Source organism: Elaeis guineensis, chromosome 10 (assembly GCF_000442705.2).
Source record: "Elaeis guineensis isolate ETL-2024a chromosome 10, EG11, whole genome shotgun sequence".
Lineage (NCBI taxonomy): Eukaryota > Viridiplantae > Streptophyta > Magnoliopsida > Arecales > Arecaceae > Elaeis > Elaeis guineensis.
In genome coordinates this window covers 29,769,335-29,841,423 of record NC_026002.2, presented here as the reverse complement: position 1 = coordinate 29,841,423, position 72,089 = coordinate 29,769,335, and the positions used below count along the sequence as shown (strand labels likewise).

Sequence of the window (72,089 nt, the reverse complement as noted above, 5' to 3'; positions counted from 1 at the left end):
AACTAGATTTATTCTGATAATATTTGTTATAATTTAGGATCTCACTAAAAAAAACTAGTTAGATGGTATTATTTAGATTTCTTGATCTTGTATATGTATCCAAAATCTACTTAATATATAGCCGATGTAAGACTAAATATACGCTTGTAGGGACTTTACGAAGTGTAATTACACTTCGGCTACTTCAATATCTCTATTGATGGCATGCACTGTTTGATTGCCATATCTCTTCCCGTCGAATGAAGCATCAAAAGTCTTGGAATGCTCCATCGGGATTGCCGATTAACAACTTGACTGCACCTAATCTGCCAATTCTGTAAGCTCTACCACCCATGCAGAGTAAACTTTTTGCAAATAATTCATTGACTTGTTCAAGAAATACTCATGGATTAATTAGTGATGTTATCTAGTGTTGCTGTTATTGTCTTGTTTTTGCCCCCTCCAGTACTTGCAGATAATAACTTTACCAATTTCACAATTCAATTATTTCTTATGCTTAACATTCTGAACTTTTTTCAAACTTGCCATGAATTTTTGTCTCCTAAGTGCCCAAGTACAACGCTTTTAAACGCTTAACTTATGAATGCCATCTATGCAAATATCAATAAAACATTAATCCAAGTCTGGTGATGCAGTTTCCTTGAATTTTTTAAAGTGATATACTGCAATTATTTAAACACAAGCAAGATGGTTAACTACTATAATATTCTAAAGTAGATCAGAAAGTAGTCCTATTACTGCTATCAAGATTGGAGTTGGTAAGATCAAATTGTGGTCCAGGGAATGCCATCTATGCAAATATCAATAAAACATTAATCCAAGTCTGGTGATGCAGTTTCCTTGAATTTTTTAAAGTGATATACTGCAATTATTTAAACACAGGCAAGATGGTTAACTACTATAATATTCTAAAGTAGATCAGAAAGCAGTCCTATTACTGCTATCAAGATTGGAGTTGGTAAGATCAAATTGTGGTCCAGGTCTTGGGAAAGCCCAACTATATCATGTGACCACTGTTTTTGTCCCCCCCTGAATGGCCCTGTCCCAACAGGGAACAAACCTTTTGGTTCCCTATGCTGATTATCATATGATATCCACACACAAACACACCATACAAATATGATTCTCACCACCCCAGCCATCCCCTGCTTATCCCTCCTTTTTCTAAACTCATAATTCATAAGTCCAGAAATTTTGACATCTCCCATGAGGCCCTCCTTTATCTTTGCCACCCTCATCACCATACTCTTCTTTCTTTCCTTGATCAAAAGCATTAAGTCTGTGCAAGAAGAGGAACAATACCAAAATGACCAAGAGTCTGATAGAGTATTTATTCTTCCTGGCCAACCCAAGGGCCCATCCCTCTCCCATTTCTCAGGCTACATAACAGTCAACAGAGAGAACGGGAGGGCCCTTTTCTATTGGTTCTTTGAGGCTCAAACTGAGCCCTTCAAGAGACCTCTTCTTCTTTGGCTCAATGGAGGTAATACTTTTTTCTTTCATCCTCAACAATCATGAGCAATAAATAGCCATACTAGGCAGTAAGGTACTTTCTACCATACGCATTTAATCATCTTTTATAGCTCATCTGGACATGGTGTTTGGACCTCTTTTGACTCCTGTTTTCCAGGCCCTGGTTGTTCATCAATAGGCTATGGAGCAGCTGTGGAGCTGGGTCCTCTCAGGGTCAAGAGATATGGAACAGAGCTTGAGTTCAATAGATATGCTTGGAATAAAGGTCTCATGATAATCCTACAGCATTTGTGATTTCTTTTGTCATTCCTATTACTCTTGTGCTCTCTTACTACAAGTTAATGGATCCATCAATCTGGTTTTTTTAAGATATCTCTCTCAAATTTAAATATATATTCTTTAGACTATGTTACAGTATTTACAACTGTCAACACTCAAATGTTTTGGTGGCCCCTCCTGCAGAAGCAAATTTGTTATTCCTAGAGTCTCCAGTTGGAGTTGGGTTCTCTTACACCAATACTTCTTCTGACCTGGACAAACTAGAAGATGGATTTGTGGGTAATCAATGTTCCAATTTTTTTGAAGGATGCCACATATGTTTGTATGCATGTAGAAGTTGATGGTGCATAAAACAAACTTACCTTTTTCCCCTGGTTGTGACCTTTGTAGCTGAGGATGCTTATAGCTTTTTACTGAATTGGTTGAGAAGGTTTCCGCAGTACCAAGCCCATGACTTCTATATCTCAGGAGAGAGCTATGCAGGTAAGGCTAAATTCTAGTCTCACCAAAACAACCAACACTCTATAATCTTGCTTCACTGCTGAGCTAATTGTTACATGTCAGATTTTGCAATTAGTTGATGGATCATAGAAGATAGTTGGGATTCAGTAAAAACTCAGAAGAGGGAAGAAAAGATTGTGAGAACTTGAGAATATTAAGAAGAGAGTTATATTAGCAAATGATGTCATAAAAATTTTTAAATAAGAGCTTTCTACAATGTCACAAAAGAAAATGTTGTTCGATCAAGTTGAGACGAAATCAATCAAAATAACTGAGTAAAAAAGAGATTGATTGAAGAATTCCTTGGCTACACGGAGAATATGGTAACTGGGGCTGGGCCACTTTAAGGACCCAGTCAAGAAAAAAAGCCGAAAAGACCAAGAGAGTCTCATTGTCTTTTAGCTAGATTTTTCTTTGGATACCATCCAAAAGTTAGGCAATCAGTTCTGTTGTTTGCTGTCACCAAGCATAGGCTCCGGGGGCCATGGAAGATACTCAGGGTAGTGGATGGATCCTCTTGTTTCAGTTCCCATAAAGGCCTTTTTTTTTTTAATAATTTTTAATAAGTAAAACAAGGCATTGGCAACCATCCATATAGTTTCTTTTTTTTTTTTTTTTTTAAAGTCAGAAAAATATATTACTCTTTTTTGCAGGTCACTATGTGCCCCAGCTAGCTGAGCTTGTCTATGACCGCAACAAGGACAGAAAAAACTACCCATATATCAACTTGAAAGGCTTCATTGTAAGTTTTAATGATCTATCATCTGTTTCATAGCTGTTATAAAGGAATTTACCTAGAAAACTTATATATACAAATGTATATATTACGCACAGTCATTCAAGTGTTTCCCTTGCACCCTTCGCCATCCATATAAAAAGACAAATAATAACAAATGAACAAAGAAAATGTGAATACTTTAGCATATAAACGATGCACAAGCATGTGTATATGGCTCAGAGCAGGAAAAAAACACCAACATGAAAATCAAATTATATATGCTTGCAAGTGGATCAGGTTGGTCTGCATCTTGCCTTCTTTGATCCAACTTGAATTAGCTCTCAATCCAAGTTAAAGATCAAGAATGGAACCAATTTGCTGGGTAGATTGTATAGCTTAGTTTGCTTCTTTGGTTAAGTTTGATACGTTCTAAAGGAGCTAGACTCTTCTACCGAAAAAAAGAAAAGGGAGCTAGACTCAGTTGTTCTTTCACTTACTTTTCTAGACTTTGACGAGGCTGGTTGAGACTAGTCTTATTTTGCAAGGTCCATTTTATGTTTGATTTTGGCTCCTAATTTGAGACTCATCTCATTGTAGAGTTCTCAACTTTGGGTACAGATTAGATCCAAAATGTGGATCAGTTCTTGTGGTCCAGTCCAAAATCAATTCCACCTACTCACATCCTACTATTTCACATGCAGCCTAAACTAGACAAACACATTTGGTTTAAGTACAATGGCTTTGCTCTGGCATTGTCCTTACAAGCTTACAAATAGCTAGCAGCTACAAAGTCTCCATCTCCTTCTGTGAAAATAGTTAGTCCTGCCTGAAAGTCACCTGCCTCACTGATCCTCTATTTGTTTTTCACCTGTATGTCACATTCCAATGGATGGATTGCAGGTTGGTAATCCTGAAACCAATGATTACTATGACTCAAAGGGACTGTTGGAGTATGCGTGGAGCCATACGGTCGTGTCTGATCGAGTATACAGGCTCGTAAACAGGGTTTGTGACTTCAGGCTCTTAAACTGGACAAATGAATGCAACAATGCCATGAACATGGTCTTTGATCAGTACAAAGTCATTGACATCTACAACATTTATGCACCGAAGTGCAACCTTGATCAAGTATCATCGTCGACCTATGAAACTGATGCTAAGGTGACTCATCAAACATATCATGATCGAACAATGTAATTGGATCCTTGATGGTAGCAGATATTACACAATCATATATAGTTATTTTTGAGGTTAGGCTGACATTAGTGAAAAATTATTTTGGAGATGCAGAGTAGTTCCTTAAGGAGACTAAGAATTTACTCAGGCTATGATCCATGTTTCTCAAACTATGCTGAGGAATATTTAAATAAGCCTGATGTGCAGAAATCGCTTCATGCGCATGTTGGTGGAAAGAATAATGGAAGGTGGCAAGTTTGCAAGTGAGTTTACCCACTAAAGAACACTTTGTCATGTTTTGTTTTTATATACATACTTTTTTTTATTTTTGCATGGGTAGCAATTTATTAATTAATTTCTATACTTTTATCAGTGATTCCATATTGAACACGTACAACTTCACTGTGTCCTCTGTCCTTTCAATCTACTCGAAGCTCGTTAAAGCTGGCCTAAGGATATGGCTTTACAGGTCTGGTTTATACCCTTTTTAGTTCTCATTCTTTCCTTTTGTCTGCATCAACTTTAGCCCAAAAGTAAAGGAAAAGAAAGAATGCCTATGCTATTGCTTTCGTTCTTTTCATTTTAAATTAGTGGAAGCATAGAAAAAGTAAGATGATCATCGTCTTCTTTGCGTGAAAATAAATCTTTTAAGAAGCAAGGGGACTTTTTGAGCCTACAAAGCTTGATTTGAGAAGATCTAAGAATCTCGAATAAATTAATATTTTGAAAAGACTCCTATATCATCATTCCTACCTTGACAAAATGATTAAAGACTTTTTTTGAAGCTAATTCAAACATTCTATCCGACTTCACACTAAATCATGACAGGCCGCTATCCACATCAAGAACATTGCACATAATGAATGAGAACGATCAAAAATGGTTTTGTATCAGTAAAATTTCTTGTCCCTGCGTGTGATTGACTGAATTTTGATCACTAATGCGGTAAATCACAGAATTTGAATAAATATGCAGATATCTGGGGTGCTCTCCTTGTAACTTTCCTAAGATAAGATCACATATGATTTAGCTTTGAGTTTGGTGGCTTGGACTTGTTTTGATTATAGAGCTTGTCTTTATAACTCACTTGGCACATGGGTTCGCATACTTTAAAACTTTTTTTTTTTCTTGAGATGAAATAGTAAAAAAGAAATAGTTAAAAAAGGAGGACAATAACCAATCAACAATCTGTTACTGTTTATTGTTGTTGTTGTGGTGGTGGTGGTGGTGGAGAGAGAGAGAGGGAGATAGAGGTTTGCTGGATCACATAATTTTTGAACAGATTCCCATAGAGCTGGCATGGTTGGTTAGTAGTGCCTGTTGTTTTCTTCATGCATCAATCTATTCATTCACCTGTCTCTTTTGGTCTTGTGCAGTGGAGACACAGATGGCAGGGTCCCAGTTATTGGGACAAGATACTGTGTGGAAGCCCTGGGCCTCCCCCTAAAGTCTCAGTGGCAGCCTTGGTATCACAACAACCAGGTCAGTTAATCAAACACTAAAATAGAATATAGCATCTGTAGGCCAGAGAGACTGGGAGCCACTCTGAGCATAGCATTCACATGAAAGGAGTCAGCTTTTCTGAAGACTGATGCTGGAGTTCTGCAGTGCAGGTTGGTGGGAGGTTTGTGGAGTACCAAGGGCTGACCATGGTGACGGTCAGAGGAGCAGGCCATTTGGTGCCTCTCAGCAAGCCTGCAGAAGCCCTTGTGCTCATCAACACCTTTTTGATGGGCCAACAGCTCCCAAAACACTAGTGATATCCATCCCTACAATTGTATGCCTTTTCTTTCTTTTTTGAGAGCAGACATGTTGAAAGGGCATGAGAAATTTGGAATTGAGGCCATGAGAAAGAACTTTTTGTTGGTTAGGGGAGAAAGAAATGAAATTGCTTGGAAAGCTCAGTTTCTTGGTGTTTGTGTCATGAAAAATTGAGAATCATGTTAATAATTGGAATATGTAAAAAATTCTTAATGGTGCAATCCAACAAGTGGGGCAATTGCAAGCCTAGGTCCAAGCTGGACCTCAGCAGTAGCAAGGAGAACTATGTACTTGGAAAGCCATACTGTCAGCAATCCCATTAGGGATGTCAATAGGCCCAATTAAAGTTGTGCATGTGAACTGCCAAGACCTCGCCATAGCTGAAAACTCCTCTGTGCTACAAACTATAGAAAAGCCCTTACTTTTTTTTTTTTTTTTGAAGTGACCTGCATCAATTGTGAAGTCCTGCATGTCTAGGGGGTTTTCATATTGGATAAAGTCATATGTAAGCAATTTTTCCTAGTACATGTATATAAATTTATGATTGCTAAGTCAAAAAAAAAAAAAAATCTTAGTAGGCATAGTCATACTTCTAATCCTTTTGTCCAATACAGGTTATATATCATCATGCAGTATGGTTGAGTGGACTCTTTTAACAATGGGTGATGAGACCATCCCTTTAATGTTTTTTGGAAGAGTGGACTTTTTTAAAGATGTAGTATTTGGTGTGGTGACATGCTATGATGAAGTGTACCTCATGGACTAGAGCAATAACATATGGTACACCCAGAAGAGTGGTTGGGAACAGACTTGATTGAAGAGTAATGGATCAAGAACCAAGGGGGAGTTCAGTTGGCTTACACATAAGGATACATATATCTCGAGTCCTCAGTATTTGAATTCTCCATTTGCCCAATAGGAGAAAGTATATTTACAGTTGAAACCATTGCGAGTGTATGTATAGTTGAAAAAGATCATTATGAGAAGACCATTGCAAGTATATATTTCGTCCTTATCTGGGGTCAAAAATCCAAAATAATATATTCTGATTGATCTTTTTGAGTAGGATCTTTAGTCGTTAAATATGGTGTGGAACAAACTAGGCTCATAGCTTTTATGGATTAGTGGACAATACAACATAAGCCCTTTTATAGCTGACCATAGTCCATTTATTATATTAATGATTAGATTTGATAGGATTTGGACTCTTTGCCTAGCAAGGATAACAAAGCTCTAATAAGAAAGTGGACTATACATACGTCTATATTGTCTTACATTAGGTATATAGTAGAAAGATCTTGAGTACTTATACAAGACTAACAAATCCAAATAATATCTTATAGTTAGCTTTCCAGATGAGAATCTAGATTGTTAAATATATATGAAATCCTAAAGTACCTAGACTTCTAATCATTAGGTGAGGTCTTGAATTTTTACATGTATATCTAGTGGCATTAGGACTTCTGTCTCCCTAATTGGAGGAAACATCTTGGGAGTTGCAAAAAAGAAAAGATTGTTTTTTTCAATTGAATGATGATGAATAATGATATCGACTGGTAGGTGGTATACATTGTTAGATTTCTAAACATTGTTGATCATTATAAGGAGTGCAATTTTAGGCCTAATTGTTTGAAAGGCAAGTTGAAAATGACCCTACTTGTACATATATCTGCAATTATATTAGCAACATAAATGTTCACCAACATTTCTTAATATCTATATTAAAAGCATAAAACATACCAACTTCAATTATTATGAAAATAATTTTTTTTTTAAATTAAATTTTTTAAAAGATTGTTATCCAAATTTGAATCCAAGTTTCTTGGATAATCTTTATTTTAGTTTTTGGAGGAGCTCGAAAGCTATTTGAAAATTTTCACTAAATACCTCAGCATCCCTCTAAAGAACTTTTGGCCATGCAAGAAGTACATTTTGGCCCTTTAAAAACAATACTAAATGGGGCTTATTCTCTAACCAAACATGGAAATGCACAGTGGTACCATGGGGCAAAGGATAAATTGCATAATACTAAGGACATAGCATTCATGGTGATGCAAATTGAATTTTATGGAGGCATGACATGGAGTGCAATGGGTTATGTTATATAACAATTTGTATATAAATATGAAAGCATGCATAGATGTAGATTTGTATAGAAATATGAAAGCATGCATAGATTTAGACGTTCTTCTGTGCAGCCATGGTGTTTTAAACTGCACCTCTAAATGTATTCTCGTAATAAAAAGATTATTCTTTTTTGAATCTTATACCAAGGGCATTTCACCATGGTGTGTCCGAAGCATTTTGTAAGGCTACTTTGCTCAGCCAGAATCTTCATCTGTGGCATCGCAAAATATAGTGTAATTGTGGATGGCCACTAGCAGAAGGTGGACATCCATTATGCATTGTATTCGACCTGGCACATATTAATGGACTCTTTGTTTGATGGTCATCCATCTTCTGATAGTGGCCATCTATGATTGCATCGCACTCTGTAGTGCCATGTGCACACCTCAAAGGATCCATGTTTTACTTGGCTAGGGAGTAGCAATCTAAAAATTGAAAGCAATCATTTTACCTTCATCGAAATTTTGCTAGGTGATGAGGCTATCCCTTTAATAATTGGAATTTAGCCGCATGATTCATGCAGAACTTCAGAATGTAAAATGACTAGGACATACTCTTCATGTTAGCTCAAGATTCCTTTTATTTCTTAGGAAGTGGTTTCTTTATTGGCTCTCTAGCTACTTTTATTTAATTATCAACATAAAAGATATGATCAAGCATATACATCCAAGTTATGGAGATGTTGATAAGAGATATTATTGTATAATATGTACGGGCTACGTGCAACCTGGAGTTGTTACAAGAGGTCAAGATGGATTGTTATACCAAGAAGGTATACACATATTTGTTACATGATCAGTTGTAGCAGAAATTTAATATTTAAATTTTTGCATTTAATCTCTTAGCATCGGGAATTGTTCAAAAAAAAAACCCTCATCATTAGAGGTGCAAACGGATCAGGTTGGATTGGATCATGAGTGACTCCGAACTAATCAGGTTCCTTGATAGGATTGTAATGTCGATCCAGATCAAATATAATAGAAGATGAAGTTGAATCCATGGCCAAAATTTTCGATCCAACAAATTATTCAGATCAGGTTGGTTCCATATGTAACTTAGCCCCAATTCGAGAAATTTGGATTTGAGTCAAATATTGCTAACTATATTTTAATTATCATATAGCCAACTATTATTAACTACATGAAATAGATAATAAATAATATTATTCTTAAAAAACTTAGGACATAAAATTATTTTAAACCTATTTCTATGTTAAAGATATTATTTATATAAATTTTAAACCATAATTTAGAGGCTTAAATAAGTGTGAGTCCTAATGGTATACTGAGATCAAATCAGATTGGATCCCAATTCAGTGAATCCATATTCTATCCGAAAAATGAAATGGATCTAACTGTAGAACCCAATCCGACCCCATAAGTCCTTTAAAATGGGTCAGATTAGATCTAAGTTAGTCTGATCGGATTGGGTTAGGGTTCAACCCAACCCATTTGCAGGCTTATCATGTGAAAAGAAGTATATGTTGCCATCAAAGTTAAAAGTAAAAGGCGAAAGAGAAGGAAAGAAAATAGTTAAGAGGTAAAGACACATGCACAAACATCCACTAAGAAAAAGAACACAATGGCATAGAGCCAAAGACCAGTTCAATAGCATCACATGTCCCAACCAACTTAGACATAGCGACTACTTATAGCAGAGGGAACAACACTAGATGTAGAGGTAGATGCACTACTACAACCTAGAAGGATGATATCAACTCCATCATTTATTAGGAACAACCAGTGAAGCTTGGTCCGGGGAAGGCACCACTGCCTCCATCTACTTCTCCTCGAGCTCGAAAGCCGACGTTGGGAAGGTCCGGAAAAACCCCGCCGGGCCCTTGCAGGCCAGCTTCCCGGTCGGCGGGTCGTCGACGGAGATTTCGTTTAGACTGACCCAAATCAAGAGCTCTTTGGCCTTGACACCAGTCAGATTTTTGATCTTGCACTTCTCCACATAGGCAGTGATCTCAGGGGCATAGGAGACCAGCCTCCCTATCTTCTCAAAGCGATGCTCAATCTTCTTCTTTTGTTTGAGCCAAACAAAGCCAGTCTCCTCCACATGGCCACACTCTATGATGTCCTTCAAGGGGAGGAGACCCCTTGGGAGGCCTACTTCTTGGAGGAGGAACTTGGACTTCTCTTGGCAGATCTCATCACCATGGTAGACCTCAGCCTTGGCCTTGAGCTCCTCTGTGATTAGAGGCATCTTCTAAGCTCTTCTGTCTCTTTTCAGGTGAGCTTCCTTTGAGTGGGACTCTGGATGGGGCTGCAAGAGGGAGTGCAATGGTGTTTATATGAGAAATTGGTAATCAAACTGCCCAGAAGTTTTGAAATAATTTCACGTCTACCTCAACCCACCTAATGCATGTGATGATGCGTAGGTGCAATAAGTGGGAGACAATTTTTGGTACCACTTGACTTGCACACATTGTCCCAACGATATCTAATCTAATCTAATTAAATGGAGGCCTTATATTGGCATTATAGCTTCTTATTAAAAAGACGATGCCTTGCAACCATTTCATAATACTCCAAAATTACCATCTTTCTCTCTCACATTGTATGGAAAAAAAAATATCATTAAGAAATTTATAAATTATAATTATTGATTGGTTATTGGCAGAATGATATGCCTTATATTTAATTTATAGGATTATCATGTTTGGTATCCTGATATAGCATAACAAGATAGGGCATTAATTTGATAAATGGCGCATCCGGTTGCCATCATTCATTACCTCCTATCAAGTAACGTGAATATCTCCTTTTATTTTGATTTTATTAGAATGATGATTGGGGCACTATTTATTTTATTTTTATGGGAATATTGATCACATTATAATGGATAAAGAATTTTATGAAAATTGCCATGTGATAAGAATGTCCATAAGATTTTTTTTTTTTTTTTTTTTTTTGCTTTTTTGAAAAATAATCATAGATAATACATAACTATTGGCTTCAAAGTAGTTAAAAAAGAAGAATATAAATTCATCCTGCATATTATATACTAGTAAATCCTGAATGTTGGCGGTGATCTTTGAATTATGAGTCAGGTAGATGTCAACTGATTACCAATAGTTGGTTGTAGTTGCTTAACTCATTCTTGCGCAATTATTATCAGAAATCTTAGAAAGCAGCACTAATTGGATACATGTTCTTGTTATTTTTTTTTGGGTAAAATACAGGTTCTTGTTATTATTACAGGTAATTATGCCTAAAAAGATCGTATGCTTATTTAGAACCCGTTTAACAGTAAGGGAAATAATTATTCAGCAATTTAGTTATATATGTGGTCCAAGGTCTCGTTGCAACCCAGTTTTTGCAAAATCAACGCATTAACGATTTATTACAACTTATCAAAAAATGATGTGTTACAACCATTCCATAATACTCCAGATCACCATCTTTTTCTCTAACATAGTATGGAAAGGAAAAAAGTCATTATTAAGAAATTTATAAATTGTAGTTATTAATTAATTAATAGTAGACCGACATACCTTATATTTAATTCATAGGATTATCATGGCAGTTTTTTTTTTTTTTTTTGGTATCCTAATATAGCATGACTAGATAGGGTATTTGGTAAAAGGCGCATTTGGTTGCCATCATTCATTACCTCCCATCAAGTCACATGAATGTCTTCTTTTGTTTTGATTCCATTAGAATGGTGATTCATGCATTATTTGCTTTGTTTTTGATGGGAGTGTTGATCGCAGCATAATGGATGAAGAATTCTATGATGACTTGCCATATGTGATAAGAATGTCCATAAGATCTTTTTTGCTTTTTTTTTTGCTTTTTAAAAAAATCATGGATAATACAACAAATATTGGCTTCAAAGTAGTCAAAAAAGAAGAATATAAATTCATCCTGGGCATTGCACAGGTTATATACTGGTGAATCCTGAATGTTGGCAGTGATTTCTGAATTGTGATTCAGGCAACATAAGATGTGAACAACTGATTACAAATAGTTGGTGGTAATTGTTTAACCTGTTCTTGCATTTTCATCATCAGAAATCTTAGAAAGCAGCACTAATTGGATATCTTCTTATACTATGTTGTTGCGGCCAATCCCCTCGTCGCCTGGTCGCCGGGAACGAGCACCTGCAAAAGAAGTCCGCACTGATCGGAGGGGACTCCGGCAGGGACCCTCCGACGGTCAAGTCAGAGAAGAGACTAGGCAACAGTAGAAAGGAATCAAAAAGCTCAAGAGGAGAGGGTGAGAGCGAGAGTTAGAGAGGAGGAAGGATTCAAGGGTTTCGAAAAGACCTCCTAACACTGTTGCCTTCCCCGATATATATAGTGGAGCGCGGCATGGTGCCGTCATTAATGGTGCAAACAATCGAAGGATTGTCAACTCATCGAGGACTGTCAGAGTCACCGTGAGGTTGTCAAATTACCGTGGGGCTGTCAAATAGCTAGGGTTGACCCATGCCTTAGGTGAGATAATGCCCCTAGACGGCAGTGCCGCATGCCGTTGTCAGGACTGACAGTTTCCAGCAATCGTACGGTATTTGAAGGAGCCGACCGACCATAGGTCGGCGGCTAGTTAAGGGGCGTTGGGTGGAAACTTGGGGCCCCCCCGACTGTCAGTCGGGCATCGGACTCCATAGTTCAGCTGACAAAGAGAGGGAAGAAGGTCTGCCCGACCGACGTATCCTCGGTCGGTCGGCAATCGGCAGCCGTCGGTCGGCAGAGTCGGGTGTTGGTCAAGTAGGCCCGACAGTGAGTCAGCGTGAGGGGGTCCGGTCGGTATATCCCAACAGTTGGCCCCCTCCACTCCTGAGTCGGATGGTGCGTCGGCCACTGTCTTTGTATGGGTGGCAGCGTCGGGCGAAAGGAGTGGATTTCCATCGCATTAAGTCCTGATTCTGACGACCGTACCGTGGGCTGATCCGGTGTCAGGCGCCTCATGAATGCCAGGCGATTCGTCGGTGTCCCGTCGGTGTTAAATATCCTGTCAGTGTCAGATGCCCCGTCGGTGTCAGATGCCCCGTCCCATCGACGTCAGACGTCCCGTCTCGTTGTGAATGAAAATCGTCGTTCCCGTCGCCCCTTCGGGGATGCGAAATGTCACGGCCTTTTCGCCACGTGGCAGGTGGCCATCGGGCTGGGTCTGTTCGAGTGGATGGAGGTGACGTGGCTCGATCTGAGGACGGATGCATCGAACCGTTGGGCCGAAGGATGGTCCGGATGTCGCCATGTGGTGCGATCTGGGAGTTCCTCGTTGGTCGTGCCTCCATCTCGGCCATCAGGGGGCACTATATATACAAGGTCGCCTGCATCCAGATTTCTACTCTCCCCATTTTGCTGTCGAAACTCTGCCCGCGTAGTCCCCTATTCCAGGTAACCGTCTCCGCTTTTCTTCTTCTTAGGTGTCTTCCTTTTCTTCTGGGAGCTTTCATCGTCGCTTGTTTTCTTCCTTGCTTTCTCACGGTTCTCTTCCTTCTTTTCCTTATTTTTTGTCTTCTGTTCTGGTTCATGGCTAGAACATCCCCAAGAGGAGGTCGGTCGGGAGAGCCGACCGACGATCCTCGGTCGACCCCGGAGGTGGAGGTCTCTTCATTTTCGGGGCCGAACGTCGATCGGCTCCGGCAGCAATATTGCATCCCAGAGCAATTTCGGTTGTTCTCCCCTGGTGCCAACGGTCGGGTCAACAGCCCGCCCGAGGGCCAGGTGGCCTTCTATGTCGAGGACCTCCTAGCCGGTCTTCGCTTTCCGGATCCGGAGTTCGTCCGAAACGTATTTGACTATTACGGGCTATGTCTGGCGCAACTTGCGCCGAACTCGGTTCGGCTAATAGTCAGTTTTGCCCTGTTGTGTCGGCTTTTACTGACTGTCTCTCAGATTTCGTTCTTTCGAGCATTTTTTGTCCTCCGACCCCACCCTAAAGCCCGAAGATGGTGGTACTTCAATCCTCGAAAGGGACTCTCTTTCATCACCGGTCTTCCATCGTCGATTCACGGATGGAAGAACCAGTTCTTTTTCGTCTCTTCTTCTATTCCTTGGGGGTTTTCCGCCCGTTGGGGGGACCCCCGAACCCAACCGAACGAGAACAGTTGGGTGGAAGCCGGGGATCGGGAAGACTTCCACCGTCTGAAAGATATTTCGGTGTCGAAGCAGAGGGAGCTCGTCACCGAGCAGGCCCTGTACGATGACGGTCTCAGTCCGGTCCCTCGCTTAGGTCAGTTTTTCGTTTTCCTTCTCCTTTTTTCTTTCTTTTCTTTTGTGGTGCTGACCATCTGTCGTCGTCTGTAGATATGCCACCGAGGTCGAGACTGACGGCGGCCGACGTCCGGCAATACGCTGTGCGGAAGAGGCCGGTGCAAGGGGCTGGACCATCGCGGCCTCCCAAGAGGCCCCAAGTAGCTCCACCGAGCGAGCCGACTGGATCTGAGGCGGAGCCCGTCATCGCACGGTCGGTGCCGACGGTGCTTGTCGAAGTCCCGTCCGAGGGACCATCGGCCGAGGGAGCAGCCTCGCCCGAGGGAAGGGCGGCCGAGGAATCGGTCGAGAATGCACCGGCTGTTCAGCCGGCGGAGGAGGTCCGGGAGGAGGCGCGCGAGCCCGAGCAACCCGCGTCCGCTGCTGCCGTGCCTTCGGGAGAGACTCGGTTGGGCTCAAGCATGCCATCCTTCTCCGATATCAGGGCCTGGATGTCAGCCCGAGGGAAGGCCCCGATGGCGCCCGGCGATGAAGGAAGGTCGGTCGGTGGTGGGGCGTCGATCGACTCTCCACTGCCCGACGGAGCGTCGGCCCTGGCCAACCACGACTTGGCCAGGAGGCTATGCCAGGCGCTCCTTCTCCCAGCCGACGTCGAGGCGATGAACAATCAGCGTGTCTCCGACATGCTGTCCTCAGTCTACCCGACTATGATCCGGGTAAGTCTTCTTTCTCTCCGTTCTCACTACCGTTTGCTGTAAGTTTGGTCTTCTGACGGTCGGCTCTGTTTTGTGCAGCTGATTTATAACATATCCGAGCTAGAGGCCGGATATCGAAAATTCGGCGACATTCGCGCGGCTTGGAAAGACAAGGCCGTGGCTGCCGAAGCCGACAAGGTCATACTGGTCGACCAGCTGTAGCAGTCGGTCGATCGGGAGGCCCGGCTTGAGGGGGAGATCTCTCGTCTCACTGAGGAGGTCTCCCGACTCACAGGTGCCTTGGCAAATTCGGAGTTCGAGCTGCAGTCAGCCCGTGACGATGCCAAGAAGAAGTCCCGAACCATCCGTCGGCTGCATCACGAGAGGGACAGCTTCGCCAAGGAGCTCAGGTCCGAACGCGAGCAGCTCCGAGCGAGTCTCGGGAACCTCGCTAAGACTGAAGAAAGTCTGTCCACTGCTCAGGCCGACGCAGACATCGCAAGGGCGGAAGCGAAGTTGGCGAAGGAGGCCATGGGTCGGGCTATAGAAGACTTCCGCGACTCGGAAGAATACCGGGAGGAACTTCTGGAGAGCGGCTTCCTCTCGTACCGAGTGGGGTACGAGGACGCTCGGAAAGATGTGAACAACTGATTACAAATAGTTGGTGGTAATTGTTTAACCTGTTCTTGCATTTTCATCATCAGAAATCTTAGAAAGCAGCACTAATTGGATACCTTCTTATACTATGTAATTCCATATATGTTTAAATGTAATTCTAATTTGTTTGAAAAGTATAGCTCTAATATATTTTTTTCAAAATAATTGTTTGGAAAGTTATGTCATACATTTTGCCTTTGTAATTAATGTAATTTTGCTCCAATCCAACTTTCTTCGGGACCTTACATAAACATGGCCCGATACATGTTCGGCACTTAGCTTTTTATAAATAAAGAACCATATACTTTGGTGGTGCTATTTGATTAGTTGCCAGGAAGAACAAGCTTACAATCATTAGATTGTTATGTTGATTAGAGTGGCATGCAGATAGCCAAAATGCTTTAGAGCAATTTTTTCTCGTTTTAATTCAGCCTAAACTTGCTGGCTTTTAGCTTAATCATCCACAAGTCTGAAAAAGAAGCATGGAACAATTTGGTAAACACAAATATATATGGAGATGGCATCATGGTACGTGGTTTTTTTATGGACATGGAAAGGGCGGTTAGATAAATATGTCTATCACAATAATTGGTATAGTTGGGACTTGGAAGACAAGATTGGAGTGGTAGAGTGAAAATGTGGAAAGTTGGGCATCCACACTATTGCCATTTCGTTTAGAATGTCTCATAACCATCTCTATCCCAAAAAAAGAAAAAAGAAAAAAAAAGGGTCTCCATAACCATGCTTTTCTTGTAATAATAACTAGTTTCTAAGTTGAAACTAATTAACTTCCAATAAACATAAATATGTTAAAAAAATTAAAATAAAGTATATAAATACCATCCTCTCTTTAGTGCTAATTGTCACAAATTACCTTCGCACCACCCTTTTAATTGCATGTATGAATGTATGTATTTGTGTATGCTGAGAGTATTTTGAGATGTACTATGATTGTATATTTAAATATATAATTACCATTGAATTTTTACGATCGCCATCCTGCTTTTCAAAAAATTTTCTTGATATTAATTTTTTTCAATTAATGTACTTGTATAAGGCTTGGAACGCATCCTTCAACCCTAGAAGGAATGTTTCTCATCTTATATATACATCACACACGTCTCTAACTTAATGATGTAACAAGAATTTTACGTGCAAACAATGTCAACACGTATTTTTTCTATTTTTGCTACTTTTTGATTCGGTAGAATTGTTCTAAGAATCGACATTGGTCCAATTACCCGTCAATCACTTCAAAGCACTTAAAGCCATTTGGTCGTTCAGAATCTATTTTTATGTCACACAAAACATCCCAAGAGCTTTTAAAGTAGAAATTAACCAAATAGAACTAAAACATGTGTTTTAAGGAAAAGAAAATGTAATGTGAAATATAGGTTACATGATCCATAATGCTTGTGATAGAAACATTGGAACACACACTCGGCAGATAAGTCTTCAAAGCAATGCTAACAAAGGTTGAATTATCTAAGTTGGAATTTGAGAAAACATATGGGAAACGAGAGAATACTTGTCTCCATGTTTCAGCTGGAAATGAATGATCTGTTCGGGCAAAGCTGCAAAGAAATGCATGGGATCAGTTTATATAATATTTTCTCTGACCTTTTCCTTGGATAAATCAAAACATTTTCAAGCAAGTTTGCCCATAAGATGCATTGAAGTAGACATTTGCTTTTCCCTAACTACGTACGACAAAAGGAAGGTGGAAAACATCTCTCATAGAACTTGCCTGGTTCGCGGAAAGAATCTCTTCTCGCCGGAATATTATTTTTGAAAAACTGATGTCTTGGTATGTTTAGAAAAATAATTTTTATATATTTGATTGATCATTAAAAAAATAATATATTTTACAATGGCTAATATTTAATAGAGAATTTACTTTTGTAGAGAAGTTATATAAATTATCTGTTATACCATAAATAAAAGAAGATATCTTATCCCATTCTACCTAAAAACATAAAAATATTATTGAAAAAAAAAAATACTCCAATTTCGATTAGTGGGAATTGGACTTTTTTATAATCCGCAAAGATTTTTTTTATAAAATATAAAATTTTTTGACTTTGCAAGAAATACTTATATAATTTTCGTCCCTCTAAGAGCAATACTAAATGAGGCTTATTCCCCAACTAAATATGGTTGCACACCGTGACACCATGGGGCATAGGATATGATACATAATATGAAGGACATAGCATTCATGGTGATGCCAATTGAATTTTATGAAGGTGTGGCATGGAATCTGATGGACTGTGTCATATAACAATTTATACAGGAATATGGAAGCATGCGTAGATTTAGAGGTTCTTCTGTGCAATTGGAGAGTCTGGAACTGCACCTTCAAAGGCATTATCGTAATAATTTTTTTTTTCCTTAGATCTCATACCAAGGGCATTTCACTATGATCTATCAGAAGCATTTTGTAAGGCTACTTGGCTCCACTAAGATCCCTATGTGCAGCACACATAGAGTGCGATGCAATCATGGATGGTTGCCATGAAAAAATGGATGGAAATCAAACAACATGCCCCGTGTATGATATGGCCTGTGCTCATAGACTCCTTATTTGATGGCCATCCATCTTCTGATGGTAGCCATTATGGCTGCACCGCATAATGTGGTGTCACATGCGGTCATCTTATCTTCATCCAAGTTTTGTTCGGTGACGAGAGTATCCCTTTAATGAATGGAATTCAGCTGCCTGATTCACGCAGAACTTCTTGAGAATGTCAATTTTACTCAGAAATCTCATGATCATCTTAGCTCAAGCTTCCTTTGTATTTCTTAGGGAATGGTTTCTTTATGGCTCTCTAGCTTTTTTTTTGCATTTTTTTCTTTTAAATTCTCAACATAAAAGATATGATATACCTTATACGTCCAAGTTATGGATATATTGATATGAGATAATTAATATTGTATGATATGTACAAGGTTGGTGCAATCTGGAGTTGTTGCCAGAGTCAAGATGGGTTGTTATACCAAGTAGGTGTAAACATATTTATTGCATGATATGTTGTAGCTGGAATTTAATATTCAAAATTTTGAATTCAATCTCTTACCACTAAGAATTTTTCAAGAAAAAAAAAAAAAAAAGGGCCTCTCATCATACGGAAAGAAGTAAATGTTGCCAACAAACTTAAAAGAAAAGCAAAAGAGAAGGAAATTAAGAACATAGGTAAGAGGTAAAGACACATGCAGAAACATCAATAACAAGAAAAGAACACATATGGCATAGAGCCAAAGACCAGTTCTTAAGCATTTCAGATCTCACAACCAACTTAGATATAGCCACTGCTCCTCAAAGGGAACAACACTAGATGTAGAGGTAGATGCACTGCTTGAACCCAGAAGGATGATATCAACACCATCATTTAATGTTAGGAACCACTGGTGAAGCTTGGTCCAAGGGAGGCACCATTGCCTCCATCTTCTTATCCTCCTCCAGCTCGAAAGCCGACGTCGGGAAGGTCCGGAAAAACCCTGCCAGGCCCTTGCAGGTCAGCTTCCCGGTCGGCGGGTCGTCGACGGAGATTTCATTTAGACTGACCCAAATCAAGAGCTCTTTAGCCTTGACACCAGTCAGACTCTTGATCTTGTACTTCTCCACATAGGCAGTGATCTCAGGGGCATAGGAGACCAGCCTCCCTATCTTCTCAAAGCGATGCTGAATCTTCTTCTTTTGTTTGAGCCAAACAAAGCCAGTCTCCTCCACATGGCCACACTCTATGATGTCCTTCAAGGGGAGGAGACCCCTTGGGAGGCCAACTTCTTGGAGGAGGAACTTGGACTTCTCTTGGCAGATCTCATCTCCATAGTAGACCTCAGCCTTGGCCTTGAGCTCCTCTGTGATTAGAGTCATCTTCTAAGCTCTTTTGTCTCTTTTCAGGTGGGCTTCCTTTGAGTGGGACTCTGCTGGGTGGGGCTGCAAGAGGGAGTGCGAGGGTGTTTACATAAGAAATTGGTGATCAAACTGCCCAGAAGTTTTGAAATAATTTCGTTTGTACCTCTACCCTTCTTATGCATGTGATGATGACGTAGGTGGAATTGTTGGGAGGCAATTTTTGGTATCGCTTTATTTGGACGCATGATCCGAACAAAGAGGTTGAGATTGTCATGGAAAGTATTTATGAAGGGAAAAACGGATGGAACCGGACTTCACGCCCTTTGTCTTTTTCACTTTTCTTTTCATCATGACCAGAAGACAAAGTATTCAAGTCAAAGGAAGAAACATATCAATCAAGCAAAGAGATGCACACTAAATGATACCAACCAATAACAATAAATTTTCTGCCATATGTATCATGGATAACAGTTTTATAGTCTGGAAGAAAATTATTTATAATATTTTTAGTAATTTAATTTTCTGATAGTATATTAATGCGTTAGTCAAAAGAAAAAAAAAATATCAATTAATAAAAAAATATATAATGAATGATATAAATTTTTTTTAAAAAAATAATGAATACTACAGTAACCATTAGCTTCAAAATATCTAAAAAAATATATATATAAATTCATCCTATGCATTAAGTAGGTTACATGCTAGTGAACCCTACATGTTTCTAGTGATCTTTGAATTATGAGTCATGTAGCATGAGATGTCAATCATTGACTACCAATAGTTGGTGGTAGTTGCTTATCCTATTCTTATATTTTATTATCATAAATCTTAGAAAGCAACACTAATTGGATATTTTCTTATTACTTAATATCATACATGTTTAAATGTAATTCTAATTTATTTAGAAAATATAGCTCTAATATATTTTTTTCATAATTGTTCGAAAAGTTATGTCATATTTTTCTCCGTTGTAGTTAATATAATTTTGCTCCAATCCAACTTTCATCAAGACCTTACATTAACACAGCTAGATACATGCTAGGTACTAATTAGCTTTTTTATAAATAAAGAACCATGCTTTGGTGGTGCTAGTTGCTTAGTTGCTGGGAAGAACAAGCTTATGATCATTAGATTGTTATGGTGATTAGAATGGCATGCAGATAGCCAAAATGTTTTAGAGTAATTTTTTTTAAAATTTTAATTCAACTTAAACTAGCTGGCTTCTAGCTTAATCATCCACAAGTCAGGAAAAAGAAAAAAAAAGTAACAATTTGGTAAACACAAATAGTTATGGAGATGGTATCATGAATTTAGATGTATCTGAAAAAATAATTTTTAAATATTTAATTGACTATAGAATAGTGATATATCTTAGAATGATTTATATTTATCTGAGTATTTATTATTCTAAAGAAGTTATATAAAATATTTATTATATTTTTAATAAAAAAATATTTTACTTCATACTATTAAAACGCTTAAGGATGCATTCCAAAGAAAAAATTGCTCCAATTCTCGTAGGTGCAGATTGGACTTTCCTATATTCGATGCAGATTTTTTATAAAATATAAAAAATTATTTTTACTTTATTTTTATTTTTTTATTTTTATATTCCCGCCACACCCTCCTTCCCCCCCCCCCCCCCCTCTTTTCAATAAGTGGATGAATCTTTAATACTTCAAATTATTTTAAAGAAAAAAGGAGGAGGGAACCGTGCTTCATTAATGACCCCAGGGCCTTTAAGGTTGGCGTTGCACCTAACCTCGTCGCAACAGTATCCAGCCAGCCTGCGAACGACTTCCTTAACTGCACCAACACCGCACACCAACGATCCGCGGAGGTGCAGCGAATTGCTCATGGAGGGGAGGAGGAAATGCATAAAGATCTAGAGACGCCACCACCTCCACCCACTTTTGTCCCTAAGCTATCACATTTATTAGGGCGCTAAATTCTTTCGGCACCGCAGACGGTGCAGAATCACATGCATCATTGACGGTGATTGATTTTCATACGAAATCAATAATTTTTTTTTTTTTACACATCATATTCCGGTCTCACATATGAATCAATTATCATGGATGATATGCACAGCTCTGCACCATCTATAGTACATAAAATTTTTTTCTTATAGGAGTCTGGGGAATGCTTGATGCATGCCTGGCCCTTAGGGTCATCATTTTTGGTCCATCCAATTCATTGATCGGCCCGACCACATCTGGTTAGAACCTGGGAAAAAAGTTTGAATAGATTTGAACTCAAAGAAGAGTAATTCTTTATACATCGCATGCAGTGTAAAAAAAATACTTCAGTCATCTGATTGGGCCACATAGCCATCACTTTCCAACATACATTTAATACCTGTAATTCCATTTTTTCATTTAAATTTTGAATGATGAAAATACTCTTTTTTTTCTAAAAAAAATTATAATATTTGTGGCCATATTATGACATCCTACGGTCAAATTATGATCATGTTCATAATTTAGCGATAAGATGTCATAAGGAAGAGACATTTTTGTCATTTAAAAATTTTATAAATTTTCAATGATGAAAATGCTCTTCCCTCTTTATGACTTCTGAAAAAAAATTATAATTTTTTGTATATAGAAAGTCATAATTTGATCGCAGGATGTCATAATATAACCACAAACTTTTCAGAATAAGAGGGATATTTTTGTCATTCAAAATTTTAAACGAAAAAGCAAACTACAAAAATTAAATGTGAGTTAGAAAGCAATGGCTACGTGCTTCAATATGATTAGATGGTGAGCTCTACGTCAATTTTATTACGCGGTGCACAAAAACTTTCTCCTCAAAAAAATTTGGCTTTAGATTGAGATTGTTCAACTTAAGTATGTTGCAGTTTTTCCAAACATGGCCTAAGAAAATGAATATTGTTAATGTACAAATTTGCATACCATGATGATACATGTAAATAAGCATTCACTAAGATAAACAATGAATATTTTGGCGTAATTGCGCAGGAGGTGAGTACAGCTGAGACAAAGGAGGTGAGAGGAGATGCGGTTGCTAATGAAAGGAATGAGATTAACTTAGGTGATGGTTCATACGACTTGTTGGTGTGCAGGGGGATTGTGTTTTATATGATCCGGCCTTTTGGGTTGGATCAGATATGACCCGGGTTAGGTTGGATGCATATTCAATTAACCCAAATTAGACTTTAGGAACTTAGGAGTCGGGTAAAGGTAGGTCGGGTCTGGATTTGACTTGGTCTTTGAAGCAGATCTAGTTCAAGCTTTAACTCATAGATTTTCAAAATTCGGTCAGGTTAAACCTAATTAGGTATGGAGCGAATTGGGTCATTGGTCGAGCAGACCTATTTGTAGTCCTAGATTCACATTTATAAGGTTCTATTTGGGTGATCTACTAGTTTTGAGAATAAAAGTCAAGTTTTACAAAAAAATAAAATGGAGTATAGTGAAAAGGGGCGCGGTACGAAAATTAAGTTACTTGTCAAGCTCTAGTTTCTATAGAAAATACTTCTCAAATATTTAAATACTACAAAAGCCATAGCATTGATTGTCTTCAAATTTGTCTTGCAACGATTCCTCGTGGATGAGGCTGCAATGTTCATTGCCCTATTTTATTTGTTGAAAGATTATAATTTTTTAAATTTAAGTATCCAAGTTCTCCTTACAAAAAAAGAGTCATTGATGCACTATTTTTGATGCTTCAAATCTGGTTGGTTGAACTAAGATAGTTCAAGGCTGCTTTCAAAATTCAAAGTGGTTTATATTAGTTTTCCTTTTTTTTTTTTTCTTTTTTCTAGTAAATGATGGGGGAGGGGGGGTGTGTGGGGGGAGAATAAAGCTTCAGTCTCTATAGAGAATGCTTTTGAATATTCAAACATTATAAAAGCCATAGTGTTGAATGTCTTCAAATATGTTCTATAAGAATTTCTCTACCATGTGCATAGTTGAGGCTACAATGTTTATTGCTCTATTTGATTTGTTGAAAGGTTATGATTTTTTCAAGAAAAAATTATAGAAACATCCTCTTAATTTTAGCTCAATTTTATTTATATTCCTATACTTTAAAAAGTATTAAACTGATTCTTCTAATTATTGATATATTTTGATATGATCCAAACTGTTTAATTTATTAATAAACGGTGTTAGATTTCTCTTAATGGATGAAAATACCACTTATTCATGGATGGATTTGGAGAAGAAAGAAGATAAAAAAAAAATGGATGAGGAGGAAGGGAGAAGGGTCACGGATAAGAAATAGATTAGAGGAGGAGAAGAAGAATAAGAAAGAGAAGAGGGTGGAGAGAAAGAAGAGGGGAAAGAATAGATTACCGATGAGGAGTGGAGGTGGAAGATACGGCCATGGAGGAGATAGTTTATAGACGGTTTGAAAGAGGAGGCGGATGAGAAGGAAAAATAGATGAAAAAAAAGAGAACAAGATAGAGGGAGCTATTATGGAGAAAGAAAAATGAGTGAGGAGGAAGGAAAGGGAAAATAAGTTTTTATCAATCAGAAGAGGTGGATGTAGAGGGGGCCTTCTAAAGGGATAGGGCTCATAGATTGGTTTGGAGGAGAAAGAAGATAAGGAGGAGAAAGATGATAAGGAGAAAGGGAAGGAGGAGAGAGGGGCTATCGATAAGGAATGGAGTAGAGGAGGAGGATAAGGAGGAGAAGAAGAGGGAGAGGAGAAAGATGATAAGGAGAAAGGGGAGGAGGAGAGAGGGGCTATCGATAAGGAATGGAGTAGAGGAGGAGGATAAGGAGGAGAAGAAGAGGGAGAGGAGAAAGATGGGGATGGCAAGAAGGGATTGAGGTAGAGGAGGCCGCCATGAAGGGGGATGGTTTATAAGTGGTTTGGAGAAGAAAAATAATAAGGAAAAGTGAACGGGAAGAAAGGAGAGAAAATGGAGGAATGGGTGGAAAAAGGAGCAGAGGAGAAAAAAGAGGAAGGGAAGAAGGAGAAATGGGTGAGAAGAAGAAAAGAGAGGAGGAAGGAGGGAGAAAGAGGAACGTCGGTAATGGAAGAGGGGATCAATCGGAGAGAAGAAAGGAGGGAGGAGGAAGGAGATGAAGATAAAATTATTTTTATCATTTTAAAAAAAATTACTAACGAAAATAGACGGCTGGACCATATTAAAATATATTGATAACTGGAAAGACCATTTTGATACTTTTTAAAGTATAAAAAGTATAAGTCAAATTAGACTAAAGTTGACGAGATACTCTTATAATTTTTTCAATTTAAGTACCCAAGTCTTCTTTATATAAAAAGATTAGCTGAAATATATTATTTAATTTTTTTAACGATATATAAATATCCAAAATCTTTCGGTGCATTACATATATAACTGATGTGGAACTAAATATATACCTGCATTGTTTTCTCATAATAAAAAATTTTTAATATAATTTTTGAACTATTGGTGCTATCTTGGGTAAGTCAATTCTCTAATAGATTAACAGGAATAGGAATGGATGAAACTGTTTCCACCAAATCCTAGAACATAGCATCAAGCACAAGATTTGTTTTGGGCTTTGTCCTCATTGACTAAATTTGCAACTTTTGTATTTGTCATTGCAAATAAGGGTGACACTACAAGAAAAGAGATTTTATGCGATGAAAATATTTGTGATGAAAAATATTTTCGTCGCTAATAAATTTATTTACGATGAAAAAAATAAATTCATCGTTAATAATAAAATATTTACGATAAAAATTTATTTTTATCGTAAATAGCTCCATATTTACCATGAAAAAAATTTTCATCGTAAATATAAATTATTTATGATGATTATTTTTATCATAAATAATAAAATATTTATTTTAATTTTAATTTTTTAAATATTAACAATGAAAATAGTTTCATCATAAATAATACAAGTATTTACGATGAAAACTTATTTTCTATCACAAATATAAGTTATTTACGATGAAAATTTTTCATCACCAATATTTGAAGAAAAATAAAAAATTTAAAAATTATAAATTATTTGAGATAAAAAATTTTTATCATAAATAATTGAGTATTTTCGATGAAAACTGTATTTCCGTCGCAAATACCTCTCTAATTATGATGAAAACTTTTTATCGCTAATAATTAAAAAAATAAAAAATTTAAAAAAAATCAAATATTAAATATTATTTGTGATGAAAATATGTTTATGATTAAAAAAATATTTTCATCATAAATAGTTGTTATTTATGATGAAAAATTTTCATTAGTAATATTTAAAAAAAATAAAAATTTTAAAAATTTAAATATTATAAATTACTTGCGATGAAAATATTATATCGTAAATAATCCAGTATTTATGATAAAAAATTATTTTTTATCTTAAATATATTATTATTTATGAAAAAAATTATTCATTACTATATATGAAAAAAATAAAAAATTTTAAAAATTCAAAAACTATAGATTATTAGCAATAAAAATTTTTCATTGTAAATAGCATTGTATTTGCGATGAAAATCCACTTTCCATCACTAATACGTGACTATTTACGATGAAAAATTTTCATCGCTAATATTTAAAAAAATAAAAAATTTAAAAATTATAGATTATTTATGATAAAAATATTATATCATAAATTATTACTTATTTATAACAAAAATTAACTTTTTATCATAAATACTCATCTATTTACGATGAAAATTTTCATCGTTGATATATTAAAAAAATAAAAAATTTTAAAAATTATAGATTATTAGAGATAAAATTTTTTTTCATCATAAATAGTCAATTATTTGTGATAAAAATATTTTTATCGTTAATATTTTAAAAAAAATAAAAAATATAAAAAATATTTACGACAATACTTTTCGTCTCTAAGTTTCTTTGAATCTGTCTCATTGCTCAATTTTGCATAGGTTGTTGGTTCTATGAACTAATCAGAGGTCATAAAATACAAAGACTTTGTATCTGCCCAAGAACATAGAAATGAGATGGTACTGAATCTTTATATGTGAAAACATGATCCACAAAAAGGTTATCCAAAAATTCTCGAATGTATACCAAACTAGTTCTCCTAAACTTTTTTAAATAAAAGCTCTTCTAAATATTTTAGTAATTGTATAAGTCATTTGCATGATGATGTAATTAAGTCATGCATAATAGGTGTAATGTTCATCAAGTTCAAAATTCATAATATTGATTGATCACGTCCAAATAGCAAGATATCTTTTATGATAAATCATATTAATTATGATATCTCTATCTAAGTTACTCTAATAAAGAAAAAGAATAGAGCATAATTAATATCATATAAAATAATAATATTTATCATAATTTTTCATAATAAATTAGTATTTTTTAAAATATTTAGTTACCCATAAATTGTTCTAAGTTTAATTACAAGGCATGAAAAGTAATTTTGAGCATTTGGTTATTTCAAAGGACCAAATTCAGTTTCCAACCTAAGGATCCAGATTCAAAAATACTTAGAATAATTTGGACTGATAAAAACTGAAATGAGTTGTACTCAAGTAATCAAATATTCTTAACTCAAACTACAGTTATGCTACTAAAGCATACTTTTCATAGTATTAAATGACACAAGTTTCAGTAACAAAAAAATGAAACTAATAGAATATGACTATATAGTCCGTATATTAAATATGAATAACTTATTTGTTTGACTCATATTTTGACTCTTTTTGGTATTAAATCTAAATTTTTTAGATGTGTCCGTGACATAAAATATGTTGGATCGCACAGGGGTTTCATGTATGCATTTCAAAATTTTCAGCAGAAGAACATTAGATTAAACTATTTAATCTATAAATATATACATAAGATCTAATCCTAAAATTTCTACAAATAGATTTATAACATGAATTTATATGCATAAAAATCTGAATCTAATATTACAAGCATTTGAATAAGAACAGCAATTAGTGATAGATCTAATCCACCACTTCTAGGATTCCAAACCCAATATCTGAGTGTGGGTAGTCGATCTCCACAATTGAGAATGTAGATCTAAAAGTTCTCTCTGATCCCTTGTAGCCGCACAAGCATCCGACCTCTACGGATGGTCCACATGAAGTCCTCCGATCGATCAGCCCTCCACAGGAGTGCTAGCTCGTGCAGTCGGTTTCTGATGTAGATCTAATTTGATCTCTTCCTTCGATCATCTCGAACCTCTTCGATGTCAAAGATAGATCATAGGAGATGCTGGATAGTAGAAAAAAAATCTGACGAAGACTCTCTTCTCTTTAGTTTTTCTCTCATCCAAAATTTTAGAACAGTTCTAGGTCGCTTACCCAAGAGGAGATCGGTCTCCTCTTTTGTTCACGCTAAGGAAGAAGGAAATCCATCCAAACCTCATGCCCTAAAGAAGTATTTTCGATCCTCTTTCTCTCTGGTATCTCACAGCAAAAAGCTCTCTTAGTTTGGTGCATAATATTGTAGCCTTTTTATGGTTGTCGCACAAACCAGATAAGACAGGATAAGGGCTGGAGTTTGTTGCAATTCAAACCATTTTGAATTTCAATTTGACTCCAACTTTTTCTCACCCTTATCTGACTTAAAGAAGACTTACAAAAAAAAATTAAACATAAAAAACCATCTAAAAAACTTCTTTTTCTCATACACAATGAGCCCCTTCATAAACAGCCAACGTGTGGAAGGATATGGATAAGATTTTAAGTTAAAATTCAAACCATTTTGAATTCAAATCAAAACCAACCAATTCCTATCCTAAATGGGCTACAAAAGAAGAATAATTTTTTAATTTTCTCATACACAAACTGATTTTGTATGGTAAGAAAAGGTGTGAGACAATTTGGATGGCGCAAGGGAGAGAGTCCTACTCATTTGGGACTCTAGGGTTTAACCAATTGGATTTCTTTCAAATCCAATCCAATTAGACCTATATAAAATATGATGAACCTAATCTAATTAGACTCCTATAATCTTAGTTAAATTTGATCAGATTAATAAATTAATTGAGCCATAAATCCGATCAAATCAGGATCATTTCTCTCTTACCGATTAGGTCATCTCATAACCTAATCAGACTTGACCTGATTGAATCTAATTCAATTAAACTTGATACAAATTTTAATGCTTAATTAAATTGAGCTAATTAGTGATCTAATTATTAATTAATCTTTCATTAATGATAGAGTCCAAATCTAGTGGGACTCTTCTCTAAAGTCTCCGTCCAGTGGGACTCTTCAGTAGAGTCCTAGTCCAATGAGACTCTTCACCAGAGTTTTCATCCACTGAGACTCTTCAGATTAGCCATATGATCGGAGAAAAATTTTTAATGTGTGTGATCCCATAGGTTCGAACCTGAACCTAAGCCAGTAGCACAGAAACTGATTTCTGTACCAATCAGAGTAACCATCTAGCAATGGTGTCCGATGTCCGAATAGGCTGAATGTATGCAAAGCAACACTCAAGAACCTATTTGGATATAGTTACCATATAATTCATCCCTTTGACCCTTGATGCTAGGGTGACTTAGAGTTTAAACTGTCAACTCTTAATAGTACATTCATTATGTGTCTCAACCTAATAAATCCTGTGACTCCTTACAAGGATTGCCCTGGTCAAGATCTTACTAAATTGAAATACAAAGCATTCTCTCCAAGCTCTTGGAGTAGTCAATTCCATCTTGACTCATGCATCGACTTCACAAGTACTTGACTATGCCCAGAAATCTTTCGATCCTAAATTAGAAATTCAGGTAGTCCGACATCAAAGCATAGTGAGCTGCTTGCAAGTCACTGTGATGATCTCAGATCGGAGGAATACTTATACCCATATCCCTTCGGAGTGACTCTTGATAGCAGAATACTCCGGAGTTGGTCATGTTCAGTGAAATGTACTCCTATATTTCATTTGTGTACCATACCAGCGTCTCCACGCTCCTTGGTTAAGAGGATGATCAACGATATATGACACACAACGATCTATACTTGATATGTCTATCATCTTAGTAATAGCATATCATTTGATCGTGAACTCATTTAAGGACTAAACGATAAATCCTCTTTTATCGATTTAAAATAGTCCTAAGAACTTTCATCATAACACAGACGTTCGATATAGAAGATGTACAAGCTTATGATGAAAATTATCAAATAAATATTTTATTAAGTAATTCATATATAATTACATCAAATAGCACAACTATCAACATGCTGATGATTGACTTTAGGACATATTTTTTAATAAAATATTTGTCTCTATGTTCCTTTAGCTCAACATTGTATAAACTAAAATTTTTTGAGATGACATCGTACATGAGATGCAAGGGTACTTTGGATGGCCATGATCTTCTCATCCAGTTACATAAAATAACTTATAACCACACTTACAATTTTAGACTTGCACACATATTATCTATATGCAATGCCTATTTATTAAGGATGGGAGTTAACATAATAGGGTGGATATGTGTTGCATAACTTAGTGAAAAAAAATTTAAAACTTGAATTTAATATAAAAATAAATATGTAAAAATAAATTAATATCTTTCCTACTTTATTCTTGCTTGAGGAAGAGAGAAAGTTATACCCCATGAAATCACATATCTTTTTCAAATTACAAAAATAATATCCTCTGTGCATATGCCCAACTATAATAAATATTATTTATCATTACCATTTATTTTAAAAAGTTTCAAGAATAGAGATCAGAGAAAACTTGGTTGAGATCCAATATATTTACTAACTAATTTTGAAACCCTGCATTATGTGCGGATTCTAGGTCATATAATGGATTATTTTTTAAATATATATATATATATATATAAATAGTAAAATAATATCCATCCAATTTTTTTTATTAAAAATAATTAGCGATGAAAATTATTTTTCATTGCTAATACCATAATTAATGATGAAATATTTTATTTTCATCGCAAATTTTTTGAAAAATTGGGATAATTTTTTTTTCATCAGGAATTATTAGCGATGAAAATCCTTTTTCGTCGCTAATAAAATAATTAATGATGAAATATTTTTCATCATAAATAATTTTTTATAATGGAAAAATTAGTTTAGCAGAAAAATGAGAAAAAATTTTTTGGCAAAAATTATCGATGATAAATTTTTTTTTTCATCATTAATAGAATTATTAACGATGAAATTTTTTTTCGTAGCAAATAATTTTTTTTACTGAAAAATTTTTTTAACAAAATTTTTTTTTTCTAAATTATTAGCGATGAAAATTTAGTTTTCATCGCTAATAATATTATTAGCGATGAAAATTTTCATCGCTAATAGTTCACATGACATCACATCTCTTCACACAAAATACTTCTTCTCCCCCCCTCTCGTTTCGTGCAAAACCCCCCTTTTTCCCCCCCTCCCTCTCTTTGCTCTCCCCCCTCTCCCCTCCGTCGCTTCCCACCACCGTCCACGTCCGCACCGTCGTCCGCATCCGCCCGTCGTCGTCCGCGTCTGTGCCATTATCTGCGTACGCACCATCGTTCGCATCCGTGCCGTCCACGTCCGCAGGAGGTAACGATTTCAACCATCTTTCTTTTTTTTTTGGTGTTGATCGGGCCACCGGGGGGCCAGAGAATGGTCGACCGACGGCGATGGAGACGGGGCCTACGATGACTGAGATTGGGCCAACAAGGAGGGGGTCTGGGGCCAAAGATGGGGGGATGGGGTTGGGGCAGGATGTGGCCGGTGGGGGATGGGCTAGGGAGGGGGCAGCCGACGGCCCTGTCTTCGTCGTCGGGGAGGGTATCGATCGACAGAGACAGGGCTGGGAAGGGGGCGGCAGGCAGTTAGGGGAGACGGGGCCGAGGAGGGGGCGACAGCGGGAAGGAAGGGAAGATAGAAAAGAGGGGGGAAAAAGAAAAAAAAAAGAAAAAAAAGAAGAAAAAAAAAGAAAAAAGAGAAGATGGGGTCAGGAAGGGGGCGGCAGGCGGCAACGAAGATAGGGCTGGGGAGGGGACGGGCAGCGATCAGGGGAGACGGGGCCGGGGACAGGGCCGCTGGTGGTCGGGGGAGACGGGATCGGGGAGGGGCTCTAACGGCGGAGATGAGGCCGGGGACAGGGCCGTTGGCGGCCGGGGGAGACAGGACCGGGGAGGGTGTCGGTCGGTGGAGACGAGGCCCGGGAGGGGGCAATCGGGAGAGATAGGGACTGCTGAAATTGTTTGTTGCATAAATTTTTTAGTGTTACTGCTGATATTATTTAGTTATTTGGTTAATTATTTTTTGTTCCACTAACACAATGCACGTTATTATTATTTATTATAATTTAATTATTTTATGTACTATTTTATAGATTTTTATTTATTATAATTAAATATAAAAAATATTTTTATTTTAAAAAAAATTATTAAAAAAAATTTAATACAGAGTTATTCTTTTTTTGATAAATTAGAAATTCATCTTCAAATGTATGTTCAGAGATGGTAGTTAAATTGCATTGAGCCGTAGATTTCCATTCGAGAGTCGATCTTCATCGAGATTGGCTCTTGGATATTCTGTATTCAAATTTTTTAAAAAAATAATAATCTTATTGTTGTTAATAGTTGATATTTTATTTCATTATGTGGTATTCAGTAGTTCTTTGTCTATTGTTCTCTGGATATATGGTGGATAGGGTGCATAGGCACCATATTCATATCGTATCTTGGAGAACTATGGGAAGATGCTGTCAAAATTTTTACAATAATAAGATGAAATATTCACTAATAACAATAATAAGATTATTATTTTTCTGAAAAGGATAGGGCCACACCTGTTAGTAATAATTTGAAATGGATAGGATCATGCATTTTTACTTCATTAAATTGATGGGATGATATTTTCTGTGTTACTGTTCAGTCTGTATTTTTTTGTATAAAATGATCTGTGTCCGAATCTGGATCGAGATTTTGGCCGAAATTCAGATCGCGATTCAATCTGAAATTCGGATTGGGATCCAGTTCGGATGAATACCACTGAACATTTTTTTGTTGTTAATGATTTTTTATTTATTGTTAGATGGATATCAACAAAAGTTAGATGAATGCTAGAGGTATTTTTTTGCCTGAATATCGAAAAGGAGTTCAAGATTTTATTGATTTTGCATGGCATAAGACTGACAGTACTAGTCGGATAAAGTGTCCATGCAAGAGATATGTCAATATGGTATATCATTATATAACACTTGTTGAGGAGCATCTACTACATTATGGTATGAATAAGAAGTATACTTATTGGATATGGCATGGGGAGGGTGATCTGAATGAAGTGGTGTGCGATGATGACGATACTGAAGATGATAGTGATGCTGCTGGACTTGTCGAACATAGTGGTATAGGAGAATTATTAGGTGATCTTCATTAGGGTCCTTGTTCAAATGTACACATGAGTACTACTACATCTGAAATAATTTTGATCATGAAAATAATATCTGACTTGAGGTAGAAGGGACTTCTGAACAGTTTGCAAAGCTTGTAAGGGATGCACGAGAGCCACTTTATCTAAATTATACAAAAATTTTTAAGTTAGAGTTTTTGATAAAATTACTTCATATTAAAATCATGAATTGATGGAGTCAGAAGTCATTTGATCAAAATTTGACATTGATTAAAGCAGCTCTTTTCAATGGAAAGAGATTTTCGAAATCATATTCTGAAGCAAAAATATACATGCGAAAATTAGAACTTGACTATATTCCTATACATGCCTATAAAAATGACTGTATATTATTTTATAAGGATAACGAACAGGTAACTGAATGTCTGAAATACGGTGAGCCTAGATACAAAATCAATAATAAGAAAGCAAAGAAGATACCTCAAAAGATTTTAAAATATTTTTCATTGATTTCAAGACTTCAAAGGTTGTATATGTCCATAAAGACAGCTGAAGAAATGAGATGGCATTATGAGCAATGAATTTTGGAGGAGAACATACTTAGCCATCCGGTCAATTCTTTAGTGTGGAAAGACTTTGATGTAAAGCATCCGCACTTTGTGAGTGACCCATGTTATTCGGCTCGATCTAGCGACAGATGGATTTAATCTTTTTAGTAATCTGAGTACCTCTTACAGTATATGGCCTGTGATGCTAGTTGTATATAATGTGTCACCTTGAAAATATATGAAAGAACCATTTATTTTCATGTCATTGTTGATTCCGAGTCCGAAAGCATCAGATAATGAAATTGATCTATATCTACGAACTTTAATCGATGATCTGAAGGAGCTATGAAAAAATAGGGTACAGACATATGATTCTGTGAGTCGAAGTAATTTAAGTTGCATGCTTCGATTCTATAGATCATAAATAATTTTTCAGCATATGGAAACTTATCTGGATGGAGCACCAAAGGATATCTGACATGTCCAATATGCAATAAAGATGCATCCTCCTTACATTTAAAGCACGAACAAAAAATATGCTTCATGGGTCATCGACGGTTTCTTCCTGGTAATCATATTTAAAGGATCCATTATAATCAATATTTTGATGGTAAGTCCGACCAGCGTCCGCCACCTAAGGAGCTAAGTGGAGCAAAAATTTTAGAATAATTTAAAGTTATTGAAAATATCTAATTTAAAAAATATTAGGTACTCACAAGCGGAAGCGTACTGAAGCTAAGCTGAATTGGATGAAGCGAAGTATTTTTTTCGAACTACTATATTAGAAGCAGTTACTACTTCGTCATAATCTGGATGTAATGCACATTGAGAAGAATATTTGTGATAATATTATCGGTACTATATTGAACATTCCAGAAAAAATAAAAGATGATACAAAAGCTCATCTTGATTTATAAAAAATAAAAATTCGATTGGAGTTACATTTAGTTCATCGAGGTGAGAGATTTTTTATACCATATGCATGTTATTCGCTGTTTGGTAAGGAAAAGAAGAATTTCTGTAGATGGTTCAAAATCATAAAATTTTTTGATGCATATGCTTCAAACGTATAGCGGTGTATTGAGAACAATGACAGCAATATTTTTGGTATAAAAAGTCATAACTCCCATGTGATGATACAATATTTGCTTCCTGTGGTCATGCATGGCTATTTGGATGGTGATATTCAAACTGTATTGATTGAACTAAGAGTATTCTTTCGAGAACTGTGTTGCCAAAAATTGAAGATTAACTAACTTGAGAGATCTAAGAAGGATATCGTACTCATTCTTTGTAAGTTAGAAAAAAAATTTTTACCATCATTCTTTGATGTTATGATGCATCTGGCTGTTTATCTTTCAAAAGAAGCTCTTTTGGTCAGACCGGTACATTATCAATGGATGTATCCTATTGAAAGGTAAAAAAATTATACGCACTTTATCATATCAATTATAAAATATAAATATATTTTTAAAATTTAAATTTATTTTTATTTATAAATTCTTGTATACCTTAAAAAAATATGTGCACAATAAAGTAAGGCTTGAAGGGTCTGTAGCAGAAGCATATGTAGCAACGGAGTATGTCACATTCTGCTTGATATATCTTAATGATATTGAAATAAGATTCAATCGTACAGATCATAACAAAGATCGTGAATAGGGTGACAATGAACCGACGTTGTTTATATTTAAACAAATGGTTCGACCTCTTGGTGCAAAAAGATATGAATTTATGGACATAAACGAACTATCCAAGGCACACTTCTACATTCTAAATAATTATGAAAAAATTAAAGATTTTATTGAGTAAGTTCCATCTTAGCATACTATTTAATATTCTAAGTAATTTTTCTATATCGATGTAAAATTAAAAATCATAACTTGTTGCTATGAGCACAAGAATATACTATGTAAAGCGAATAATATGGATGCTAATGATCGACATAGAAAAAAATTTATAAAATTATTTGGTTATCTTATAAGTTACATTAGTAATACATTATTTATTTAATTATAAATAATATTATTTGAACCAACATAATTTTTTATGTTATGGTGTAGATGAAACATAAGTATTTTAATAAAGAAGTAGGTGCGACCGATGAGTTGTACGATTTAGCGTGTGGTTCCGATCGAAAGATTAATCACTACGCATTCTGTATCATTGGAGGAATGAGATTTCACACAAAAGAGCTTAAGATGTAATGACAGATCCAGAATAGTGGGATTACTACAATAAGATTTGAAAAAAAAAAAGAGATTGAATATTATGATGTACTGATAGATATTATAGAATGGAAGTATGGATCCAGTAATTCTGTATTCTTATTTCAGTGTGAATGATGGGATATTAGTAATAAAAAGATAGGTATTTATATCGATCCACACTTTGTTAGTGTAAATTTTGCACGAACATGGTACCAGAATGAGTCATATATATTAGCAACTCAAGTAAAACAAGTAATATATTTGAAGGATCTAAAGTATCGAGGTAATTGGCATGTTGTACAAAAAATAACATCTAGAGGCATATATGACATACCAACCCGATTAGAGATGGATGAAAATTTTGAATTACATGAAGAAAAAAATTTTCAGCAAAAAGAATAAATATTAGCCGAGCTTTTTATTGATGAAGAACTTGTAACGGCACCTTTGAATAGGGCTGATCTATCGTCTAACGAAGTTGAAGCTGATTTTGTATTTAATCTTGATGAGTCGGAAGGCGACAATTGGTTCTTAAATGATGATGAGATAAAAGACGATATATATCGATTATTATGATTCGGAGGAGGATCTACACATCGAGGAAGATACGAATATTGATGAGTAGATCTATATTCTTCATTCAATCTTCTCTTGCAATAATGGTATGCGATATAATTATATTTATTAGAATATAATTTATTTTTTTATTATTATTTAATATTATATTCATTGATAAGTCAAAAATTATAGATATAGCATCAGAAGATAGATGACGACGTTCGCATTCACGGTCTACCCTGGAGGTTGAGGCGCCTTCATCGATCTCCATTGCCGCACCGGCTCTATTGCCAGAGGGTCCTGCACTAGCGGATCCCAGTGAGATGGATCTCAATGAGGCAGATCTGAGTGAGATGGATCCAAATGGTATTATTATATTTTTTATATAATAAAATTTATTTTTTTTTATTTGGATAGCTATCATACTAATGATTTATTTATTGTTATTTCAGGTCAGTCTTCATCAGTAGTGAGACGAGGGCGAGGTCTATCGAAGAACCTCACTCTAGAGCATTGGAGACGTGAGCATTCGGGACAGCATCTCCATATCGAGATACCACCCGGCTACACCAGGCCCATTAGGGGATGGTGCAAGCCATGGCAGACTGAGCTGGGCATCACATGCCACAGCTATGCTCCTGTGACACTTTTCGATTGGCGTCACATTCTACCGACTCAGAGAGAGATTTTCTATATCCACTTACAGATAAAATAAATTATATTATAAATATTTAATTTGCATAGTATTCTTCTAATATTTGTTATTGGCAGGGTGTATTCGACATCATTGATTTTGAGAAGGATCGCGTGCAGCGAGCCATGACACTCATATCTTTGTAAATCAAGGATTATCACCATCACATGCATCAGTATTGGAACCATATGGTGCAGGATCATGAGGAGGAGGCAGTGTGGTAGCAGCCTATGCCAGCATCACTATGGATACTTGGACTGTCATATGCCGGCATTATGAGGATTCGGTATATCAGGTTACACATCCAAACTTCTTCTTTTTTTAGAATTTAATGATTGAATCATTTATTTTTAAATTAAATTTATTATCTACTAATTTGACTGATAACTACACAGAGAAGATGTACCCAGAATGTCACGAATCGGACGAGACAGATCGTACCATATTATGGGGGTTCGAGGTCGTTCGCTCGTCACATGGAGCACATGATAGGTAATTTTTAATTTTTAATTAGCATATAATTCTCTAGTTATTTAAAATTTTTTAATTAATAATTTTTAAATTACAGAGAGATGCTGAGAGTGGCGAGCTTCCTGGTAGAATCAATATCTACCAGCAGACCCACCAGCGACGGTCAGGAGAGTGGACGACGGGGAATCAGGAGCTCTTTGTAAGTTTTTTCAATTATTTTTTCATTCACAGTTTAATTTTTATTATAAAATTAAAATAGCTATAACTTTAATTTTAAGGACCATATGACAGACATGAGATTCCAGCTTATCTCTGAGGGCTTGACCGTACCCACAGATGATGAGATCTGTGATCAGGTGCTTGGTACGAGATCATGTTATATTAGGGGTCAGGGTATGGGATCACTGCTCTCTCATCCTCACGCTCATCTAGGGCTGACATCCATTCTACTAGCGAGGCTCAGCTCGGCTCGGCTCGACTGATGGAGGTACAGAGGCAGGTTGTCGAAGATCAACAGTGGGCTGAGCAGTGAGCTCAGGAGTTGGCTGCACACGTCGATGAGTATCAGCAACTTCAGATCTAGATGATGGAGTGGATGGTACAGATGGAGTTGATGATACAACTGATGAGGTAGCAGCAGGTCGGTCCGAGCTCTTTTGAGTGCTCTCTTTTTTCAGTTTGTTCTTTAGATGCCGACACCTGACTGCTTCTTCATGTAGTTTTTTATTTTTATTTCAAATTATTTATAATTTTAATTTAATATAATAAAATAATAAAATTTATTTATGACTTTATTGTGTAAACTTTTTATTTTAACTTTTTTATTTTTAATTTATAAAAAATATTATAAATATAAATTAAAAATATATATTCATAAATTAAATTTTAAAAAAATATATTTAAATTATTAGCGATGGAATTATTTTTGATAAAATATTGATCATCAAAAATATTTTAGTATGATAATTTAATTTTTTAATAAATATAAAATTATTAAAGTTTTATATAAAATTAATAGCAATAAAAATTTATTCATCGTAAATAATTATTAACGATAAAAATTTTTATCAAAAATTATTGTATTAATGAACTAAGTTTTACGTCACTAATATTATTTAAATTTAGTTTTTAAAAAATTTATTATTAAATTAATAGATATAAAAAAATTTTATTACAAAAAATGTTATTTGCGATGCAAAATTTTTTATCACTAAAAATTCTTAAAAAAAATTATTTCAAAAAAAATTAATTAAATTAATAGTGATGAAAATATTTTCATCGCTATTATTTTTTATTTATTAATGAAGTTATAATTCATCGTAAATACTTTTTTTATGATTAAAATTTTTTATCAAAAATTTTTTAACGATAAAAATTATTCATCATAAATAACTATTATTAGCGATGAAATATTTTTTTCGTAAAATATTGTCAACGACGTGATTATTTTTGATCAAATATTAGCAACGAAAATTTCATCACTAATAACTATTAACGATGAAAATAGATCATTAGTAATAAAAAAATTTTATCACTAATAATCTATTTTGTTATAGTGTGAGCATGGTTCAGTTTAAACTAATTTCATGCTCAAACTTGAGAAGAACCAGTCCTAAATGGTTTGGCATTTCTAGAAACCAAATCAGATCAATAGAAGATTGAAACCAAACCAAATCAACATGATTTAAATGATTTGGTTTGGTTTAGTTTATCGGTTTATATTATTATTATTATTATTATTATTATTATTATTATTATTATTTTATGAATCATGAAGATTTGTTTTATTTTCATATAAGAGTACCATCAAAAAAATTTATCAAGTAAAATAATTTAAATTGACATAAGATATTATCACTCAATAAAATAAAATTTTTAAATAAATACCATCATTAAAAATTAAGATAAAAATCTCCAACACATTACAAAAAATAAACAATCTAATAAGTTAGTCACTTAGGGTTTAAGGCTAATCAACACAAAACCAAATTGGTAAACAATACCATAAATTCAAAATTATTTTTTAATACATTAATACTCCAACATAAATAACATCCTAATCAAAATGACGTCATTTTATTAAGGCCAGTTCGATTTGATTTGAGAATGATTTTATTTACTGATGAATTTGAACCAGTCTAAACCTATTTTTTATATGTCAAAAATCAACCAAATCAAACCAAATAAAATTTAAAACCAAACCAAACCTACGGTTTGGTTCAGTTTCACCAGTTTGATTGGTTCAAATTTGTTTTTTGCTCACCCCTAATTGCAAATAACATTGTGGGATTTTGTGGGCAGCATATCTAAGGAGGCATCATTGATTCAAGGGCAGCTCAATATCTTGATGCGATGCCCATTGCCAATAGGTACCATGGGAAGCGAGTTTGAAAGGGATTGGATATGCATCCTTTGCATGGAAGAAGGATTCACCTTCTTTTGCATGAATCCACCAATGGACCATGCAATATCGCTTCAAGCTCTATACAATATAGCCTGATGAATAAGAGAGTTTCGAGTGCTTTGAGAGCTGTGTGGGGTATATTCCAATGGCTGATGTTGCGAAAGATGATCAATCATTCTTTCACCAAAGATACAATCTGAATCTTTTTGGCTCTCCAAACAGGGGACTTATTTCAGCCCGGGGAGTAGTTATTCCGGGAACCATTTGTACTTTGATGTCACCACTTTAGCCCACAATAAGATGTTATCATCATGATGAAAATAGCAACATCAAAATAAACAATAAGATGTTATCATCATGATGAAAATAGCAACAATTATTTAGTAATTCAACACTTGATTGAATTTATTTTCTAAAATATCATCATATTGGAATTTGTATGTAGGGACATGCATGTGTGTTTCAAAATTTTATTTTCTAAACATCGTAGTGAAAAAGTAGATTAAAATATTTTTAATCTATATCATGCATGCATAAAAATATAAACCACAAGGATCTACTTTATATGTTGAAATTATACATATGCTGAAATTTAACATGTGATCGAATCATATACATGTTTCATATTTTTTTTCTTCAAATCTGGATCTGAAAGAGAAGAGGCTCTCTCTTAGCCGTATAAGTATCCGACCTCTATGGGTATCTATTTAGGATCAGTCTAAAACAGTCCTATTAAGATTGAATTTTTTTCACTAAGAAAATTCAGTCTACGAATCTGAACGAAGCCTGGATCGCGATCAACTCTTTGATTTCTTTTCTTGATCTTCTTCTTCTCTTCTTCTCTTATCTTTCTTCTCTAGTATATGCTGCTATCAAACACTAAGAACCAGCACTCAAAGAGAGATGCCTAAGCCCTTATGGGCGTGTGGATTTGGGATACCCAAAGGTGGGGCGTATGGGATGCCCAAGGGAGAAGAGAGGGAGAGAGGAAGAGAGGGCATGGGAGCTTCTAAAAGGGCATGGGGCTTGCTAGTTTGGATGCCTAGGGATCTTAGGGGAGGTCTCTTTAAATAGACAAAAGGATTAAATCCTATTCAATCTCATAATACAAGTCCTACTTGCATTAGGTTTCCTAATAACTTAAGTTATTCAACTTTCTTTAGGAATCCTTTTAGGCACCAACTCTTGGAGCCCTTGCACCTACATAAACATACCCCAAAGTGTACCCATGAGATGCCCCAATTGGGATCCACATGCCCTTTAAAGGTGGGACACGCCTAACTTGATCAAATCAAGGTGGCGCCCCAACTAAACTATCAAGGAATTGAATTAAGGACTTGCAGCCTTAATTCAATTGATCCAAAACTTTAGATACCCAATAATTGGAGTCCAATAAATCTAATTCATTTAGATTATTAGTAGATAATTAAGTTTGAATTATCTTATCAAATAAAAAATCTAAATATAAAGAGAAAATTGGATCCAACCATGTGCTAGCAAGATTACCTTAAACCCAATTAGATTTCTCTAAACCCAATTGACACTTCATAAGTCTAATTATTAATTTCAGACCTAATCCCTTTATTGCGTGATCCCATAAGTTCAATTCTATCTGGTAGTGAGATATACAATGATCTCTATCAAAGTATCATTGAAATTCTTTTCAATAGATCAAAATAATTTCACTCTAACTCATCAAGGATTATCAATCCAAAATAATCCTAGTGAGCTCTCACAATCCACTAGTGACACCTAGCAGTATGTAGTGGCAATCCAGTAGAATCGAAAATGAACCTTAAGGTATAGTTAATGTGTGATTCAGTCTCTCTATCATGAGTCCCGACTAGATGGCAGATCATGGATAAATTGTTCAATCTCAATATCAGTCATATGATAGATTCGATCAGCTCAAATCTAATTATGATTTCTATGAAAATTCTTTTCCATCAATCACACTACTATGACCACAGATTCTCGGACTTAGCTCCTCAAATCTCATAGGACTACTCTTCTCTATTAAGGTTGATAGATTCTATTTTGATGCACATCCTACTCTTACAATGGACTAACTATCATCAACATCCGCTACAAGAGTTCATTGAAACTCATGTTTATGTGTCAGTCAAACTCTAGCAGCCTCATTACGAGCAGTAGTACTATCTCAGATCAAATGATCATTTACATAATTATAGCATCGAGACAATCACTGACGATTGAATAAAAATTCAAGTGATCTCTTGTATGGTCATGCTCAGTACTAGTTGTTCTCTAACAACAACCCACACTCGTCGTCCAGTGTTTCTACACTGTAGAACATAGATTCATCTATCCCGAAAGAAACGATCTGTACGTCAATTTATTTGGATCAATCATCATCCTCATGATGATACTATGATCGAAAGTATTTAGGAATTAAATATATGTCTCTAATTCTCAACTCTTTGAGAATATGTATTGAAAGTTAATTCCATGGACGATTCAAGGACACATCATACTTGAATGAAAAATAAACTTATTCTTTTATTGATTCAATCAATGTATTAAGTATAAAATTTTATCCTAAATTTATTACAATGTGTCAGCCATTTGGCTTCCAGGATATACATCTAACAATCTCCCACTTGGACTAAAGTCAATTGGTCACTAATTTAAGTCCCATCTTCTCAAGGTGGACTTTCATTTTTGACTGGATCAATTGTTTTGTCAGTGAGTCTGCCATGTTGTCCATGGAGTCTACTCTTCACACTTCGATATATTTCTTTTCGAGGTAGTTGCATATGATATGATAGTGCCACTCGATGTGCTTTGATTTCTGATGAGACCTCGGCTCCTTAGCAAGTATTATGGCTCCATTATTATCGCAGTAAAGTGGTATGGCATCTGATATCATGATCCCAGGTTTCACGATGAACTTCTTGAACCAGAAGCCTTTCTTCGCAGCATCCGAAGCAGCGATATACTCAGCCTCTGTGGTCGAATCCGCTATGATGGATTACTTGAAACTCTTCCAGCCAACTGTGCCACCATTGCAAATAAACACATATTCTGACGTAGACTTTCTATCATCAGGATCAGACATAAAGTCTAAGTTAGTATACCCCTCGACTCGTAACTGAAAATCTCCTCCAAAGATCAAAAATAAATCCTTAGTCCTTCTTAAGTACTTAAGGATGTTCTTCACAGCTATCCAGTGCGTCTCGTCTGGATTCGACTGATATCTACTCGTGACACACAGCAAAGATAATATCAGGTCGAGTACACAGCATGGCATACATGAGGCTCTCTATGACTGAGGCATAAGAAATTTTACTCATGCACTGAACTTTCTCAGATGTGGTCAGACACATCATCTTGGAAAGATTAATACCATGTCTAAGAGGCAAAAGTCCTCTTTTAAAATTTTTTATGCTAAACCTCTTCAGTACCTTCTTTATGTATAGCTTTTGTGACAAGCCTAGCATCCATTTAGATCTATCCCTATAAACCTTTATTCCAAGAATATAAAATGCTTTCCCTAGATCTTTTATAGAGAATTTTTTGGACAACCATCTTTTGACCATGGTCAGCATGGGAATATTATTCCCAATGAGGAGAATATCATCCACGTATAATATGAAAAATGTTATTGCACTCTCACTGACCTTTTTGTATACATAAGATTCCTCTTCCTTTTTTATGAAATCAAATGATTTGATCGCTTCATCAAAATAATGATTCCAACTCCGAGAAGTTTGTTTTAATCCATATATGGATCTTTACAACTTGTAGACTCTGTGGTCACCATCACCAGATGTGAAATTCAAAAGTTGCTCCATATAGATATTTTCTTCAAGATATCCATTTAAGAAAGTAGTTTTCACATCCATCTGTCAGATTTCATAATCATAATAAGCTGCAATAGCAAGCAGAGTGCGGATGGATTTTAGTATAGCTACGGATGAGAAGGTTTCTTGATAGTCAATGCCCTCGCGCTGACTATAATCTTTTGCCACAAGTCTAGCTTTATAGGTCTCTACCTTACCATCGGCACCTATTTTTTTTTTGTAGATCCATTTACATCCAATGGGTATAATACTCTCAGATGGATCCATTAAGGTCCATACTTGGTTCGAGTGTATCAAGTCAATTTCTGACTTCATTGCATCTAACCATTTCTCAGAATCGATGTCAGACATCGCCTCGTCAAAGGTATTAGGATCATCACCATAATCCCTATCTTCCATAAAGAATATTTTCTTTACTTCCTCCGTAAGCATACCCATGTATCTTTCAGGAGATCGGAAGACCCTGTTAGATCTACGAGGTGGTAGAGGAGCGTCAACTATTGACTCATAAATAATGAGCTCCTGAGGATCTATAGCTCTTTGCTCTTCAGAGACCTTCTCTTCGAACTCAACTAACCTTCCACTGCCACCATCTGGATAAACTATTTTTCTAAGAATATGGCATTCTGAGTCATAATCACATTGTGATCTTGTAAAAAATAAAAATAGTATCCTATGATTTTTTTTGGATATCCTATAAAATGAGCTATTACAGATCTATCCTTTAATTTATCAGCCATTTGTCTCTTGATGTAGGCCAGACATCTCCAAGTCTTAAGATAACCTAGACTTAATTTCTTACTATACCATATCTCATACGGTATGATAGGAACAGATTTTGATGGAATCCTATTCAACAAATGAATGACGGTTAATAAAGTATGTCTCCAAAGATATAAAGGTAGATCAGTGAAATTCATCATGGACTTGACCGTATCTAATAGGATCCTATTCCTCTTTTTGGATACCTCGTTGAGCTGAGGTGCTCCGAGAGGAGTCCATTGAGAGACTATACCATTGTCTTAAGATATTTCAAAAATTCTCGACTAAGATTTCATCTCCTCGATCAGATCGAAGAACCTTAATGGACTTGTCTGTTTATTTTTCTTCTTCATTTTTGAATTCTTTGAACCTTTCAAAGGCTTCAGACTTATGTTTCATCAGATACACATATCCGTACCTAGACAGATCATTGATAAAGATAATAAAATAGCTATAACCATCTCTAACCTGTACATCAAATGGCCCATACACATCAGTGTGTACCAAGACAAGTAACTCAGTAGCTCTTTTCCCATGTCCTTCAAAGGGTAACTTGATCATTTTTCTTCGAAGATAAGATTCGCAAGCTAGATATGACTCTGGATTAGGATAGTCAAGGATCTCATCTTTTTTTAGTTTGTTTATCCTGTCCTCTCCAATATGGCCTAGGCTATGATGCCATAGGTACTTCTGATTAATTTCATCTCTGGATCTTTTTTGACCTATGGTACTTACTATTTGCTCGTTTAAATTTATATTCACATCAACATGCAAGTGATATAGACTGTCAATTAAAAGATCTCATACAACTAATTTATTTTTTAAATAAATAAAATAAAAATCTTTATTGAAACTAATTTCAAAACTTTTCTGTGCTAGCACAGACACGAAAATCAAATTCCAACTAGCTACAAGAACAAAATAACAGTCCTTTAAATCTAATCTAAAATTAGACGATAATCGAAGAGGATAAGTGCCAACGATCTCTACAGTAATTTTTGCTCCATTATCGATCCGAAGAATCATGTCATCTTTTCTCAATCTCTTACTTTCTATCAGATCCTGCATTGAAGTACATATATGAGCACTCGAATCAGAGTTCAATACCCAACTAGAAGAAAAAAAAATCGTAAGGTTAGATTCAATTATGAGCATACCTTTCGAAGGTTTATCACCCTTTTTGGTCTTTAGACTCTCCAGGGAGAGTGGACAATTCCTCTTCTAATGGCCTTCAGCATCATAGTGGAAACACTTTTCCTTTGCTTCGGCCTTCTTAGAAACTTCCTTCTTTGGCTTGCTCTCTTTCTTCTACTTCTTAGTGGATTTTATCTTTTTCTTCCCAATAAACTTTCTCTTAGAAGAAGTCTGCTCCACAGTGAGAACAGTACTCCTTGAACTCTTCAAGGTTCTTTCTGTAGTGATCAATATATTGACCAATTCGGGTATAGTGCAATCGAGCTTGTTCATATAAAAATTTATAATAAATTGACTATATGAACTCATAAGGGATTGAAGGATCAAATCTATCTATAATTTTTTTTGTATTTTAAGTTCGAGCTTCTCAAGCTCCTCAATGTCCTTGATCACTGTCATACAGTGTTCATGGATCGACTGTCCTTTGCGTATCTTCAAATTGAAGAGTGTCTTGGACACTTCGAAGCACGCAGTACGACTCTGCTCACCATACAACTCTTGTAGATAGTGATTATAGCCCTGACAGTGGGCATATGCTCATACTGGCTTTGCAACTCGTTTGACATAGATGCCAGCACATAGCACTTGATCTGACTGTCTTCATTCGTCCACTTTTCAAAAGCAGCTCTTTGCTCGATAGTAGAATGGTTTGGTAATACTATGGGTTCTTGATCGAGTATATGACTTATTTTTTTTAAAATTAGGATAATCTTGAGATTTTTGAGCCAGTCTTTATAATTGGTTCCGATCAAACGATTGGTTTCAATGATATGGGCTAGAGGATTTGAGGCTGACATTGTTTAACTACGAGAGTAGAGATTCAAGTTAACTTTTATACTTTAATATTATATTTACTTCTAAAAATTTTAAGATACAAATAATGACTCTCACTAATTTTTCAGATCCCTCCACTCTCTGAGTGGAAAATGAAAACTCTAATGCGACAAAAAAAATTTAGTGGATGTTGCGGTCCCACCGATGCCATGCACCTCATCTAACAGTTATTAATAACATATACACCGATACGTAGGCAACTCTTTGCTCAAATGCTACTCTAAGCATATTGCAGCAATTTGGTCTCTAAATCATATGGGCTCACCTAATAGTTATTAACCACACTCCTTAGTTAAGCCCGACCCATCATTCACAAGTAGATGCAAGGCCGTCATTGGATCCCTCACCTAACAGTTATTGGGTCCAACCCCATCCTTACCCTGAAGCAACTCTTTGCTAATAGAGTGGTTGCGTATTTTCGATGCAACTGAACTACTGTAACCAACCGAGAACAATCAATACCAGTAGCACACCTGCACATCTATAATGATGGAAGATCTATAAACTTAATATTTATGAAGAGATTTAAGTTTAGATCTCATCTAATCAGTCATCATATGACCGATTTAATTGACATGAGCTAAACCAAACTGCTAAGCAACTTTATTCAAGACTCAATCTTTCAAATTGGACAGATAAGTGGAGATCGATGGAGGTCCCTCCGTTACTTTCCTTAGACACCAATAAATTGATCAGGTAAGCTAACGAAACTAATTAAATAACCATGTCTCAATTACTTGTCTTAAACATCAATAGGTCAATTGGTCCAAATAGGTTAACTCAAGCGAACGAACTCAAACCAACAAGCCAAATTAGATTCTTAGGTTAATCGATTCTACATATGAGATTCAAACAATTTGATCAACAATAATTATATGATCATATAACTTAATTGATTTAACCTTAATAACTACTTGACTCAGTTCGATCAATTACTTAATCGAATTAAATCCATATGATTCAAATCAAAAATTTTAGATGCAATCCTATTATATGATCTAATTTTTGATTTTTTCATAACCAAAATCCTCATGCACAAACACAAATTTTAGATTTCAAAACTAAATTTTAGATCTAAATTTTTTGTATATAAGATATATTTTAAATCATAAAAATAATTTTCAGATTTAACATACAAACATATATCTCATATATGTATGTAAAATTTAGATCTAAATAAAATTTAAATCCACAACATGATATCATATATCTCATATACTAATCATAGATCATATTGAAAATAATTTTATGACCTAAAAATACAACCATATATCTCATATATGAATCATGAATCAGGTCATATAAAATTTCAGATTTATGCATACATATACAAATCATGTGAACATGAACTAAAAACCGTTCTAGTTCAAAATTCAAACCTATGCATGCTTTCATATATCAATTGTATGTTATAAAATCAAATCCAAAATAAAATTTCAGATTTAAAAATTTATCTATACATCTCATATATCAAAAAAAATCAAATTTTGAAACTCTTTTCAAAACATGTATGTCAATTTCATACATATGAAATTTGTGGCTCTGATACCACTGTTGGAATTCGTATGTAGGGGCATGCATGTATGTTTCAAAATTTTATTTTCTAAACACCACAGTAAAAAAGTAGATTAAAATATTTTTAATCTATATCATGCATGCATAAAAATATAAACTACAAGGATCTACTTCATATGTTGAAATTGTACGTATGCTGAAATTTAACATGTGATCGAATCACATATCTGTTTCACAATTTCTTTCTTCAAATCTGAATTTGAAAGAGAAGAGGCTCTCTCTCTTAGTCGTGCAAGTGTCCGACCTCTACAGATATCTACTCGGGATCAGTCTGAAACAGCCCTCTTAAGATTGAATTTTTTTCACTAAAAAAATTCAGCCTGCAAATTTGAACGAAGTTTGGATCGCGATCAACTCTTTGATCTCTTTTCTTGATCTTCTTTTTCTCTTCTTCTCTTGCTTTTCTTTCCTTGTATATGCTGCTATCAAATACCAGGAACCAGCACTTAAAGGGGGACGCCAAAGCCCTTATGGGAGTGTGGATTTGGGATGCCCAAAGGTGGGGTGTGTGGGACGCCCAAGGGAGAAGAGAGGGAGAGAGAAAGAGAGGGCGTGGAAGCTTCTAAAGGGGCGTGGGGCTTGCTGGTTTGGATGCCTAGGGATCTTAGGAGAGGTCCCTTTAAATAAACATAAGGATTGAATCTTCTTCAATCTCATAATACAAGTCCTACTTATATTAGATTTTCTAATAACTTAAATTATTCAACTTCCTTTAGAAATTCTTTTAGGCACCAACTCTTGGAGCCCTTGCACCCACATAAACATACCCTAAAATGCACCCATGGGAAGCCCCAATTAGGATTCACATGCCCTCTAAAGGTGGGACACACCCAACTTGATCAAATCAAGGTGGCGTCCCAACTAAACTATTAAGGAATCGAATTATGGACTTGCACCCTTAATTCAATTAATCCAAAATCTTAGACACCCAACAATTGAAATCTAATGAATTTAATTCATTTAGGTTATTAGCAAGTAATTAAGTTTGAATTATCTTATCAAATAAAAAATTTAAATATAAAGAAAAAATTGGATCAATCATGTGCTAGCAAGGTTACCTTGATCCAATCGAATTTCTCTAAACCCAATCGACACTTCATAAGTCCAATTGCTAATTTCAAGCCTAATTCCTTTGTTGTGTGACCCCATATGTTCAATTATATCTAATAGTGAGATATACAACGATCTCTATTAAAGTATCATTGAAACTCTTTTCAATGGATCGAAATAACTTCACTCTAACTCATCAAGGATTGTCGATCCAGAATAACCCTAGTGAGCTCTCACAATCCACCAGTGACACCTAACAATATATAGTGGTAACCTAGTAGAACTAAAAATGAACCTCAAGATGTAATTAACGTGTGATTCAGTCTCTCTATCATGAGTCCCAACTAGATAGCAGGTCATGGATAAATCGTCAAACCTTAACATCAGTCATATGATAGATTCGATCAGCTCAAGTCTAATTGTAATTTCTATAAAAAAAATTTCCATCAATCACACTACTGCGGCCACAGATTCTCGGACTTAGCCTCTCAAATCTCATATGACTACTTCTCTCTATCAAGGTCGATAAATCCTATCTTGATGCACACCTTACTCTTACAAGGGACCAACTATTGCCAACATCCACTACAATGGCTCATTGAGACCTATGTTTATGTGTCAGTCAAATTCTAATATCCTCACTGCGAGCAGTAGTACCATCTCAGATCAAAGGACCATTCATACAACTACAGCATCGAGACAATCACTGACGATTGAATAAAAATCCAAGTGATCTCTCGTATAGTTACGCTCAGTACTAGTTGTTCTCTAACAACTATCCGTACTCATCGTCCAATATCTCTATACTGTAGACCAGAGACTTATCTATTCTGAAGAAAGCGATCTATACACCGATCTATTCGGATCAATCACCGTCCTCATGATGATACTATGATCGGAAATATTTAGAAATTAAATACATATCTCTAATTCTTAATTCTTTGAGAATATGTATCGAAAGTTAATTTCATGGATGATTTAAGGACACATTATATTTGAATGAAAAATAAACTTATCCTTTTATTGATCAAATAAATATATTAAGTACAGAATTATGTCTTAAATTTATTACGATGTATTAGCTATATTGGCTTTCAGAACATACATCTAGCACTTTGATGCCACCACTTTAGCCCACAGTAAGATGTTATCATCATGATGAAAATAGCAATATCAAAATAAACAATAAGATGTTATCATCATGATAAAAATAGCAACAATTATTTAGTAATTCAACACTTGACTGAATTTATTTGAAAATATAATAATAATTATCATAACAACTATTATTTGTTACTAGGAACCAAAATAAACAATAATAATAAAATAAAGATAGATTTATTGAATTAAATATATATATATATTTTTATCGGCTAACAAATAGAGATGGCAATAAATTGGATATGAATCGAATTGGCCAATATCTATACCCATCTTATAATTAAAAATCTTATATTCATATCTGCCTCCGATCGGATCGGATAGATAAGAGAGGTCCGATTGGATAAAATCAGATAAAAAATTTATCTCATAATTATTATATAATAATTATAATTTTGAAAGAAAAATTTTGATTAATGTTATATCGGATCAGATTTGAAACATATCATATTATTATTTATATCTAATCTAAATCTGCTTCAAATATTTTTTGTACAACTCATAACTATTTCAAAATTTATTTGGATTGGATAAAATTTATTCTAGTTGGATTGGATTGGATACATTGACTAAAATTGATATTCCTATTAATAGAAAATTTTATTTTAAAAAATTATTTATTTTTTCGATGAAAAATGAAATGGGCAAGTAGTGGCAAAGTATCATTCTCAGCATGTGAGCGCTTATAACGGCCGTTAATGGCGGATTCTCCATTCCATCGCGTCCAAACCCTGGTCTCGATCTTCTCTCGAAAGTCGCTCCTTCACCTCCAAATCTCTCCCCCAATCCAAAGGAAAGCGGATGAATTCCTCCAATTCCCCCAATGGATTCCTCCCAGACGACGTCGTGCTTCAAATTCTCGCGAGATTACCCATCAAATCCCTCTTCCGATTCAAGTCCGTGTGCAAATTATGGCGGCGATTGCCTTCCGAAAAGCACTTCATCGACCTCTACTTCCAAACATCCGCCAAAGACCCTACCTTGCTGATCGAAATCCCCGATTCCATCCATCTCTCGTCCCATCTCGTCTCCATCGATCGATTCAGGGAGGTAACCACGCTCTCATTGGATTTCTTGAACGATAGGGTTAAGATAAGAGCCTCTTGCCATGGATTATTGTGCTGCGCCAGCTTGAGGAATCGAGGGGTTTACTACGTTTGCAATCCGATGACCAGGGAGGTCCGAGTGCTGCCGAGGACGAGGGAGAGGCCCTTCACCAGGTGCCAGCCTGAATACGAGGCCACCCTCGTCGGCTTGGCATTTGATCCGTTTTCTTGGAGATTTCATGTGGTTCTCGCCGGCTTCCACCGCCACTTCGGCTACCGGCCCCAGGACCAGTTGGTCTGCCAGGTGTTTGATTCCAGAAACAATGCTTGGAGTCGATCCATTTCGTGTTTATACGAAGAATTCACCCATATGAATCGCAGCCAGGTTGTGTTCTCGAGCAATTCGCTTCATTGGCTGACGCATAGCTGCACTTATGTGCTTGCTTTTGATTTAAAAGGAGGAGTTTGGGGGAAGATTTGGCTGCCGGATGAGGTGTTGCTAAGTAGAAATGGCTCAAGAATTTATCTTTTGGAGCTGGACGGTTTGGTGTCGGTGGTTCAGATATCGGGGGTCTGGATGAGTGTGTGGGTTTTGAGGGATCATGGGACGGAGCAATGGAGTTTAGTGGATAAAGTGCATCTCCGATGCATCAATGGATACACAGCCAGTGTCTTCCCAATATGCCAGAGCAGAGATGTGATCTTCATGGCGACACAGAAGAAGGTGTTGATGTACGATCGGAATGGCAAGATGTGGAAGGAGATACATGGTGTGAGAGGTGCTTCCACATACCCATTGTGGTTCCTTTCATATGCTTTCAAGTCCTCACTTTTTCCTTGCCGCCATTGAGGTGAGGAGTTTATACAGAGGCATTGCTGTTGGATACTTATTTTGAGTGCTTCATAAGTATTATTGTGTATATCCATGGGTAGGTGTTGTAAATGGATGGACATGTCTAGGTAGTTTTATTTTATCATTTCTACTTTTCTCTGATGTGTATGATTCTGGTTCAAACGAAATTCTTCAGTCAATTTTTGTTGGATAGTGCCCGACTGCTGATGAACTTGCTGCTTACTGGTTATTAAGATGCCATGCTTTGTGCTAATTTAATTATATATCTTTCTGTGAAATAGAATCGGAATTATGAAATAGTATGTTGATAAGATGGCTATTATAAGCTTGCTATATTTGTTTATATTTGCTTGCTTGTATCTTTTATATTTCTGGATCTTCTTGTTAAAAGGGAGATAGTACTAATTAGCAAGCTTTACTGAAATATGAATTTTATTTACTTTAAATTAAAATGATTAGTAAGTTTGAACGATAAAATGCTTCCTAGGAAATTTTATTTACAAATGGGGGGTCAGTCAAAAGATTGCTAAATCTTTGTTGCTTTAATAGAGGACTAATGTATTGTCTCAGCACATTGCCATGCCCAAACAACATAGCATAAATGATATTGTTACTATTATCCGTCTAATATCTCCCTTATATAGTATTTGGGAAATCTTCATCATTGTTATCTATGGACAAGGAAGAGATTGCAAGAAGGATGTTAAAAACTAAAGTCCAATGGGTTTTCATCGACGTGTATGATGATTTTTGAAAAAGATTAGGCACATCACTGGATCAACAAACATGGAGATGTTATGAAGAGCTCCTAGTCCTCTTTTGGAATGTCTAAAATTTTTGGTTTTGGATGATGTTTTTGATTAGTACAGGACCAAATTTAATATTTCCTTTTGGGGTGAGTGACTGGTTCAAGCCCATCAAGACATTTCAATTCAGTTACTCTCGAGATCATAATGTCATGCCCCAAATGAACAAAGCTGGTCGAAAGATGTGATATTGTTTCCTTATCCAATCCATGCTGGGCTGTATAAAATCTGCAATTTTGTATTATCAATTCAGCCTATGTTTAACTATGCTCTTCAGGAAAGTTTCTTTATTCTTCCTCTTTCAAATTTCAGGTAATGTTCATTTATTTATTTATTTTGGGCCTTGTTTGGCATTAGCATGTAGATGACTACTTTTTTGAAGAAGCCCTATCCCCATCATAAGGATCATAAACTTGTTGCAACATGATGTTAAACCCTTTAGCTTCTAGTTTTCATCGGTTTTCTCTTGATGATTGTAGTCAGTCAATCACTCTTTTGCTTAGGACACTTTGTTGGGTTATTTTGTAACTATTGGTTGGCACTCTGATCTTCCACTTGAGTAGGTGTAGGCTTCAATATCAAGTATTTAAAATGGTTCTTGTGGTTCAGGATGGGAAAATATGTAAAAACAGGGATGAAGAGGAATGTGGGAGGTCTAGTAAAAGAAAAACAGTAACAGAAGATGAAGAGAATTAAAAAGAGAGAGATGCGACCGATGATTTTCCATATGAGTATTGTATCTAATACATTGTATCTAATATCAAATAATGCAGGATGGCTCCTGTGGCTTTGGGTAGGTAGAGCACAAAACAAGTATGTAGAAGAAATTTGAAGGTTTAGGAGTAGAAAATTTGGATAAAATGTATCACAGGAAAAAAAGACCCCTAACCTTTTTGGATCAAAGGGAAAAGGCTACTTGTGCATAGCATGAAACAAAAGTAAAAAGTATACTTTTTATGTACCCACTCAAATCTGTGGGAATTTTCACGTAGATAAGAAATATCTCCAAGGAGAAGAGGACTGATGGTGGCAATGACTCAAGGAAAATGGAGAATGGAAAAGAACTGAAAAGGACTTAGGTGGTAATATGCTTCCTAAAAATATTTTGCACAATCACAATACTCAATATGGACAAAATGTTTCAGATTTTTAATCCATCAAACCGCGATGGGACATCAATAACAATGAGGTCAAGCGCATCCTGGGGCCATTTTATTTGTTTCAGATAAATTGTAGCAGTTCCATCTGGAGTGCATTGGTTTAAAAATCAAACTGCTGGATTTTGTATGAAATCAGGATAAGCTAATGTTGAAAACACTATATTTTGGCCTTAATTGACTAAAAGCATTTTACAAATAGTTATCTAAATGAGTTGCTTCTGGCCAATGCCAGCAAAAACAAACTCTGGTTTCAGCAAAGCACATGTGGGCCTCAGTCTTACGAAGAATCTCTGCAGTCAAAGCCATCAGCTTGGACAGGGAAGAGGAGAGGGCAAGAATGGTGGGTGTGGTTGTCCTTCTAAATGAGAAAAGAAAGAAAGTGAAGAGCGAGGAGCCACTGGTCGAACTGGACTGTGATTCTGGTCATTCCAGCAATTAAGCCATCATATAGTTCAGTCTGGCATTCTTTTAAGTTCACTGATGAGTGCATTCAGTATCAACACATGCACGCAGAAAACTAACTGAAGATGCAACCAAGTCAAATTAGATTTGTTACAAGGCTCACAAAAGTTTGGCTGGAACATATCCCAGATTTAAATTTTTATACCAGCTAGCCTTCGCTCCAAATTTAATTTTTTGTGCAAGCTAATCTCGGCCGACGTGAATCATTGTCTTCATAGCTGAAGGTTTTGATGCTTGCTTTCTACTTTGTTTTTGGAGTGCCAAAATATGTTAATGTCCTGGTCGCCTCCATGCAGGTTATTATGAAGTTTCATTGGGCAGTATGTTTTACATGTTTGGGGTTGAAGCTGCATTGCAGTTTTTAGAGACCAATTCTTGTAATCTAGAATACTCAACAAGGAGAATAGTCTCTCCCTTTTGGCATGAGGGGAAACACGTTGGAACGGTTTGAGCATCATGGAGGTTGGTTTGGCTCTGTTTCTTCTTCAAAAAATGAGATGTGCGATCCATAGTTCTTATAGTACCTTTGTTAAATCTGATGCATGTGTAATATTTTTCTTTGCTCTTTTTGTGTAAACAAGAGCTTAGCACAGCCGGTGTGGATGAATTGTAGATACTGAGGCTGGAGCAAAAAGCACCATCACTGGAAGAACGGGCTGGAATTTGCTCATCTTGATTCCTAAGGCTCTCTCTCTCACACTGTGCGCGCGCGCACACGCGCAAACAAGGATGGGAAGGTGCCTTAGCTGAAATCAGGGGGAGTACAGGAATTGAATCCTGATCACTGGTATCCAACTTTAATGACTTCACCAACCAAACTGGTTATAGCTCAAAGTTCTATTTATACTTGGAGTGCTGGTATCCTGTGCACTGGGTATAAGATAGGTTAAAAATCTATCAACAGGAATGCCATCTTTTTATTAAGCAGGTGTAAAATTCAAATTTGAATTTAATCATTTCAGTAAACAAGTAACCTAATCCTATCTAAAATGGATAAAATAGAGTAAAAATTAGACATTGCAATATAAGATCATTTTTATGAAAAAATAATAACCATTATAAAATAAATGCCTGTTATTAACCATTTTGACAGGGAATAATGCATGACAGCACCAAAATAACAGCATTACTTGACAATATTATTGTTGACATATCCCTTTCTATCGGAATATTCATTTACAAAAAGAAAGCCAGAATGTAAATCTGTTGTGAATCCTCGATTGTCCAATACAACAGCCACATGATGCGAATATCGTATCTAAAAAGACAGAACAGTGGGCTGCAAAATTGTCCGCACCAATCTAAAAGCCAATATAAGCATCGATCGTGATGCAAATATTGTATCTAAAGACTGAATCACTGCTAACTCCATTGTTCAAGATGGAATGAGAAGAGTATAACCCAGTTCTTACATAAATAATACTTCATTCTGACGCCTACACTTGAATGGAAATAATATTTTATTCTTAATACAAGGATCATTGTAAGAGAACAAGGGTTTTTACTTGATATAAAGAACTTGAGGAGGGGCAGATGCGTAATCTCATTTTTTTTGACAATACCCTACACAATGTGCACCGTATGGCTGTTCTCCATGCCTGTCACCGCATCTCTTTTACATGGGACAAATTATATCCTAAATGGCACGTATCACATAGCCGTGCACATCTTAACTCATTTCTACGAGCACCATACATCAATTGCTCATCTCATGTACCACTATAAAAATGAGTGGCTGTGATAAATGACATGCACCACCCGTATAATAAAGCATTTATCTCGATAATTGATGCATAGAAGGAGATAAGTTGAATTGACTTGGTGCATAGCTACTCTGCTACGTGATATAATTTTCCATAATGAGGGTGGAATTCAAACTTACATTGCTAGCAACTATTTCTAGGGTTGAGCACGAGTCAGATTCGATCGGATTGAAAAAAAAATTTTATCTGACCGAATTCAATCGGATTGAAGAAAATTCAATTCGCTGTCAATCATTTATCATGTATAAATCATTTGAAACCAAAGTGAATGGTTTGCAGCAGGTTCGGATAGATTGTGTCGGTTTGTACTTCAACGTTGATTCAATATTGATTTTAAATCTAATATTCATCTATTTAAATTTATTTTTTTTTTAATAAATTTAATGTAAAAAAATATAAATTTTTAAAATAAAATTTAAACGAAGTATTGAAGTCTTAATGGCACTGTTCAAAATGAAAGTGAGTTTCTGAAATACTATATCGATTTGTTGTGGTTCTAATAATGTGGAGGGTACCAATAGTCCCACATCGATTGTGAGTGAAAGGGGATTCGTGCTTATAAAAAGAGAAAATTTTTTTTTACGTGAGGTATTTTTTAAAAGATAAAATCGTGAAGTTCATAGGTCAGAATGGATAATACTTCACGTGATGGGTCGAGCCCTTATTCACAACATGATTGAATTTGATTTTATTCGGATTAAAAGTGTAGGAACCGAATCCGACCGTAAATAATCTATTTTTTACGAACTTCAATTCGATTCCACGTGATTATATCTTTTAATCGATCAAAATCGATGTTTATTGGATTGGATTGGATGAATTTTTATATATTTTGGTTATTTACTCTAGCTGTTTCTTTGCTTGTTGGCTTTCCTTCAAAATATTTTTTATTATTGAAATGCCTGATATATCCTATATGTCGTTTTATCTCCAGTGAGGAGTGTAATCCATTAAACGCTCCATAACTGTCGTTGTCTACTTCCATCAAAAGAAACGGTCGTTCCTTTATCGCGCGAAAAAAAAAAAAAAAAAAAGGAACGGCCGTTCTCTACAATATTTATTTTAAAAGACCGTATAACACCCCGATTGTGATGCGCTCCCATGTCACGCGCACGGGTCCTCTCCACGGCCGGCCTCAACTCCATCATCGCCGTCCATCTCCGTCACGGCCAGCTGATCGATGCGGTCGGATTGTTCCGAGACAATCCTCACCATCTAGACACGAAATCATGGAATCTTATTCTCTCGGGGTATGCTCGAAGCGGATGCATCGAGTGCGCCCAGAAGTGGTTCGACGAAATGCCTCATAAAGACGTCGTGTCATGGAACACAATGATGGCCTGCTTCAAACGCGCCGGCGACTCACTCAATGCGTTCCGTCAATTTTTAGAGATTGTCCGGTCAGGATTAAGGCCTACTGGTTCGACACTGGCCACCGTTATCACTGCTTCAGTACCCGGATCTGCGATGCTCCCACAGCTTCATGCCATTGCAATCCGCATGGCATTTGCTTCCAATACGTTCGTTGGAACTGCTCTCATCGGCGGTTATGCCAGTTTGAAAGATCCGACTTCTTTCCGTCGGGTGTTCGATGAAATTCGTGTTAAGAATTTGGTATCCTGGACTGCTTTAATTATCGGATACATGGAGCTTGGGAGTGTTGTTGAGGCCCGGCAGGCCTTCAAGACGATGCCAGAGAGGAATGTTGTAGCATGGACTGCAATGATCAATGGCTACATCGATAATGACAGCCTTGATGATGCAAAGCGGTGCTTCGATCAGATGCCTGAGAAGAATGTGGTGGCATGGACGTCAATGATCAAAGGGTATGAGCGTGGTGGGCAGTTTGCTGAAGCTCTAAATTTGTTCATTGAGATGCATAGATGCTGCAGCATCAAGCCAAACCAATTCACATACTCCGCAACACTCAGTGTCTGTGCTCGGTGTTGTTCCTTTGTTGCAGGTCGATCGGTCCATGCACTGCTGTTGAAGTCTGGACTGCCACTTGATATGATCTTATCAAGCTCCCTTGTGGACATGTATGGCAGATGTGGGGACATCGATTCTGCGGTCCAAGTGTTCGAATCTATGAAAGTCCATAATCTTGTCTCCTGGAACTCCATGATCGGATGCTACGCAAGGCATGGTCTCTCCAAAAGAGCACTTGAAGGATTCAAGAGAATGAAAGAGGAAGGTGTTCAACCTGATCATGTGACATTCATTTGCATCTTGACAGCCTGCGTTCATGGCGGACTGGTTGAGGAAGGTGAAAGGTACTTCCAGTCAATGCACAGGGAGTTCGAGATCGAGCCAAGAATGGAGCATTATGGGTGCATGGTGGACTTGTTGGGTAGGGCTGGACAGCTTGATGAGGCAGAGAGGCTGATCAAAGGAATGCCACTTGAGCCAGACATGGTTATCTGGGGAGCACTGATCGGAGGATGCAGACTGCACTCCAGTTTGGAGTATGGGTTGTCTGCTGTTGAATCAATCCAGAGATTGGAGAAGGATCACCCAGCAATCTACTCAATGATGTTGAGGGTTTATGGTGATAGGGGGAATTGGAACAAAGTGGATGAGTTGAAAGAGATTATGGAAAAGGTAGGTGTTCGAAGAAAGCAGCAGGGAACCAGCTGGGTTGAGTCGCCTCTTATTGTGCAGAGGTGAAATTAGAAAGAAAGCTACAAACAACCATTAAATTCAATTGGTGGACTCAAAGGAGCAGAGGAAAAAATAAATCACCTAGGGTTTTTGGTGAGAGAGCGCACACTATGTAATCATAACCAAAGACTATCAAGGTTCTTTTTGGAAGTCCCTTCAGGTAATAGAGAGACCACCACCCAGCATGTTAATGGCATGATCTGTGCAAACAATGGAAGGTAATCAAAGAACAATCTAGCATCATTCAGTAATTGGGGGGAAAGAAGAAAAAGCAGAGAAGAAAAAGATAGAAAGGAGATACTACCATCATTCATTTACAGAACAAAATCCCTGTTAAAGAAACCGCATTCAGAGAAAAACTCCCAGTTATACACGTTAACGTCTCCAACTAACCATAATCTGCGTGATAGCTAGAACACACTACAAGGTAATGCTACAACACAATCACCTGCACTGCTAAAACCAATTGGAAGTCAGACTGAGGTGACCCATCAACATGGCCATAAAAAGAACACTCGACAATATACGAACAACTAAGCTTCTATGACAACAACAATGATCCAATCATACTAATTTGCACTTCTCCAAGAAACTTAAACAGAAACACCGGTCTGATGTTTACAATAGCAAACAGCATTCATGAACTCTGCTACTATAGCTGTTTATGAGTCAGACCAAAAACCCTGACCCTTCTATTGGGTGGCTTTATAGACCCCAGATGCGTACAAAAAAAAAATAAAGACAAGAAAACAAGGAAAAACAAAAAGAAAGCCTAGAATTATACCAGCGTGTTTCAACCAAATTTGAAGCCACCAGAAGGAACAGAGGGCTGGTTGGCTCCGAATTCAAACGCCACGCCCTCAGCAGAACCCTGCACGACCTGTCCTTCATCATCTTCCTCGACCCAGTACCTCTCCAAGATCTTTATGGTCTTCTCATAGATCTCATTGTTGTCATGGCCCTGCAGATTCTCGATCTTATCTAGCCCCTCGCATTCATCGATCATCTGTGCGTAAGGGTTTATTCCTCCAGTTCTACCCAAGTCTTTCTCAGCCTCACCCACCTTCAGAATGTTCTCAAGGCCCTCAAGGCACACAGTCACGATTCTTGGGTCAGGGCAGACCAGAAGATCACAAAGTGGCTTAATGCACCCTTGGTTCACCAAAAAACTGCAAAACGAAAAGAAGAAATGAAAAAAAAATGCTTTTATCAATTTACTGACAAGGGAATGAATCTCTGCCAGGTATACACTTTTCCTCAGAAGCCCAAAAGGAAGAAAAGGAGCTTTGACTTCCTGAGTGATTGTGCTCATGACATATGGATAGAACTATTAGTCAGTCATCTAACAACAATGATTTTACCTATAAGTTTGTTTCCGGTGTGTAAATATCTAAGACAGTATGAAAAAAAATATACATTGGTTCTTCCATGAACTTGACTTACATTTAGCTTCCATGAACTTGACTTACATTTAGGGCCATTGACTTGGGGATTTCTTTGACAATGAAATTCATGATTTTATTTTAAAATGAACCATTATTCTTTTTAATATCATCCCTCTGAAAATTAGTTTTGTCATGATACAAGCATATATAAGATATAAATTTCCATTAGTCATGTATGCACCATGAGAACTTTTTGTACATGATATAATATTTTTACAACATTATCAAAAAAATGAATAGAGTATTTTGAAATCCAGAAGAATCTGAATTTAAGTTCCATAATTGCAAGATATTCCTAATTGACAAGTGCACAATCAAGAACAATGCCTAACAACATTGAAGACAACTAAAAATATTCATCTGCTTTCATATCATATTAAGAGCTTTCAATATCACATTAAAAGTTACCTTAATTAGTGATATGCTATTTCAGTAGCAACAGATTTCATCTGTTTAACAATGTTCACAGGGATGAATATTCATTTACTTGAATTAAGGTTTTAAATCCCATTGTATGAGACTATCCTGATTTTCCCATGGAATAGAATGCACCATCCTTCCTATCCTATCCTGACGCTTGGGATAGCGGATGTCTCAAAACATGCCAATCGAGATATTGAGATGATGACGGGATGGTACCATCCCAACACTTGGGATGGTATCCCATCTTGGTGTCCAATGGGACATCTCACCAAAACTTGAGTCCTCGGCTTAAATTTTACATTAGAAGTTACTTTTTGAGAGGCTTCCCCTTATTTTTCATTACCTTAATGAATTAGGTGTGCCTTTCCCTCATGCAAGAGAGGAAGTTATCTTCCTTGGTGAAATATTATAATCACAGACAAGAAATTTTGTTTGCATAATCATGGTGAAAAATATCTCACCATAATTTATCACAACATATACACAATTGGCATCATAGAAATCTGTAACATATGCTATACTTGTGGCACTATGTACACCACAACTGCTGATGAGAGTTTGACTTCACATGTGCTCATTTTGATCATTCAAAATGATATTTTAAGGAAATACGGCACATTCTTTATCAAGACAAAAGGGACTGAAAAAATAACTTTAAAATAATTTAAAATCAAACCTAAATAATAATTTAAAATCCACTTAAGAATCTGGTCAACCTATAGATAATTTACCTTACAGAAATACACCAGGTACTAAGGATGGATATTTCATTGCTTAGTTTTCATGTCAACATCAACCAAACAGCTCGAAAAGGAATACCAAACTACTGATAATTGAACAAATGTATTCGATTCACTCTGAAAAGAATGACGGACAACACATTGCAGATCAGCAATTTATTAGCATGTACAACTGGTCGAGCTATTATGTCAGGTTCAGCTTAATTGCCAAAATAGGTAAAAGTAATAATAAGTTCACATGAAAAGCATAACATACTGGATTTGCTCATTGGAACCCCCTGATGTAGCATTTGACATAGCCCATGCTGCCTCCTTCTTAATGTCAAATTCTGCATGTTGCAGCAGCTGTGCTAGAGGATTAATGATGTTTGCATCAATAACAGCCTGTGGCATGGCATGGATCAAAAAAAGTAGTTAAAATCAGGGCTTCCTCCAACAAATAATATACCACTATGAGGTTTCTTTTTCTGAGGGAGAAAAAAAATAAAACAAAAGACAAGTGCTTGGTTGAAATGGTCTGATTCCAGCTGGCATATGCTTTACCTGGATCTGAGCTCTACTCCCAGCAGTGATGTTTGAAATGGTCCAGCATGCCTCTTTCTTGATGCTTTTTTTATGATTTTGAGTGAGAAGTTGAAAAAGACAAGGAAGCGCTTGGTTGTCAATGACAACCTAAGAACATGCACCACTAGTAAGTCTGAATCTTTGATGCACAAATTACAGCTAAAGAATCAGTTTAACACCCAGAAAATAAAAACTTTAGGGTGTACATGCAAAGCTTTGTGGTTGTGAACCCATTTTAACAATAAAGACAATGAGGAGATGTTCATTGTTCGTACACTCCAATATGCTGTCCAAGGACAGCATACTGGAGTACTGAACCTGACACAATAGATTAACTATCCTTTGTGCCGATATATAGTCACCTGAGGAGTTCAAAGTCCCAAAAGTGGAGACACTATATAAGATTCCACTTTGATGGTGAGTTATTGCAGCTGTTTGTTTATCAGGATATCAGACAAGTCCTCCAGTCATTAATCCTAATATCTTATTTCACTGTTCCAACTCACCCTTATCCTCTTTTCCACAACTATGCTGCCTATCAGTACTCTTTACAGGTACATGATAAATATCAGGACTCAGAGCACCCATACTCCCCCACTGACAGAAAAAGCACCAACTTACAGCACATAAACAGACAGTGACTTAAATATTTACATTGAGGAACACTCATTTAGAACACATGCGATCATGCAGAAAAATCCGATATTTTGAGTATCTCCTAAACATCAGGATAGCAAACAGATTCAAATCATTCACTCAGAGTCAGCTGGTTCAAATAGATAATATATCTCATGCATACATACATATGATATATGTATATGTATGTGTGTGTGTATTGTTTGTGTGTATGCATATACAGGTGGACTAGAAGCTGGTCGACCAGATTTTATGTTGGATCGAGTCAGTCATGACCATATGATGAAGGTCCAACACTGATGATCCAAGCCGTTAGATATGATCTATTACCTCCAGAATGCTTATACACAAAAAATCATATAATTTGGAGACCTTAGCCTATGCATCAAATGATTAAAAAATGCACTGTTTATGCACCACGTGGTTTAAAAAATATATTGTTTCATGTTATTTGAACTAGTCAAAAACACATGGTTCAAATAACATGAAACAATGTATATTTTTTTTTTTACTACAATGCATAGACTAAGAGTTTCAAAATCACATAATCTTAGGTGTACGCAATTTAGAGATAGTAGATCACATCAGCTCAGTCATCAATGTCGGACTAACATCCTCTATTCAAGAATGATAAGTCCAACTTCAAATCTAGTTGACCGGATTCTAATCCCCCCACTCTCTCCGTTCATCTGTTTATTTCAAGGAAAGCAGAACCGGATTCGGATCCCATGCCGACCTACCAGCATTACGATTCAGTGCCCCCATATCGGATCATACTGGTCTTGAACTGACACAACAAAGAATTTGAGGAGAGGAAGTACTGGAGCGAGCAAGCGAGAGAAAGAGAGAAATGGGGGGGAGGGGGGGAGGGAAGGAAAGGAAGGCTAGCGGAGATGCCGGCGATGGCCATTAAGGGTTATGGAGGCCCTTGGATGACCGAACCATAGAGGAGGAGAAAGAGAGAGAGAAAGACGAGGGAGGGAAGGAGAGAAATGGAAGGTGAGGGAGGCTGTAGGGAGGTATCCTTCCCTCTCTCTCCCTTTATGGTTCGGTCATCCGAGGGCCTCTGCAACCTCCACTAGCCACTGATGGCTTTTTCCTCTCCTTCCCTCCTCTCTCTCTCTCCCTCTTTTTTCTTCTCCCTCCCTTTGTTTTCACCGGTATTCCAAATTGAATGCCCAAACCACACCAGTAGGTTCAGGACAGTTTGACGAACCTTGGTCTATTTATTTCTCTCTCTCTCTATATATATATATGTAAGCCCAAAAACCGTGGCAATGTGCTACAGCATGAACTCTAGCTATACCAATTCTGTAGGAGAGTAAAAATTGCCATCTAGTTCGCATCCCAATAATATACAAACCTGAGTTTGAGCATCATCTCCAGTGACAATATTTCCCACAGTCCTAAGAGCAGGTATAAGAACTGTAGGTGCTGGATGACTAAAGGAGAAGCACTCATTGTCAGTAATGGTAAAAACAATACACAAAGGAACAAACAAAACAAAGAAGTGAATGGTTAGCTCTTACAGCAGAAGCTGAACAAGCCTTGGACAGACACCAGTCTCTATCACAGATTGAATTTTGTCATTAGTTCCATCAGAAAGATATGATAGTGCCCAACAAGCATCTGTTAGGACTTCTTCATCTGTTGAGTGAATAAGGTGTCGAAGAACAGGGAGTGCGACCTTTGTCTGATATGACCAATAAGAAAGGCCATTTAGCAAAATTGCACTTGAAAGAAAACGTTAAGATATTTTCTCAAGGATATTGATGACACTTAAAAAGGTCCCACACCTGATCAAATGGTGCTGGTGGTTTCCCACGGCAAAAGTTGGACAGTGTCCATGTAGCATTCCTCAGCATCGATATTTTTGAATTTTCGTTTAATTGAGCCAGTAACGGCAGGAGAGCACCATGACCAAGAACAAAGTCCCTACAACTTGGTGAGTCGCCAGCAACGTTACCCAGGGCCCATACAGCCTGTTTAAAGGTTGAAAAATAATAATATATTACCAGATGTTCTAGAAGAAAATGAGGGTTTTGAATTATAGTTAGTCTATAGATGATCATACGGTGAAGAAACATAACTAACAAAGCAATTAACCTGCTCTCGAACATCATCATTAGGAGAGCTCAAAAGTTGCACAAACTTTGGAACAGCACCATGATCAATGACAACACGGGTATGCTCTGAAGTCCCAGAAGCCACATTAGTCAATGCCCATGCTGCCTCAAACTGCAAAAATTTAGATACATCAGAAATTACAAGTACAACTACCAAGAGAAATACAGCTTATCATTGGTATAAACTAGTAAAGACAATACCATACCTGTAGTTGTGGCATATCATATCTTGAGAGAAATTCCACAAACCTGGGAACAACCCCTGTCTTGATGACCTCTTCAATAGGTGGACTCCTTTCTAGAAACATATTTATTACTTATCAACAACAGAACCTGTCCACGGCCCAATAGATAACAAGCATATTCTCTTCAGTGTATGTACACATACCAATGGAAAGAAGTTTCCTGAACTGGGAAGTTGCTTCCAACTGCATAGCAGGAACATCAGACCATACTCCTTGCACCATTCCAGGAAGGCTTTCCAACTGCAGAGTACATAAAGCAATAATATCAAAAGAAATTTTAACAGATACAGATAAGAATGGTCAAATATTTGACACAGTCAGGTGCTACTTGATCACCTCTTCAATAATTGCCCGAACCAATTTTCCTCCTTACCCAACCAACATATTTCAAAGTTCAAGTTCTTTTCAATTTGATTACACTTGGAACAACAAAATAAAATAGGTTTGTAAACCTATCTTATCGGTATAAAAAATTTCAACCAAAAAGATAAGCCAAAGAATTATGATGAAGTTGCTTTTTGAATTGTAGATGCCCCTATATTATTCCAGAATCAAAATATTCAAATTATAAACAGATCAGAGACAAACTGGAACAGGAATAATTTACACACCGTTATTACTGAATGATAAATCATGGAATTCATTCTCACCATCCTTACTACACTACAATTTCAAGGTTAATAGTCTCCATGATAGCACTTCTTCCTTCCAAAAACATGACATAATCAGCCATGACACATATAAGCCACCAGTATTGCTGTGTAACTCACCAAGTATAGCCCAGGAAGAAAAAGTCAACTGTAAATCTTTATAATGGGGAGGCACAGCACAGATAATTATCTTATTAAAAAGGCTTCTAAAAATATGTCATAATCAGGCATGATACATAGAATCCACAGGGAAAGGTGGGTAAATCACCTGGTACAGCAAACAATGTCAATTGTAGAACTTTACAACTGAAAGGCACATCATAGACATTTATATTATTAAAAATTAAAAAAAAAAAAACAAAGAAATAAGCATGGCTGTCGTCTCCAAAAACTGCACCAGCAGTTCAACTATTGAAATTTTAACACCGCCAAAAATCTGCAACTTTATTTGCATGTGAATTTGTCGCAAGACTCAATAAACCACAAAGTTGGCAAGGTTATATGTAATCCAGGCAACAACATTTGAGATTTGACCATAATTCAAGGGAATTAAAATAAAAGTGGAGAAAAATAGTTCTGCCATAAAAATCAAAAAAGTGCCACAAATCTAAGAAACATGCCTAGTATTAAGTAGGTTGTCAACCAAGGATGGCCAAACCGTGCCAAGCAGTAGGTTCAGGGATATCGAACTGGACCAATCAGGGATCGGCATGGTTCGGTTATTTAAGTGAGACCTGAGTGGGTTCACTTAAACTCCCCCTGGCTTCGCCCACTCGCAATTCGATTTCACTCTCCCTCCCCCACCACCACCCAAAAAAAAAAAAAAGATGTTCGAGGGTCCAATAACTTCCTCCATCCCTCCCCCACCCCCCTCTCTCTCACTCTTGCTCAGGTTAGGGTTTCCTCGACCTTCCCCCTTCCTCCCTCCATCACTCCTTCCCTCCCTTCCCCCCTCTTTCTCTCTCTCATTCACTCACTCGAGTTGGGGTTAGGGTTTTCCTTGGCCCTCCCCCCTCTCTCTCTCCCTCTCCCTCTCCCTTTCTCTCCTTTCTCCCTCTCCGGCTCTCCTTGTTTTAGTACACCCTATAATGGCATAATACAGATATCCATGCCATGCTGAACTGGTCACTAGCTAATACACCCTCCAATACCGGTTTGCGAACCTTGTTGCCACCTATCATATCATATCTATTCTACTTCATAAAAATAAATCCCCATGCATCTTCATGACTCAAACTCCAATCTAGGGAGCCTATCTTCATGTTAATATGTAAGTAACATAATCAAGTTGGAACTTATTATACAAGGGATTGTGTAATTCATAGTATAGATTTACATTTTATGATCATAACTGGTCCAAAGGTTCATCCACATAGTTTAGCAAGACTTTGATTCAGATCATGAGATCTGGATCATGGATCATAAGATTTTAACAACAATGTTGAACACTTTGCTTGGGTTCAGTTTTGGCCAAAGCAAATATTTTATAGTTTTAGCAATTTTTGCAGTTTTGGGGTCTTGTTTTTGTTTCAATAGTTTTGATTAGACTAAAAACTATAAACATCAATCCTTGTTACAACTTTGAGAAGTCAGATCAATGAATTCAGAAAATGTCAAACAAAAGGAAATTGAGAAGTATCAACTAAAATTATGAAAAACAAATGAATAAATACAGAACAATACAACATTTATAAAAATACTATATGGTTCGAAATAGTTAGATATATTATTTCAGTATTGGCATTGAAATAATGAAAACTTTATAAAAAAAATTCAAAGTTATCCTTAGAGTGTGTTATATCATTTGCAATCTAACATAAAAAAATCCATTAAACTTGAGCTCTAGGATAGCCAGACCTACCTTTCTTCTCCTCTACATATTTTTTAAAGTCTAAATTTAAGTTTAATCAAGTAAAAGTGTTTCTCAACAATTAATGAAATGACAGAAATGCAGGGAATTAAACTAACCAATCTAGATATCCATTAAATTTGGCCCCTCAGCTGAAATTCTAAAACTGGATCATGTTCAGGTTGGACTGAAGGTTCCTTTTTCATGTGAAACCTTAAACAATGCTCTATTCAATAGTAATATATAATCATGGTTTCATCTCATCAATCAACATACCCATCTGCAAACAGCATATACCATCAGTCCTATCCAATGTCTATAATAAGTTCATCTAGACAACGGCCTAAGATAACTCTCAGGTCCCAATGTAGTTGGAGAATATTTTCTACTCTTTACATAACAAAATATAATCACCAACAGTTTAAGACAAGGTAACTTGGTGATAAAGAAAATATATTTCAACAATTAACAGAAGGGTCAAAACAATCAGTCTAAAGAAGGTTCAGTATAGTCTCAAAAAAAATTAATAAAAGAGAATATATGATGCTTATACAACATTTAAATATATAGTTAACTTGATTATGAGTTAATATTTTAACCAACAGTCCCTTGTAAGGCATGGATTTGTCATGGTGTGAATGAACTTAGGCTGAAAAGATGAATTTCCTAGGATATAATGCACTCACAATAGGCTCTTATTGATGGAAAAACAAACAGTCAATTCAACACATAAAATTCATAAACAAATTTTTATCAAATTAAGAATGATGCATCCAATGTTGGGCAAGCTATTGATAGACACACGCGAGAAAGTGTCAAAAGTTGCATATTGAGCTTAGGTCACAAGAAGACACATTGGACCATATTATAACCATGTTAGCTGAAATGCTGAATTGATGAAGTTTTCTTTTATCATACTAACAATCCTTTTCTTTCCTATCTAATATGAGAGAGTTGGAGGGAGAAAAAGTATCAAATACTTGATCTTTATGTCAACAAACCAATCTGCACACTGAACGGGATCGATTTTCAGCAAATAGCTAAACCAATCTCCAAGCAGGTATTCAGAATTTCTTGGACAAAAAATCGCTAATTCTAGTACCATGGAACCATATAATTAATCTCAGCATTAATAATACAGAATCTCTAACTTTGATATCCATAGACCAAAGATGTTAATTTGACCACAGAGATATGAAATTGACATACAGGACATACGTGGTTTTGCTGAAAAGAAACAGGCTTTGGCAGGGCAAACTGAGAGAGATCCAGTATAACACAGCATCAACCCTCGTGATCTCATTATAAAGATGATGCAATCTCATCACAGTCATGTCAAACATGCCTAATAATTTACCAAGCTCCAGAGCATAAACAACAAATACTGCTTATATTAGATACGAATTCCTTCCGTAAACGATACAAGACACTGCTCATATCACATTCATGATACTAGTTTCATGCAGAGCAGGCCGATACCAGATCTATCCAGTGGTATTTACCGAGTACCAACCAAACCCAACCCAGGATGAAATCAGGGGAACACACAATACGAACCAGTGCACATAAAAAAGCAAAACTAAATTCAGATAAGAGGCATTGATTGTAAGATGAATCAAATCGATACTCCTATTTCAGAGCAAACAAAGCCAATCACGAATCGAGCAGGAAATGCAAGGGGCAAAAAAAATTACAAAAAAAAAAAAAAGGGAAAGACTGGGTCATGAATGGACAGACCTTCTTCTCGATCCCGGCAGGGTGATCGATCTGGGCAGTGGCGACGGCTGCAGACTGGAGGAGGGCCTCGCGGCGCTTCTTTAGGAGGTTGTCCTCCCGCTTGCTCTTCCGGATCTCGACGAGGTTGTCCTCCCGCCTCCGCCGCGCCTCCTCGGCGTCGACCCCCGTCTTGTAAGCCTTCTTCCGGACCTCCGTCCGCGTCGTCGGCCGGAGAGACATCTCTCCTCCCCTCCTCCTCCTCCCCCTCACCGATTAAAACCTAATGAGAGATCGATATTGCGATCGAAATCGAGATAGAGAGGGAGAAAGCCAGAGAGAAGTAGGGTTTCCTAAGCTTCAATTTGGAGGTTCCGCGGTCGAGATTTTTGAGAGAGACAGAGAAAAGAAGTGGCGGAAAAAGGGCGAGAGCACAGAGTACTGAGTAGCACGCAGCAGGAACTTAAGAATGGGGCGGACGGGGGGACGAATCTAATAAATTTCAATACAAATTCAATTTATGAAATGGCATAAATATATTTTTTTTCAGTTCACCATTTTAGTTTTGATTTGATGGCAATTGGGGTATGCCCTCCTTGAACTAGTTTTATTTCTTCTTAATATGCTTGTTATTCTTAGGGCGTTATCTATCGTCCATCTTCTTTGCCTATTGATGACCCAAGCGCTTGGGCTCCTGCAGAGTGCAAATCTAGCAGACGCGGAGCGTTTCAAGAAAATGCAGTGACAGAGAATCCATGGACTCGATGAAGTGATAATAAATCGTGAAAATTATCTTTCTTGAGGATGGAAAGTAGAAATTGTCAATCACCTCACTATGATATTTATTTTATTATTTATAAAAATAAAAATAAAAAATTTATTTTTATTATATATATTTATATAATTAATTATTTTAAATATATAAATATAATAATAATAATGAAGTGGTCATAGTGGTAATAGAGATGGCAGACGGACGGTGATGATGAGGATGATAGTGATAATTTGATCGTAATTATAATAATAATAAAATGTATTAGCTACATGATGCGATAGCGATGATAATAATGACATAGTAAATATTATATTGATGATAATGATGTGATGAAGATTATGAGATAAGTTATAAATGTGATTATAACGATAATTATGATAATAGTAACGGAGGGAATGACAGTAATGGAAATAAAAATAATGGTAATGGTGAAAATCATGAAGATACTAAAAAAAATATAAAATGACGGTGGGAACAATGATATGGTAGATCTAACAATAACAGTGGTGGTCAAGGTAATACTCGTAATAATTATTATGATATAAATAGATATATATTTTGTATAAAAATAATAAAATAATTTTTTTATTTTATATTTTAAAAATAAAAATATCAATTTTTTTGTTTGATTATTGTGATTTTATTTAAAAAAAATAAAACACAAAAGTGATGCTGAACATACTTTAAATTTATTGTTTCAACGTAAAAATTGGCGATTGATGGTGCAGTTGCGAGGTCTCAAAGGTACCATCCCTGCTATCACATCGACTCAGTGGAATAAACAAAGGATGGATGGATGATTAACGATAATACTCCGTGGAGTGCTTTATCTAATTAATTTTAAAAAAAAATTATTTATAAAAATAATTTAATTTTTAATTTATTTATCAAAATAATGTAAATAGTATAAAATGTTATTCAAAATTATATTTTATGATGGCCACATCACCATCCAATTCCACCCATTTTCTATGTGGATGGAAAAAAAAATTAAAATCGGCAAAGTAAATAATATTTTTTAAAACGCCATTTGAAATTACGTTTTTCATAACGCCATTTGATTTGATGATTTTAATTTTTTTTCAAAATAAATAAATAAATAAATATAAAATTTTAAATTTTTTAAAAAATAAAAATTATAATTTTGATTAAAATAAAAATCATCATTTCAAATTAGTATTTCCATTTCAAATTATCTTTTTTAAAAATATCTAAAAAAAATAGTGTAAAAAAATAAAAAATACCATAAAAAATTGAAAAAAAATAAAAATTATAATTCTAAATTTTAAAAAAATAAAAATTTTAATTTTAATTCAAATAAAAATCATCATTTCAAATTACAATCCCCTTTTCAAATTAATTTTTTTAAAAAAATACCATAAAAGAAGAAAAAAATGAGAAAAAAATAAAAATTATAATTTTAAATTTTAAAAAATAAAAATTTTAATTTTATTTTAAATAAAAAATATCATTTTAAATTATTTTTCCTATTTAAAATTATTTTTTTTAAAATATCCCAAAAGAAATCTTAAAAAATTAAAAAATTAAAAAATACCATAAAAAAGGAAAATGAGAAAAAAACAAAAATTATAATTTTAAATTTATAAAAATAAAAATTTTAATTTTAATTCAAATAAAAAATATCATTTCAAATTATTAAATTAATTTAAAATTAATTTTTTAAAAAATATTCCAAACAAAGGAAAAAAATACCTAAAAAATGCCAAAAAGGATAAAAATGGGAGAAAATTAAAATTAAAATTTTAAATTATAAAAAAAATTAAAATTTTAATTTGAATTCCAAAAAAAATTAAAAAAATAAAAAATGCCATAAAAAGTGAATAAAAGGGAAAAAAATGGGAAAAAAATAAAATTATAATTATAAATTTTTAAAAAAAAATAACTTTAATTCAAATAAAAAATATTATTTTAAATTACTATCCCCATTTTAAATTAATTTTTTTATTAAAAAATCACATAAAATTAACTAAAAAATTAAAAAAATTAAAAATATCATAAAAAATAAATAAATAAAAAATAAAAAATTGAAATAAAAACACCAAAGGGGATGGCGTTTTTGAAAACGCCATCCCTTTTGGCATTTTTATAGCTTAAGACCCCAAAAAATAAAAGAAAACCTCCCTCTTCAAATTATAAATGTCATAAAAAATGAGAAAAAATAAAAATTATAAATTTAAATTT

At 35.9% G+C, this 72,089-nt stretch overlaps 6 protein-coding genes across 12 annotated transcripts; 3 read left to right on the top strand and 3 right to left on the bottom strand.

Annotated features, from left to right (window-relative positions):
- The first annotated feature begins 1,119 nt into the window (after positions 1-1,119).
- LOC105052618 (serine carboxypeptidase-like 26) lies at positions 1,120-6,051 on the top strand. Of its 3 annotated transcripts, none has more exons than XM_073245066.1 (10): positions 1,120-1,483; positions 1,631-1,738; positions 1,936-2,031; positions 2,143-2,235; positions 2,907-2,995; positions 3,872-4,132; positions 4,256-4,410; positions 4,521-4,616; positions 5,524-5,629; positions 5,756-6,051. In XM_073245066.1, the coding sequence occupies exons 1-10, from the start codon at positions 1,207-1,209 to the stop codon at positions 5,792-5,794; spliced, it is 1,320 nt and encodes a 439-aa protein (XP_073101167.1). In that variant the 5' UTR covers positions 1,120-1,206; the 3' UTR covers positions 5,795-6,051. The 3 variants fall into 3 exon arrangements, with proteins under 3 accessions (XP_073101167.1, XP_073101166.1, XP_010931783.1); XM_073245065.1 differs by having other exon boundaries at positions 1,122-1,483; positions 5,761-6,051; XM_010933481.4 differs by having other exon boundaries at positions 1,125-1,483; positions 4,262-4,410; positions 5,761-6,051.
- A 3,500-nt stretch (positions 6,052-9,551) lies between these two features.
- LOC105052617 (uncharacterized) lies at positions 9,552-10,317 on the bottom strand. The gene has a single exon (XM_010933480.4). The coding sequence runs from the start codon at positions 10,241-10,243 to the stop codon at positions 9,815-9,817; it is 429 nt and encodes a 142-aa protein (XP_010931782.1). The 5' UTR covers positions 10,244-10,317; the 3' UTR covers positions 9,552-9,814.
- An 8,393-nt stretch (positions 10,318-18,710) lies between these two features.
- LOC105052616 (uncharacterized) lies at positions 18,711-19,554 on the bottom strand. Its single transcript, XM_010933479.4, has one exon. It carries the CDS (start codon positions 19,431-19,433, stop codon positions 18,942-18,944), a length of 492 nt encoding a protein of 163 aa, XP_010931781.1. The 5' UTR covers positions 19,434-19,554; the 3' UTR covers positions 18,711-18,941.
- A 31,088-nt stretch (positions 19,555-50,642) lies between these two features.
- On the top strand, positions 50,643-55,158 carry LOC105052615 (F-box protein At5g49610). Of its 5 annotated transcripts, none has more exons than XR_012134970.1 (3): positions 50,643-51,867; positions 54,594-54,759; positions 54,911-55,158. XR_012134970.1 is itself a non-coding variant. In XM_073244796.1 (2 exons), the coding sequence occupies exon 1, from the start codon at positions 50,772-50,774 to the stop codon at positions 51,864-51,866; it is 1,095 nt and encodes a 364-aa protein (XP_073100897.1). In that variant the 5' UTR covers positions 50,643-50,771; the 3' UTR covers position 51,867; positions 54,594-54,820. The 5 variants fall into 5 exon arrangements, 3 of the variants coding, with proteins under 3 accessions (XP_073100897.1, XP_019708708.1, XP_073100898.1); XR_012134969.1 differs by having other exon boundaries at positions 54,879-55,158; XM_073244796.1 differs by lacking the exon at positions 54,911-55,158 and having other exon boundaries at positions 54,594-54,820.
- Positions 55,159-57,088: 1,930 nt separating this feature from the next.
- Positions 57,089-59,177, top strand: LOC105052779 (pentatricopeptide repeat-containing protein At2g13600-like). The gene has a single exon (XM_010933714.2). The coding sequence runs from the start codon at positions 57,162-57,164 to the stop codon at positions 58,725-58,727; it is 1,566 nt and encodes a 521-aa protein (XP_010932016.1). The 5' UTR covers positions 57,089-57,161; the 3' UTR covers positions 58,728-59,177.
- A 100-nt stretch (positions 59,178-59,277) lies between these two features.
- LOC105052614 (importin subunit alpha) lies at positions 59,278-69,740 on the bottom strand. The gene is made up of 10 exons (XM_010933474.4): positions 69,137-69,740; positions 65,044-65,140; positions 64,862-64,953; positions 64,636-64,767; positions 64,326-64,511; positions 64,059-64,222; positions 63,893-63,971; positions 61,873-62,001; positions 61,586-61,713; positions 59,278-59,890 (listed from the first exon to the last, which is right to left on the bottom strand). The coding sequence occupies exons 1-10, from the start codon at positions 69,353-69,355 to the stop codon at positions 59,515-59,517; spliced, it is 1,602 nt and encodes a 533-aa protein (XP_010931776.1). The 5' UTR covers positions 69,356-69,740; the 3' UTR covers positions 59,278-59,514.
- Positions 69,741-72,089: the final 2,349 nt, after the last annotated feature.

Coding starts and splice junctions, on each gene's coding strand:
- LOC105052616 (XM_010933479.4), bottom strand. CDS start 19,433: ATGACTCTAATCACAGAGGAGCTCAAGGCCAAGGCTGAGGTCTACTAT.
- LOC105052614 (XM_010933474.4), bottom strand. CDS start 69,355: ATGTCTCTCCGGCCGACGACGCGGACGGAGGTCCGGAAGAAGGCTTAC. Junction 64,954..65,043: donor CAGGAAACTTCTTTCCATTG/GTATGTGTACAT, acceptor ATATGTTTCTAG/AAAGGAGTCCACCTATTGAA. Junction 59,891..61,585: donor GGTTCCAATGAGCAAATCCA/GTATGTTATGCT, acceptor TTCGTTTTGCAG/TTTTTTGGTGAACCAAGGGT.
- LOC105052618 (XM_073245065.1), top strand. CDS start 1,207: ATGAGGCCCTCCTTTATCTTTGCCACCCTCATCACCATACTCTTCTTT. Junction 1,739..1,935: donor TAGATATGCTTGGAATAAAG/GTCTCATGATAA, acceptor CCCCTCCTGCAG/AAGCAAATTTGTTATTCCTA. Junction 4,133..4,255: donor CCTATGAAACTGATGCTAAG/GTGACTCATCAA, acceptor ATTATTTTGGAG/ATGCAGAGTAGTTCCTTAAG.
- LOC105052617 (XM_010933480.4), bottom strand. CDS start 10,243: ATGCCTCTAATCACAGAGGAGCTCAAGGCCAAGGCTGAGGTCTACCAT.
- LOC105052779 (XM_010933714.2), top strand. CDS start 57,162: ATGTCACGCGCACGGGTCCTCTCCACGGCCGGCCTCAACTCCATCATC.
- LOC105052615 (XM_073244796.1), top strand. CDS start 50,772: ATGAATTCCTCCAATTCCCCCAATGGATTCCTCCCAGACGACGTCGTG.